Consider the following 62,297-nt stretch of genomic DNA (forward strand, 5'->3'; position numbering starts at 1 on the left):
TCAGATTGATTTATTTTGTTTTACAGAAACCTGGTTACAAGAGGACTACGTTAGTATAAATGAGTCAACCCCCTCCAGTTATTCAAATTTCGACATATGGGGGAGTGATGGCCTAGTGGTTAGAGCAGAGCGCTTGCACTCTGAGAAGGATGCAAGTACCCGGTTCGAACCCCATTGCCTGCACTCTGGGTCCCTGAGCAAGACCCTTAACCCCAGATTGCTTGCCGGGCGCCACACATGGCAGCCCACTGCTCCCCAAGGGTTATGGGTTAAAAGCAGAGAACACATTTTGTTGTAATGTATGTTTCAATGACAATAAAGATGATATTACTATATTATATTACATTACTATACCCAGATCTGTGGGAAGAGGAGGAGGAGTGGCAACTATCATTCAGTCTGATTTATTAATTAGTCCCAGGCCAATTAATAACTACAGTTCTTTTGAACATTTAACACTCAGTTTCCCTCATCCAAACTGCAAAGCAATAAAACCTCTTCTGTTTGTTGTTTCGTATCGTCCACCAGGCCCTTACTCTCAGTTTTTGGATCAGTTCTCAGACTTCTTATCGAATTTGGTGATAAATACTGACAAGGTTATTATAGTGTCGGATTTCAACATTCATGTTGACCCAGAATGTGATAACCTTAGTGTAGCCTTTAAAACTATCCTAGATTCAATTGGTTTTGCTCAAAATGTGCATAAACCGACACACTCTTGGCTTCATACTTTGGACCTTGTGCTGACATATGGCATTGATTGTGAAGAATTAACAGTATTTCCTCACAACCCTGTCCTATCTGATCATTTATAATAACATTTGAGTTTAATCTAACTGAGTTCTCCAACCCCAAAAGACGGTTCCATTATAGTAGATCTTTATCGGACAATGCTGCATCAAACTTTAAACGGTTTGTCCCACTTTTAATATCCTCAGTATTGCAGAAATGCCCTGTAGATGGCAGCAATGTTGTTTCTTCTCATTCACAAATAGATGGCTGGGGGATTTCCTCGGGGTCGTCTCTCCTCTTTCCTTGGAGGGGGGGGGGGCAGATTTCCTGTGTTGGCCCCTCTTGGGCACCCTGCTTTGGGGGCCCCTTTGGGGGTCCGGGGTTATGAGTCCCCTGGCGCCTGCCTCGGTGCTTGGGGGAGGCGGGCCTTTGGTTCATCACAACCACTATTGAGCATTTTTCTTCTGGATAAATTTCACATACACAAGTGCACTCTCACAAACACCCACAGGTGCAGGGTTCCAGGTACTAAGTGTTCACTTATATACAGAAAGCCTGTCATTTTTTTTTTTTTTTACTTTCTTTTCTCAGGTATCACATTACACATGTCAGTTTAAATAATAATACATATGATTTAGCAATGGTATCAAGGTGTTACTCTATTGCATCTGTTACACTATGTCCGTTGGTTGTGCTGTTCTTTTTACATCTCTCTTTCCAGGTGATGAAGCAGACGGAGAACGTTTTATCATTCTTTCCCTTTTATCTCTTCTTTCTTTCACCTCTTCTCTCACTTTTTTCTCTTCTTGTTCCTCCTTTACTCTCCTACTTTCCCATCGTAGTGTCCACATAATTTGAAATTCTCCCCGCAGGAATCACAATAAAACTATTTACATGCATAAATCAAGCGGAGCACTATGGCGAATGCTGACTGCTCCACTTGTGAAAGTAAAATCTGTCGAGCTCTATTTGGCATTAAGACATCAATTCTTATTGCCACATTGCTAGACAGGACACTGGGGAAAAAAAAAAAATAAATAGATGTCTTTGTTAACGATGTGACTTCGTCATTGCGTTCTGCATTAGACAATGTAGCTCCCTTGAAAAAGAAGGTGATTATTCACAGGAAGCTGGCTCCCTGGTTTAATTCAGAGCTGCGTTCCTTGAGGCACAATGTTAGGAAATTGGAGAGAAAATGGCTCTCTACACACCAAGAGGAATCCTACCTAATCTGGAGGGACAGTCTATTGTTGTATAACAAGAGCCTTCACAGAGTTAGAGCAGCATATTTTTCATCATTAATTGAAGAGAATAAAAATAATCCTAGATTTCTCTTTAGTACAGTTGCCAAACTTACCCAGAGCCATAGCTCTGTTGATCCATCCATTCCCCTAGGTCTTAGTAGTAACGATTTTATGGGATTCTTCATAAATAAAATTGATTCCATTAAAAATAAAATAATTGCCATCCTCCCAAACATGATTACCTCGTCCTCAGTAAGTGAGGCAGCGTTGGAGGAATCTTTAGAACCTGCACAGTGTTTCAACTGTTTAGAAGCAGTAGAGCTTTCTGAGCTATCTAAAATTTTAGCTTCATCTAAACCTTCTACCTGTATGTTAGACCCAATCCCAACCAAGTTGTTTAAGGACATATTCCCTTTGATCAGTGGCACTATTTTAGACATGATTAATCTATCCTTGGTAAATGGATATGTACCGCAGGTTTTTAAAGTAGCTGTTATTAAACCTTTACTTAAGAAACCTTCTCTTGATCAAGATGAGTTAGTAAACTACAGACCTATATCTAATCTTCTTTTCTTATCTAAAATTCTTGAGAAAGTAGTTGCTAATCAACTATGTGAACATTTACAAAGCAATGACCTACTTGAGGAGTTTCAGTCAGGCTTCAGAGCTCATCATAGCACTGAAGCAGCTCTGGTGAAGGTCACTAATGATATTCTCATGGCCTCAGATAATGGACTTGTGTCTCTGTACTTGTCCTGTTAGATCTCAGTGCTGCATTTGATGCAGTTGATCACAATATTCTCCTACAAAGACTTCATATATCAGAGCTCTGATTACCCCGTATGTTCCTAACAGAGCACTTCGCTCTCAGACTGCAGGTCTGCTGGTGGTTCCTAGAGTCTCTAAAAGTAGAATGGGAGGCAGATCCTTCAGCTATCAGGCTCCTCTCCTGTGGAACCAACTCCCAGTTTTGGTCCGTGAGGCAGACACCCGTCCACTTTTAAGACTAATCTTAAAACCTTCCTTTGTGACAAAGCTTCTAGTCAGAGTGGCTCATGTTACCCTGAGCTACCTCTATAGTTATGCTGCTATAGGCTTAGGCTGCTGGAGGACATCAGGGTCTATTTCTCTCTCTCTGCTGAGTTCTACTGTTCTCCAGTTTTTCATTGCATTGAAATGACTGTTGTCATTTCAGCTTTGAACTTTTTGTTCTCTCTCTTTTTTTCTTCATAGAAGGTACACCTGGTCTGACGTTCTGTTAACTGTGACATCATCCAGGGAAGACAGATCACCCGCTATTACCATCTGATGTAGAACATATTACTGGATCAATGTGTGCTTCTGTGCTTTTTTGTCTGTCTTGTTATGTCTCTGCTCTGTCTTCTCTAAGCCCCAGTGGGTGGAGGCAGATGACCGTTCATACTGAGCCCGGTTCTGGTTCTGCTGGAGGTTTTTCCTTCCCGTTAATGGGAGGTTTTTCTTTCCACTGTCGCTTCATGCTTGCTCAGTGTGAGGGATTGCTGCAAAGCCATGGACAATGAAGACGACTCTCCCTGTAGAGGAGTGAATGCTGCTTGTTGGGACTTTGAACCAATCAACTGGTTCCCTTATTTAGGAATTTTTTGACCAATCTGTATAATATGATTGAATTTGACTTTGTAAAGTGTCTCGAAATGACATGTTTCATGAATTGGCGCTATATAAATAAAAATTTATTGAATTGATTGTTCTGTAGGTATGTCTAGGCGCTCTCCAAAACGTTTCTGATATGTAATCAGAAAAAACATTGTCACTCCTGTGACAAACTCCAACGCTTCTTCTGTTGCTATTTAGGTCTTTTCACACATTTTTCCTGGAGAAAAGGTACGTCTAACACCAAAAGCTGGCTTTTTCACACAAGGATGCGCAGAGTGCACAGCAACCAGCAGCATTATGCATGCTGGTGCTATGGAGTTTTAAATGTCCTGCCCCATAAGCGATACATCCACATAATGGTAATTTCACTGGCTACAGTCTCCACATGTCGCAGTGAGCGTCTAAACTGAGCGGTTCGAGCAACATACTTCAAAACAGCAGGAGGGAGGGTTTGGAGAAATGAGCTATAGTGAATAAGAATAGCTCTGGAGAAATTATGGATCAACACAGTAGGTAAAAGGAGGTGTTAATAAAAGGAGGAGGGCCTAGACGACCGTCTTGAAACAAGAGTTTTTGAAAAAGAAGTCTACAGTAGGAACTACATAGCTTTGAAGTAAAAAACACGTTTCTATGGGTCATGGTGACCCGTTGCCTGCTTTACATGAGAACAATTTCTATTTTGTGTGAGTTCTAACATGCTTAGTCAAGCTACTTTTATGAAGGAAACGTTTTCCACAGGTTGTACATGGGAAAGGCCTCTCTCCTGTATGACTTCTCATGTGTCTATTCAAATGACATTTATGACTGTAAACTTGTCCACAGGTCTTACACGAGAAAGGCTTCTCTCCTGTGTGACTTCTCATGTGGCTATTTAGGTGACATTTATTTCTGAACCCTTTCCCACAGGTTAAGCATGAGAACGGTCTGTCTTCTGTATGAGTTCTCATATGAGTATTCAAATTACTTTTCTGATTAAAATCTTTTCCACAGATAGTACATGAAAAAGGCTTCTCACCTGTATGTGCTCTTAGATGAGCAGAGAAGTTACTTCTATGACTAAAACTCTTCCCACAGCCCATACAGGAGTATGGTTTCTCTCCTGTATGAGCCCTCAGGTGAGTAGATAAGTGACTACTTCGACTAAAACTCTTGCCACAGGTCACACATGAGAAAGGCTTCTCACCTGTGTGAGTTCTCATATGAGCTGTTAACTCACAAGTGAATTTGAAACTTTTACTACATACTTCACACTGTTTACATTTTTTACGCTTGTGAATTTTTCTGTCCTTATTCCCTTTCTTCACATTGTCACCTTGACATCTACTTCTATTCTGTTGAAGTTCATCTCTGCTGGACTCTGAGGCTTCGTGAGTCTTTATTTCCTGATGCTCTGCTTTGGGGACGTTCTGAAAGATGAATTGGTTTCCATTTAGTTCAGGATGTTGATGGTCTGTCTTATCAGAAGCTGTCAGGGTCAAGGTATCAGTCTCCTGCTTCAGTACATCCTGGTCTCCATGCTCCTCTTCCTTTACTTGTTTGAGTTCTAGTTCTTCTGGTTCCTCTTTTATTCCAAGTGATCCAGAATCTGTTTCTATTGTTGTATCAGTTTCCTGCTTTAGTACATCCTGGTTTTCATCCTGACTGATGCCTTCAACCTCAATCTTTACCATCCATTTAGGTTCTAAATCACAATAATCTTCCTTCATATGGTTCAGTTCTAGTTCCTCTGGTTCTTCTTTGATTTCTAGAGATGCAGAAACTGTTCCCGTTAAGGTATCAGTCTCTTGCTTCAGTACTTTCTGGTCTTCTTTCATCAAAATCTGCAGAGGTTCTGATCCATATTCCTCCCCTTTTACTCGTGTAGGTTCTGGTTCCTCTGCTCCTCCGTTGATTTTCAGAGATTCTGTATCATTTTGGTCCAGAGCAGAGATCTCTTTTTGGTCGAGGATAAACTGAACAGCAAGAACATCTTGCTTAATAGCAGACATGACGTTGTGGCAAATCTGAAAAAGAAAAACAGGAAAATGTAATATTAAAATTTCAGCTTAGTAGTGTAGCCGTGGTTGTAGGTGCGGACGGGGTGGGGGAATTTGAATACTAGTAGTGGGGTGTGAATACTTTAGCATGAGACAGCTTCATTATGCGAGACATCACTTTGAAGGAGAGCAGCTCACCACAGACCGCCGTCTATGGAAGCTGACCTGCCTGTGTGATAAAACACAGCAGCAGCAGCAGCAGCAGCAGCAGCAGGGATCAGTGTTAACACCAGGCAGAGAGTCAGCAGCCTGACCAGACAGGCTGACAATGCGTAGCACTACGTTTTGCACATTATCAACATGGGACCGCTCCCCTCCAATCCATTTGGGGAAAGAAGGGACATTCAGCAGAATTCTACACGCTGATTGGACCAAGCGACACCTAGAGCCCACCTACCAAAGGTTGGTTGTAGCCAATCACGATATCAACAGGTAAGCAGCAGAAGGAGGCAAAGCACTTCATGCTGTTCTTCTTTCAGAAGAAGGAACTGTGGATTCTGACCAAACTGATGTGAGAACAGCAGCTGAGTCCTCCTGTGCTGCCATGTTGATGCTGGTCCTGCTTTTGTTACAGTTGGTATGTCCCGCAGAACAAGATGGATTCTTGTGTGTTTGTCAAATGCCACGAGAATTCATCTTCCAGCCAAAATGAGAGATTCAGAGCCAGTTTAGATTAAGCTGGAGTTTGTGCCTAATCTGGACCTGTTGGGCGTTTAAGCAGCTCGTATATGTGAGAATATCTGAGAATCTGGAGTCCTGGAGAAAGCCTAATGTGAGCATTTGCATCAAGCATCCAACAGCCTAAGTGAAGCACAGCCAGTTAGACTCATTTTGCTAAAAAAAAAAAAAAAAACAACGTAATTTCCTCAAATGTTCAGTGGATTACACCTTTCCACAGGTGTTCCTCTGGCTGGCCTACTTTTAATTTTTTGTTGTTACAAATAAAAAAATCTGAAAAGTGAAGAAAAAAAATATAAATAAATAAAACGGTGCATAAGTACAAGACATTTAACATTTCTTTTGCACATGTGGGTTGGTTTGGAGCCGCAAACGGTTCAGACTGGAGGAAGGTGGTGAGGACAGAGCAGGGGATTCTGGGACGCCGTCTGCTTCATTCAGTTTTTGCTTCATTATGTGTAATGTAAACTGGAGTGACCAAAGAGAGATGTCTGCGGTGACAAATAAAATATTCTTGATGACTTTGGTTTGACACACACTTTCTTTTAATGTCAAAGATTGTTTCGTTTTTATTTGTAAAAAAGAAAAACCTGATTAAAAAAAAACATTCAGCAAACAGGCTTAAATGCACAGGCGTGATGAAAAACATTGTTTTTCCTCTTTGGGAAGAAATCTACTTTATCATCAGTTAGCTTTGTGGAGGACGCAGTGGCTCACTACAGGGCAGAGTTCTGGATGCATGGAGGTTCAGTTTGGTGAACGTTCACCAGGAAAGTCTAAAGATTCTGCAAAAGGTAGCGAGTGTCCTCCTCGTTGGGGAATTAGATCATTCCCTACAGTGTTTCCCCCACCATTCAGAAGGTGGGTGGCTGCATGTAGTAAATTATTCTACGTCTGTGTGTGTTCACGGTTAATCCCATTAAAGTTTTTAGCCTTTAGAAATGGCGCCAGATTTCTGCCTCTAGGCTCCAAAACGAGTCAGAGTTCACCTTTCAGGAGCGTTCTCTCTGCACCACGGACTGACAGGTGTGCAGCGGGCGTCTGCTGTGAGAAATGTAGGAGTTTGGCACAGGAAATAGTCAATAAGTTTAACATCTCCTAAGCTGAGCCGTCGCTCAGATACTCATCATCTGCCACTTTTTAAGAGTATGTGATGGCAGCAGCACTGATCTACATAGGAGTAAAACTATATACAGACAAGTGAGAGCAGAGGTGCCAATAAGAGCATTTAAATATGATATAATACAAATATAATACCTAAACAATGCATCGTAGAATCAAAGAGATTACAAAATCATAGCAAAAAGAAAATTACTCTGTTAATTTTCCCCATAAATCATGTCTGTTCAGTAATTTAGGACCATTTTGTTTGATATGATATATATATATATATATATATATATATATATATATATATATATATATATATATATATATATATTACTCTGAACTCTTTGAAGGGGGCGGAGCTTGGTTCCTGGGGCAGTGTGGTGATTGGCTGGTAATGATGTAATATTAACCTTCATGGCTAGAATGCAAAAGGAAGGAAAACTATTACATTGAACTTTTTATTGACCCTTTTTTTTCTATCATCAATATGTCTATCATTGATATTTAAAGTTATTGAATTTTCGTCCAGCCCTACTCTAATAACATTATTTAACAAGCTGAGGGCTCAACCCCACAAGAAAAGTTGCAACATTGCAGGAGAGAGAGAGAGAGAGAGAGAGAGAGAGAGAGCTCAAATTTTGCTGTTTTTTGTCCCCTGAACATGAAATGGGATCTTTGCCCATAAGACAATCAAACAGAACAGAAAGAGAGTTGATGGAGGACACTAATATTTAAGTGGACAGCGTGATGGAAAACGTACCTGCAGCACCGTTAAAAGCTGAGAGAGGAGCTGAAGAAGGTCTGTAGCAGTGATCCAGGAATCAGACTACCTGCTGAGGAGGGGGAAGGTCTCCTGGCCTGCAGGGGGCGCTCCTAAACATCTTCTTTGACTCTGTGGAGGCATCAGCCTTCTTCTCTGGTCTGTTGGAGCAGCAGCTGATCTGCAGCTGAGAGGAAGCAGGATGATCAGCTCCTCAGGAGGACCGGTTCTGTCCTGGGACGCCTGGACCCAGAGCTAGAGGTGGAGACAGGAGGTCTGGGATGAAAACCACATCATTGATGGACAACGGTTGATTGGACGCTGAGTTTAGTTACCTGGCTGATATCACCTGTTACCTGTTCTAAAAGCGAAGCTGCTGAGTGTGACAGAGTCAGGTAGAACTACTCAGAGTTTCTGCTTTCTACTCAGGCAGGGGCGGCTGTTCTTTCTGAGACGGGTCCTGGAGACATGTTTACACTTTTTGGATTATTTCTTATTTGAAAACCTCGAGCCGGTGTGCATAATCTGTGTTGATCAAAAGACGCAACCCTTTATTTGGAGAGGGGCCGTGTTAGAGAATAATATTAATAATAATACTATTATAATACTACTACATAATGTTATCTATGAGGCCCTCTACGTCTGGTTTACATATCTCAGACTACTACAATTAACAGTGTAAATAAGACAACAAATAAAGTAGAATTAAATAAAATAGTAACATTAGAAGAGGTTAAAATAAAGTTAGAGTAAAAGTCTTGTTTTTATGGCCATCCACTGGATGGGATGTTTCCTGGGAGCATAAATTAAATTCACACGTCTAATACAATTCACAGCAAAGCAGAGATAGATAGATAGATAGATAGATAGATAGATAGATAGATAGATAGATAGATAGATAGATAGATAGATAGATAGATTCATTCTAGTCAATAATAACCGGAGTGGAGCTGAGGACGGAACCTTACTCCAAAGTCTGGCTCCTCTGGTCTTCACCGTTCTTTGGGTCCAGCTGGGAGAAGATGGAGGATGTTCGGAGCTCCTTCGCTCGTCTCTCGGTCCACCGGAACCAGAACCAGCAGGAAGGTCCAGTACAGATCCAGAACTCAGTGGAAGCTCGTCTCTCTGCTCTACTGACTCCAGAACCTCCGGGCCGGAACCATGAGCTGAGCTGCTAGCTGGGCTAGCCTCCCGGCACCAGTGTCCACTTTGCTAATGGAAGCTAACGCGTTAGCCAGCGATAGAAGCTAAACTACTTTTATTATTTTATTTTAATAAGTCCGGGTAGAAACCACAAGTCCTCCTAAACAACGACGCAGAGATGATATCTGAACGAAGACCGACGAGCTGAAAGTCCAGAACATCATCAAAACATCCGGTTCGCTCTCCCTGGTCAAGCTTCCGCTCAGTCCTACGTCACATCCCTTTGCTGCTCTGTTGCCCTTCCACTTCCGGGATATTGACCAATGACTGACCAGTCATTCTCTAACGCTCTGCAGCGCTCCTTTTTCTAAACATAAGCACTTAGAAAATGGTCTGTTCCTCAAAACGTTTTTATTTTCTCCCCAATAAAGAAAAAATAATTTATTTTAAATTAATCGATGGCTTTCATCCAACCAACCAGTCTATAGAAATACTAAAACCTGATATAAATATCTCCTGCTTTTTGTGTAAACTTCACCCAGACACATCCATCTCTTTTGTAAACGCTCTTTTTCACAAAGCAAAAAAAAGGAAAAAATATATCTACTAGGAAAATTAACAGACAACAGATTTTAAGAGGGATTAAAACAAGGAAACAAATAAAGAACGATGAATAAAATCTAACAGGGAGTGTAAAACAGAAGCAGGACTCGCCTACTATAAAAATACTGTTTTTTATGCAGTTTTTCACATGTTCTATTTGTTTGATGCAAAACCCCTAAAAACCTCAAAAAGGTCTGAGTGAGGAACCTGATCCAGATGATGATCTGGATCAGGATGATGAAGTTTTGTTTTCCTGAGGAATATTGATGGAGCTAATGAATCCATGTGGAGCGGTGCTTTGCTGCGTTTTTATTTGTCTATAACAGTAAACTTTACATACGTCATTTCTGTTTCTCTCCGCATGGGCAGAGTTCCGATGCTGATAAAATGTTTCTAAACCCATTAAAGGTGCATTGCGTGAGTTCCAGGATTCTAGCTGATTACTGCCCCCTGTGGCGACTAGTTGAAATAACACCAGTGTGATGCATGAACATGGGAGAAGAGGAAGAGAAGCGAACCATTAGGACTTCACAGGAGTTTTAAGAGGCGTAATGTCTTCTGGGGTAAGAAAGTTAGAAATTTTATTTTTATTAAATAATATTTTATAGAAATAAGATTTTATTTTGAACAGAAAACATAAAATTACGTATAGGTTATTTAAAAAAAAAACTTGACAAATGAGCGTCATTAGAGCCAGACTCTTGTTTAATTGTATTGATTCAGAAGCAGCCAGAAGCCAAACAGATTCATAAATATAATTAAATAACAGAGCTGTAAACATTTAACATATTTCTGCTGTTTGCAGGACCGGACCTTCTCTCTCTAGTAATCCGGTACCAGACGTACCGGAGTGAGTGACCCGTAAGGACCCCGGTTCTACTCCTGCAGCGAGGCGGAGAAGAAGTTCTTCTCGTTCTGCATTTGCTGGCGGAAGATCTGGTTGGCCCGTTTGACCTTGTCGGGGGTCTTCAGGTACTTGTTGAGCAGAGCTCTGTAGTGCTTCTCCGGGTTGCCGTGCATGTTGTTCTTCTTCCAGACGAAGTAGGCGTTGCCGTACGTCTCCTTGAGCTGGTTGGCGAGCCAGATCCAGAGCCGGGAGCAGGGCAGCAGGCTCACAGCGAAGAAGATGGGCTTCTCCTTCTCCATGATGGCCTTGTAGTCTGCCAGGTACTTCTCCATGGCTGGGATGGGCTTGATGTCCGGCAGGGACTGTGGAAGCAAAGAGCAGACGGTCAGTATCAGGGTTGGCTGTACCTGCTGGGCTCTGGTCAGGTTCTTACGTTCAGGTTGAACTGCGTCAGCATCAGGTCTGCAAACTGCTTGTAGCTCTGGTATCTCTTCTCCATGAAGGTCTTCAGGTCGTCGGGGCTCTTGACCTTCTGCACCATCTCCTTCAGCAGGTCGGTCACATTCAGCAGGTAGTTGATGTCCTGGATCATGAAGCTGACGTAGTCGTCGGCCTGCAGGTCACCAAACTGCATGTGCTGCAGGAAGGGCGTGGCCAGCGTCTGCTCCGCCACATCCAGGTTGTTGGTCCACAGAGAGTCGTAGACGTCCTGGACTTCTCCTGCAGGCCCAACCGGTACGGATCAGGCACCAGAAACACCCAAACAACAAAAACTCTTTTCCCTGCTCTGATTTTACAGATGAAAACCTGAACGCCTGTTTTACTTTAGAGGAACAGAAATCCTGCTGAATTAAACAGAAAAGCAGAAAATGTTGGAGATGTTAGGTCCTCCTGCTGACAGGAAGCTCCAGTTTCTGGTTTCTCGGTTCTTCAGGGAAACCAAACTGCTCCCCTCATGCTGACTGGTACTCTGTGCTGGAATCAGCGGTGGAGACATTTATCAGGTGAGTCTTAACTCCACCTGTCTCACTTTGTCCTGAAACTGGTTCTCAGGTGTGATTTGCTGCCACCTGGTGGTGAGGTTTGGTATTTCTCCAGTATTTTATGGATGTGGAGCATAAAACAGGTGAAAGCAGCTTTAAGGCTGATGGAACATTACAGGAAGTCAAATGCCTTAAATCAAGCATCTTATAACGACTTCCAGCGGTTCTGGACAAAACCTGATTTACAGGTTCAGACTTTCCACCTGCAGCGACTCGATTCTTTTAGAACTTTTTACTCTGCAGATAAATGATAAGAAAGTTACAGCTTTAGATGCATTCAGATTGTTTTAAATTTTGCTAATCTCACATCCTCCAGAGAATAAAAACATGCAGCTTTAAAACCAGAACCCTCCCGGTTCTGATCCCAGGGACGGGTTCTGCTCAGTGTCGTAGACAGACGTCGGCTTACCAGGACGAGCCTTCGGTTCTGTTGGGAGGCCGCAGCAGGCGGACAGGAGGCCCACAGCCAACCAGCCTGCTTGGAACCAGAACTTCCTTCCTGTGAATGTCAGAGACAGAAATCATGGCTGTGGTACCGCCACTGAAACAACAAACGGTGTAAAAAGTTCTGGAGCGGTTCTCCGGACCTTCTGAGAGCCTCTCTGAGTTTTCTCTGGACTTTGGCTGCTTCTGCGCTCAGTTCAGTTCTGACACCAGACTGTGCAGCAGATAAAAGCTGAGTTTTTATTAAAATCAGGACGAAACCCATCAGAACCAGAACCAGAACCAGGTTCAGACGCTCGCTGGGAGTCACGTCATTGGAGCTAAAATTGTTCCTGATGTTTCTACCTCAGAAATGAGGACAACGTGTGTCTCTGTCACACAACCTGGACTGAAGCGTCTAGAGAAAACCCGAAAAAGACTTTCAGAACCACAGAACTGCTGATCCAGACCCGTTTAAATGGATCCAGGAGATTCTGGACTCCTGGATCCATTTAAACGGGTCTGGATCAGAGAAGCCGCCTCTGTTACCCAGCCCTGTCCAACTTGTCTCCCAGGATCAGAAATAGAGAGAAGTTACCTGAGTCCATCGTTCAGAGATGCCTTCAGTGTCCGTCGGACGTTGCAGTGTTCTTGCACATCAGAGAGTTTGCTTTTAAAGGAACGGTCAGGGTGGAGCCGCGCACATTTTCTGTCGTCATTTGATGTCCAAACAGCAACGGGTTGCTGCAGTTTGGGCAAACGTTGATGTGCTGATGTTACCCAACAGCTTCAGAAAATAGGATATTACACGATTTGTCTTCATCAGACGGAGACAAACGAAAAAGAGGAAAGAGAGTGGACCACATTTCCCAACATGAGATCAGACGGTGATGCTGCGGGCCGTGATAAACCGCTTAGTAATATCCTTTGGAAACCAAAAGTGTTTTACTGTACCTTGCAAAAGTATTCACCCCCTTGGTATATTTCAGGTTTTATGGCCTGATAAACTGGATTGTTGCAGAGTTTGCACCGTTCCGTCTACTGAAGAACTGAGGATGGATTATATTTTTATTCTGAATACAACAAATAAGAGAAAGTAAGAGAAACCTCAGTGTGCAGAACTGTTCTCCCCGTAAAGTCAGGACTTTCCAGAGCTTCCTGCAGCAGCTCCAGCTGCCAGCGGCTCTGGATCGTCTCTAGGAGCTCCCCACATCTGGACTCTGGGGGTTCTGCCTGTTCCTCCAGGCTAAACTGCAGCAGCTCCTCCATGTTGGACGGTTTTTACCCGTGAAGGCAGTTTTCACTGCAGGGAGCGCAAACATGGTTGAGACTGACAGAGATGCCAGCAGCTGGCAGTCAGCGAGCATAAAAACATCACTGCGGTTTAAAATCTTTTATTATCTTCTTATTAACGCGTTCTCCTCCTGAGGCCAAATATCTGATATAACTGAATGAAAACTGAATGAAGAAGCAGCGGTTTGACCCGGGAAGCTGCAGCAACTCTCTCCAACACACAGTAAGCAGTTCAGGCTTTATTTTATCATTAAATGTGTGATCCAGATATTAACCCCAGGTGGATTAATCCTTAGTATCAAGACAATCTTACGTGTACAGGTATAGAAAGATTATTTACATTTTTTTTGTCATGCTTTGTTTGACGAACGCGAACAGAGCCACACACAGAGCTTAGATAACGAGCTTTTATTGAAGGATGTGACCAACAGTTCATACCAGGCTGGAGCGGAAGGTGGTGATGGCAGGAGCAGGATGACGGACGGCGGCTGCAGAGCTGCAGGTGCACAGCTGGAGCAGGCAGGCTCAGGTGAACACAGGCAGGTGGAGGCAGGACAGGCAGGTAAGAATAATGACGGTGAGCAGTAATGAGCCGACGATCCGGCGGGGAAGAGCTGACTGAGGCGAGTCTTTATAGTCGTGCTGACAGGTGGATCGAGTCCCGGGCTGATGGGGCGTGGCAGGTGGAGCAGGCAAAGCTGCACATTTTTCTTTTATTTATTTATTTATAATGAACATTATAGGTGGATAAACTCCTTCAGGGTGACCACTGATTAATGCCCCTCTGGCCAAACAGGTCAGGGTGGGGTTATAAAATGATCCACAGCACCATCAGGTCCATCATCTGGTGCCACAACAGAACCAGAACTCCCAGACCGAGTCAGAGGAACCTGGAGAACCGTGTCTGGGTTTGGCCTCTTAACTGATCCAGGTTCTGGTGTCACTGTGTGGAGAACAGAGCAGCTTTCAGGCTGAGAGACGTCGGATTTAAACACGTTTGAGGATAAAATGAGAGAAAACCTTTAAAAGATAAAATAAAATCCATTTTGACGAATATTTCATATCCGTCTGATTTGTGATCAGAGATCAGAACCAAGTGAAAGCGGAACCGTCAACTTCAGATGAACCGCTGGATGAAGGAGGAACTGAGGCCTGTAACATTTGTTTATGCAATATTTCATTTTCATTTAGAATGAGTTTTCTAGCTGCTGCCAGTTCCGCTTCCAAGAATTTAGTTTATTTGTTCAGCGGTTCCTCAATTTTCAGAAAGTGGACAAAGCTGAGGATGTGTTGCTGATGTTGGGCCGTCCTGCCTGAACGTCTGACCAGGAGAAGCTTCCAGCTTCAGACCTGTGGATGTTTTCTGGTGCAGCCGGTGAACAAAGTGATGATAATCGTGGCAGAAGTTTATCCTGACATATCAGAGGTCTTCTAGAACTGTGACGTAATCACTTCAGAGATAAATTCACACTTCTCACCAACATGCAACAGTTTTTCAAGTGCTGAGAAGTTGAGCAACACAATATTTTCCCCTAAATTGCTGCCTGGAAACGACAAAACAGTTTAGTTTGACAGATTTGCTTTTTAGTTGATCAAAAGACTTTAAGGTTCCTCTTTCCAAGCCGTCCTCCACGGTACCTCGCTCTGTAAATTCTCTCTAAAACTCATTTATGGACCTCTGTGTAGAATCCAAACTGAAACTGTACACACACCAAGAAAGGAGACGGACAACCATTATAAAAAAAATGGTCAATGTGTGTGAAATCATCTAGGAGTTCTGATTTATATCATCTGGAGTAGAAGTTTTTAAATGTCATTTATTTATATACTGCACCTACTTCAGCTAGAGGAGCAATAATTGTCCACCTGGCTTCAGCTGCCACGACTAAATTTAGTGAATCTTCTCTCCAAATTCCTCTTTTCAGCCTTTATTAATACAGGATGAGACCAGTTACATACATTAACAGCAATAACGCTGAAATAACAGCAATAATAAAACCAACATAAAAACAATATCCAGACTATTTCTGAAGATCAGTACCAGCTGAGTGTCTCCAAATGATACAACATCCTTCTCCATCTTTAAAGGGTTTAAAGTGTGATGTTAATGTTTTTTCTGACCTAACTCAAAGCCTTTCTTCAATTGTAAAATATATTTTCTAGATTTTCAGTATCTACTGAGTATTTCTCTTTCAGACCCTTTGCATATGAAATTATCTATATCCTTAAACAGGCTTCTAGGTCTGGAACGTCGGAGGAAACTTTGTTCCTCCGTCAGATGAGAGGATCCAAACCAAAGTGATGTTTGAGTCCAGAGTTGGTTAAAATGTTCCAGAACCAGAAGAGATCCCTCACTGAGTCCATGGAGGTCACCAGGAGGTCACCAGACGGCGGCTGAGGATCTCCGTCATGGTCCGAGGCGTTGGGTCTTCGTGTTTCAGCAGTTCCTCGTTATGCTCCATCAGGTCCATGTTGGTGCCTCTCTTTGCATTTAACGTTCTAGTTTGTTCTCATGTTCTTTAAAGAACATAGAAACAACACTTTATTATGTAATTATACTTTGAGATGTTTCTGTTACATCGCTGTCAGTCATCTCCTTGCTTTCCTGTTCCTGCTCCGCTCTAGCTAATCGCTTTCCTCTTTCTCATTTCCTCTGATCAGCTCTTCGTCTTCCTCACAAATGTCTGCTTTCTAAAGCCGTCTTCACGCTGACTTCCAGCCGGTTCCTCTCCACCATCCATCACAGAACGCACCGTGGCGTGTGGTAATCCAGACTGGAAAGTTTAGGAGGTCAGGGAGGTTTCTGACTAACACCTGGATATTAGTCAACATTCTTATGTTTGCATTGCTGCGTAACTTTCGGGGCGACATCTTCTGCTTCAGGCCGGGTGGAGCTATGAAGAAGCAACAGCGCCTCAGAGAATACGATGTAACGCTGCTGAGGGACATCACCAGGTTCCTGGGCTGAAGCAGCTGTGGGAGGAAACATTCAGGTTCCTTTCCTGCCTCCTTCCTCACTGACTGATTCCCTCACTCTGATCATGGAGAACCTGATGGATTCTGCTTTGGTTAAAGAGTTCTGACCCAGTAGAGGTGTCCGGACAGAACCTGTCTGGCTCAGCTGCTTTTTGCTCCACCGTCCGTCAAAAATGGACTGGATCCCTGTTTCTGACTGAGGAGGGTTCTCCTGTGTGAATGAGCCTTAACTACTCGTGTTCTCCATGCCGGTTCTGTGTACTGTTCCTAGTTTTTGGTTTGCTTCATCAGAACCATGTTTCACTTCTGGACCTGCATGTCTGTCCTACTAAAATCCAAACATGGCGATCTCCTCTTCAGATTGACTATTTTAACAGATGAACTTTGAGTGAACATGCAGCAGATTTCTGATGTTCTGTATTTAAAGTCTAGAGCATTTGCTGTAAATGTCTGCTGTTACAGTAGAGGACAGACGGAGAACCTCTGTGACCTAAAATTAGTAAATGCTGCCAGTGAGTCAGAGCTCAGACGTTCTGACACACTGAGGAGTTCCGGTAAAACAGAACAACACCCAGAAAGTTCAGACTTAAAATAGGAACAGGAAACCTCAGAGAAACGTCTCCATGAGAGGAACCAAGATTTCACAAATGAAACCCAAAATATTGGTCAGTTTCTTTATTATCTGGATTTCAGGACTGTGTTGGTCGCTGCAGCTTCCAGCTTGTCTGACCCGATCGGCCCAGTGGAAGGAAGCTGAGTGGAGCGCTGCAGGCGGACCGCTTCCTGTCGCCATCAGAACAACCAGAACCGCAGGGGAACGTGTACCGGGTCAGATGATCAACAAGTCGTAGAATCTCTGCAGAGATCCATTTAATGTTTGTTAACGTCGAGTCAGATTTATGATTAAAGCTTCATGGACTGATTTATGAGATTTAATCATAAAAATAAATGTCCACATGTCCTCAGTCTGGAGGATACTGACTTTCTTCCAACAATTATGTTTTATCAATATCTAACTAACATTTCACTTCTTACCCCTCTGCAGACATAACCACTGAATTATACATATAATTAGACTATATATATATATATATATATATATATATATATATATATATATATATATATATATATATATATATATATATATATATATATATTCCAAAAAGGACCCGTGATAGGCCAAATCTGTGAAGTAGTAACCTTTTTTTTTTAAACAATTATTATATAATTAAATACTCAAAAGTACATTGAAACCGAAGAACAAAACCTTTGTACAGGCCCCAGCATTTGTTTGACAAATAAAATTGCTGTTGCCGTAACAGCCAAAGCCTGGCAGAGAGAACCTGCTCTAGCTTTGTCACCTTTTCTGTCTTTTACCATCTGGTCTGATCCTTTTCCCTTCTTTCTCTTCTACCTTCCCATTTCTCTCTCCAATTAACTTGAAATAATCCCAGTATAAAATCGAATAAAGCTTCTTGCATATATAAATCAAAAGAAGCACCATGGTGAAAGCAGAAAGTGAATCTGTCGGGCTCTTTGGCGCTTCTTAAAGCGACGCTGCCAGACAGGAAGTGAGAACAGGAAGAGGGTCTATGTGAGGGATGGAGAGAGCAACAGAACCAGAACCCATGGTGCTGAGATCCAGTGGGGAGGTGGTTCTGCAGTGATGGTTCTGGTCCACTGGGTTTACCGCAGTCAATGCAGCATCTACCAGAACATTTCAGAACACTTCCTGCTGGCAACCTGCACAGAGGCTGAATTCATTCCCCGGCAGAACTTGGTACCGACCCACTCTGCCACAAAAGACCTGATACCAGAAAGATACCAGAACCAACAGGACAGATGTTGGTTATCAATGCAATCTGGGCTTCCAGAACCTCAGCAGAACCACAGGTGGATCTCATCCGTCCCACACCACGTTGATGCTAAAGGAGCCCAGACCCGGTATCAGATGATGAACAGAACCTGGACGTTCTGTTCAGCAAGACCAGGTTTCTGGGTCCACATCTTTTTCTACTAGTTCTGGTCATGTGACCTGGTTCCTGATGAACTGCAGCGGATGTTCTGGTCCGGTCCATGAGGTGGGTTCTCCTTCTGGACCTTTGGAGCAGAGACGCTGAAAATGACCCGTTTTCTGGGTCTGATGCCATTTCCTGACTTCCTGAGAAACTCAATGTTGGGTTTTCAGAAACAGGAACCAGAACATCTGAGGTTTCCAGATGTGGGAAAGTTTGGGTCGAGTCAGGTTTGGAAAGAGGAAGGAAGCCATCATCATCATCATCATCATCATCATCAGAACCACAGGCTGAGGTGCTGCAGGACGTTCCTCCTCCGGGTTCATCAGGAACTTCAGACTGAAAACCTCCAGTTTTAATAAAAATAAAGAATTATTTTAAATTGAAGTCAATAAAACGAGACAATAATCAGAACCAGGTCCGATCATTTTATTCTGGTCGTAAAACCCCTGGAAACGGGTTCTGCATCTGGATCAGCACCAGTTACAGGAAACAGAACCACGCGGGTCCAACTGCAGACCAACACATGCTTCCAGGAAAAATCCAGAACCAGCTCCGGTCCTCTGAACCTGCTCCGCCGGCCAGAATCCCGACCCGGCACCGGGTCCACATGCTCCTTCGTCCCATCAAAGGAGCATTTTCAGCTGTCCACCCAGTTCTGGTTCCTGAGAGTCCAGCTCCAGCCTGAGGAGCTGCAGATCCAGCCCTAGGGGGCGCCGGTGAGCGCCTTTACGCACACAAACTCAGATTCAGTCTTTAATCCCATTTAATGACGTCGACTACGTGAAAAGCTAAAATAAATCTAATTTATGAGAGAAATACTGAATCATGCTGTCAGTAAGTAGCATTTATATTAATGTGTATTATTACATTTTCATTAAAAGTGAGGGGAAGCTGACGTTTCTGATCATTTCTGCTTTTCTGAATTCATCAGGAAATATCTACAAAACACGCCTTCACTGAGGTGAAATATAAATGAAATTTAAAATAACAGTTTACTGTAAGATAAGCAGATAAAGGTGAATTTCCAGGTGAAAAACATCAGTTAACATCAGAGTGATGAGCTGCAGAACATGAGAAGATGTTCCTGGACTGTTTTCCACCTCAACCTTCAGTCGGGTCACCAGAACCTGGAACCTGTTTAAGGTTCTCATGAGAGCCTGTCCTGTTCCTCGTGTTCTCCTGATCAGGAACTCGTTTCTTCTGCAGTTTAAAGAAGCTCAACAGGAGAACCAGCCGAGTCGTGAGAAAAGCAACCAGCTTCACTCTGATCTCTCGTTCCTGTAGACCTGGAAGCTGCTGCTGCTTCGGCTCTGAACGCCAACAGAAAACCACCGTGGGGGGGGGAGAGACACTGTCACAGTTCTGTGTTTCCTGGTGTTCTACAGAAAACATCCGGATTTCCACACCCTCTGAGTTCCTCCTCCTCCTCGCCCTGAAGCTTTCTGAGTCCACTTTCACATCAAGGTGGAGTAAAGCAGGAGGCTGCAGCCTCAATTCTGACTGGCTGAGAACAAAAACTCAGAGTTCAGTGTGTCTGAAGGTCTAATGACTGGCTTACAGCGCCTCTTACTGACTGTGCTGGAACACACAAGGTCCTTTATGCAAACGTTTTCTCTCCATCTTTACAGACACGACTCAAAGAAAGCAAAAAGATTCAAAGAGATAAAAAGATCTTCCTGCTAAATCTGATTTTGTGCTAATCAGCAGAACTCCTGTACAGAACATGGAGGTTTTACTTTTCTGAAGCAGGAGTCTGGAGCCCTAAAGCGGATGTTCAGTGTGCATTCTGAGGTGGCTGTTCAGAGCCGAGCGGTTTTTAAACCTTTTCTCACACATGCTGCAGGGGTAAGGGCTCTCCCCTGTGTGGGTTCTCCTGTGGATCACCAGATGCACGTTTTGATTAAAACTTTTGCCACAAAACTCGCATGTGAACAGTTTCTCGTCCATGTGTGTTCTCATGTGGACCGAAAGGTTGTCGCTTCGCCGGAAACCTTTGTGACACGTAGGACAGAAGTAGGGCCGCTCCTCAGAGTGACACCGCCTGTGGAGGATCAGGCTGCGCTTCGTAGTGAAGCTCTTCAGGCAGGTTTCACAGGAATATGGCTTTTCACTGGAGTGGATGCTGGTGTGCTTTGACAGATCACTGCTACACCGGAAACATTTCCCACAGATGGTGCATGAGTACGGCTTCTCCCCGGTGTGGACCCTCATGTGGCTCAGCAAAGCAAACTTTCTAATGAAACTCTTTCCGCATGTTTTGCATGAGAACGGTTTCTCTCCCGTGTGAATTTTGCGATGCCTCCGCAGCGCATACTGGAACCTGAACTCTTTATCACAGAAGTCACATTTGACGGGAGTTTTACTCGTGTTCGGGTCGGACCGACTGACCGATGACGGCCGGCTTGGTTCCAGCTCTTCAGATGGACTCGATCCCAACTCTTGATTCTCAGCTTTAGGGGAGCTCTGAGGGAGGAGTTGGTCACTGGCTGGTTCTGGTTCACTGTCATCAGTTTCACCATAATCAACCGTCACCATCAGCGTTTCCGTCTCCTGCTTCAGAACCAGCAGCTCAGCATCCGGACTGATACACAGTTCTTCATGTTCTTCTTTAATCTCTGGAGGTTGAGCTGGTTTCTTCTTCCTCTTCTTCTTCTTTGTAATCTCAGGTGGTTGTGGCTCTGCTTGTGGGGGTCCCAGTTCCTCCCAGTCCGCCTGGCTAAGCAGCTGCTGCTCATTATGGAAGTTCTCCTCCCTGAGATGACCATGTGGAGGACCTGGATGAACAAAGCATATTACCAAAATGTTGATGAACAAACAGACAGAGAGGAAATATCTCAGCTAACAACATTTAGGGCGAGCATATTGTGACACCTGAGATTATACATTTTAACCCCCCTAACCGCAGCTCGCCATGTTGAATTATATTGTCAAATGTTGACAGAGGAAGTTTGGTTGTGGCTTTTTTTAAGTACGTTTCTCTGATTGGTTGACTTGTTAGCCCCGCCCCAGAGAAACGGTTCTATGGCAGCAGGTCCAGACTAGCTTCAACCGTATCCAGCAGAGCCACAAGCTAGCCTGGCTGGCTAAGCTAACGCCTTCCTGCCCCTTTAAGCTAGCTTCACAGTCACTACGCTCCTGCTCTGCTCCGTCCGTTCACTGCAACATGAGCCACGATCCGGACTGGATCCGTTCACGCCTCCATACAGCCCCACCCCCTCCCTCCCTCTCTTATTTTGAAATATTACCGGCTCCGCCTTACACTTCCTGTGTCTGACTTCCTGTCTGGCTCATCTGGTTTTCAGAGATTGACGCGTTTCGCTCCGTCATCCGTCACAAACAGACTCGATCCGGATTTCTGACGGACAACAGAGGCTGTAGCGCCATCAGGAATCGCCCTGTTGACCAGAACGGCTTTTATTTGTGACGTAGCGGAGAACGCATGGATGAAGGAGTATGTGTGAATGAGGGTAAGCCCCCCTTCCTCAGCCCCACGAGGAGCAGGGGGAGCTCCCAAACTCTTGATCTCTCCATCCAGACAGCAGAACCACCGACACCTTCTTCCATATTTGCTTTTTTTAGATAAAATTTATTATTATTATTTCCATCATTATTCTGATCTGTCTGTCACGTTTCCTCCATTCTGCTCATTTTACTGCTTCGTCTACCTGGTACTGATGCGCTGTCACCTGTCAGCGTTTTATCAGGATCACCAGAGTCCCGTTTCAAAGCTGCTTAGTGGACATCAGAGTCATTTCTGGCTTTTCGGCCTCAGAAAGCTCAGCAGCCGTTACCCTGAGTCACATGATGACAACAAATTACTCCAGGAAACAACCCTGCTAGCCAGCAGAGATGTCTGGCTAACTCTGAGTTTTTCCTCCTTTTAGCTGAGATCTGGACAAGGAAGCGTCAGAAAAGATGTTTCCTTTCCTGGAGGAGCCTGTCTGCTGGAAATCCTCCTCAGAAATGTGTCAGGTTAGATCAGACCACCATTACACGTCTGATCCTTTCTGCATTAATAGACTTTCAATGGTTACCGTTTTCCGCTGCTGTCAGTGATTAATCTCAATATTCGTCGCTCTTCTAACACAACGAGGGACGCTCTCAGTTCTGAAGGTTCTTTGTTAAGCTCTTGGTTTTTATGCCAGCAGCAGCTTTTTAATAACGTAGGAGACAGAAAGTCTTTCAGAGGCAGCTGGATGTCAGGAATGTTGCTGCTGCTCTGTTATAGTTTAAAGGTGTTTCACAGTCAGAGACCCACAAGATTAATAAAAGAACTAAAAATCAAAACTATCATTTATTCTGGATCACATTCTAAGACTTCCAGCTCTGATTATCATTCTAATGTTTTAGTTTCCATTCATCTTTTCCCCCTAAACACTGTCAGGGCTACGCCACATTTCCTCCCTTTACTTCAGCTGAAATATAAATATATACTATATGATTAATATAAAGAGAGGTTGGTACTAATTAAACTCCAACAAGAAAATCACTGTCAGCTCATTTTAGAAGCCAAATTCTGGCAAAAAGATGAACATATCAGTTATTTCAGTATCATTATTGGTTAATTATAGTCAATTAATGCTTTAGTTGATTAAGGTTAAACATCAGAATAACTCAATTACATTACAGGCAGGAATAATTATCTAAATATTATTTTTTTATATTTATTATTATTATTTATGTGAAAAATATAAAAAGTGAAAAAGAAAAAAGATTGGGGGATTTTGTGAGTAGATATTTTTAATCTGAGGACGAGGCTGGAACAAGTGCAGCAGGACGGGAATCACAGACAAATGATGCTCATCAGGGTCGATTTCTCTCTGCTGAGTTCTCCTACTGCTCTCCAATCTGCATTGTTTGTTGTTATTTCAGCTTTTAACTTTTTGTTCTCTGTCATTTTTCTCTTCATAAAAGGTACACCTGGTCTGGCGTTCTGTTAGCTGTGACATCATCAGGGGAGGCAGATCATCCTCTATTACCATCTAACATAGAAAGTACTCCTGGGTCAATGTGAGCTTCTGAGCTTTCTGTGTCTCTGCTCTGTCTTCTCTAACATAGAAAGTACTCCTGGGTCAATGTGAGCTTCTGAGCTTTCTGTGTCTCTGCTCTGTCTTCTCTACCATAGAAAGTACTCCTGGGTCAATGTGAACTTCTGTGCTTTCTGTGTCTCTGCTCTGTCTTCTCTAACATAGAAAGTACTCCTGGGAGGCAGACGAGCGTTCACACTGAGCCTGGTTCTGGTTCTGGGTCCAGTCAGAAAGGACATGCTGCAGCTTCTGACCACAAAAAGCCTGAACAATGATAGAATAAATGAATAACAGAGTTACACCGGCCTGACTGGACAGAGAGTCGTTTGGCTAACTAGAACACTCAGGGTTTTTTTCTACACCTTGCTTTCCAACGTTTGGGTGAAACATCTGAACATGAGCGGAGCTTTTTATACGGAGAGTCTGATAGCAGAACAGAGAACCAAGGTGATTAGACCCCAAAAATATCAATTACCCATGGAAACATTTTAGTTTTAGTCTGCTCCTGTTAAATTAGTTATGGCTGGATTTGTTGAAGCTTCATAGCTCACCATGTGAATAATGGAGTCAATTCAGTATATTGTAAAATATTTGGTGCTGTATTAGAAAACTGCACCAACAGAAAGTCAGATATTAATTATCTAACTGAGGTGGGCCAGAAATGGAGTAAATGAAAAGAAAATAGAAGCATTATGGTGCATTTTAATGCAGGAACGCTAAACTAGTCAGAATCCTTTGTCAGAAATAAATGATCCAACAGATCCAGAGGCGGAGGTTAAGCTCTGTGGTGGAGGACTGGAAAACAGCCGGTGTGGGCGGAGTCAGTCCTTTACAAGGAGAGCAAAGCGTCTCCCGCGGGGAAAGCTCCTCCAGCACGACCTATCAGAGGGCTCGTAGGTTATTACGTCATCAACCACTGCCCTAATGCCTCCCAATCAACCACTGAAACGCATCAGATTCTATAGTAGTTTTTTTTTTTTTTATCTTTGCACAGATATAAATCTCATCTTCCATCAGCCTCATGGTCAGCGGGACGGCTGCCGCTCTCTCCCGGGAACCCGCCGTAGCTAATGGCGCCGCCCCCGCCCGCCGGCGCACAGATTCCCGGCGGGCTCTGGGAAATGGTGCGCACCCCGCGGGCAGGCCGGCAGAACCGAGCCGGTTCCGTTGTAGGAAACTCGGTGGAAACGGACATGTTCCGCAGGTGCAGGCTGCGCAGCGCCGCATTTAACGCAATAAAAGCCGAAAGAATAAAGGTTGAATTCCTGAACGCTGCCCCGTTTGCAGCGGCGGCCATGTTGGATCTCAGAGTCCGGTTCTGAGGTTTTCCCGACTCAGAAGGTCCAACTTCAGGAAATTTTCTGTCCGGCCTTCAGACTTGGAACCAATATGTCGACCTCCAATAAGAACCGGAATAGACGGGTTCGGAGCTGAAGCGTGTTGGGTCGAAACCGGGGGAGGAAGGGGCACATCGGAGCGGAGCCGACCCGGTTCCTCTGCGGGATCTCCTAGAACCCAGATCACATCCTGACTCGGTTCCTCAGCCCCTCAGACCCGGTCCCGGACCTACCTGCGGGGTTCTGGTGGGTTCGGGCTCTCCAGGTGAGGTCCAGCAGTCTGCGCTGACGGTCCATCTCCTCCTCGAAGCGGACGATGGTTCTTTCCAGCTGGGAGCAGATTTCCTCCGCAGCAGCAGTTAGTCTCTCTCTGATAAACTCTCTCAGAGGCTCCACGGAACACATTGTTGCTGCGCAGACTCACACACTCACACACACACCGACCACACACAAGCTAACCATGCTAACGCTGCTAGCCGCTTTGTTTACTTCCACCGGACGTTGTGTCGCTTTGAGGGTCCGAAAGAAACACGGACTTCCGGTCAGCATCAAACGTCAAAATAAAGATGTGGAACTCCTGTGTAATAATAATAATAATAATAATAATAATAATAATAATAATAATAATAATAATAATAATAATAATGTTTTGATTATTGGGAAATTTTAAATACACAAGTTCAGATTTTTCAAGGTTTCTCCAAACTTTTAAGCCTTTTCAGAATGATTTAAAATATCTCTACGTCTCGATTAAGATGCTGCAAAGAAAAACTTCCTGAAGGTTTTCAGAAATGTTGAAACTGTATGAGCTGAACCCCTGTGGGGTTTTTGTTTGTTTGTTTTTCTTCTGCTTCTTACCAGCTTTTTGGATGAAATTGTATGTTCAATTGTGCCTATATTGTTTGAATTTGTAATTTGAAATTGTTCAAAATTTTTATTTTTTTTAATTCAACATCAAATTAATATTATTAGTTGTTGTTGCCGCTGATATTTACACCAAAGAGCCAGAGACAGCGGAAACATTTCACACTTACGGTCATAATCTTTCTGATGGTGGGGATCCTTCTCTTCCTGCAGGAATGTCTGGTCGGTAACAAATTAATTAATTAAATTAAAGAAGAAAAACAAGTGTACAAAAACAATCGGGTTAATAAAGACACATCAAATATTCTCTGGAACATGCAGTGTAATCAGCCCTGAGCGCTACCGCCCCCTGCTGGGAGATGTGGTCCATCATGTTACCGTCACTCTACTGTTATCGCCCATGTGAACACTCTTATTCTCAGGAAAATCAAATTTCACATTTCTGTTAATAAAGCAGGCCGAAGCTGAAGGCGGCGGAGAGCAGCCAGATACAGAGCGTTGGTGTTTTCAGGACGTGACGTAATAAAAGCACGCATGAAGAAATAAAATCCTGTCTAGAAAGAGCAACTTGTCTGAGAAGCAGCGTGTTCTTTCATGAAACATAAAGCCTGACTAGGTTTGTTTGGAGAATCAAAGATGCTCTACATCAAGTTCCTCAACCGAGGTTCTGGTAAGAACGGCAGATTCCCTAGAACAGAACTCTCTGATATCAGAACCTGACAGGTCTACATCTCACACGCTGGGCCTGAAAAAATAAAATCCTGAAAGTAAAACTGGATCAGCAGCAAGCTGAGGAAGCGGTGTGATCTAACCCAGACCTATGAACAGTTTCTATACTCATCAGTTAAATGTTCCCTGATTTCTTCATCAGTTCAGAGAACATGTTCTGTTCTTCCAGCTGCTTCAGAAAAAGTCAGAGGCAGACGAGGTTTGGTTTCCAGTGTCAGGATTTACCAACAGTCCATAAAGTTCTGGTTTAAAACGGATCAAATGTTCCATCAGATGAGCAGAATATTCAGATCTGTGTTAAAACAAATGTTTCCACCCTAAGGACCTGAAAAGAAGGTTCTAATGATATCAGAACCATGGATGGAGTAAAAAATAATTGATTTCTGGATTAGTTCATGTTTGACGGGTTCTGGACCAGACATCCCCAAAAAGCTGAATTTCAAACTTTTCTTTTAGATATCGCTGTTAATTAAAGTTGGGTTTATCTTTGATGAGTCAGCTTTTTTTTGTCTTCTGTACTATTTATGTGATTTTAGGTTATTTTGTTGTGTGAACTGTGTTGTCAGAGCCAGGAATAATTTAACTGATAACTTGACTGAATCTTCCAGAATAAATGTCAGTTAATCAGCCAGAAGATCTCGTTGGATTTGAATCTGTAGAATCTGATATTTTATTCATTAAAACAAACAGAATTTTCTGCCTGGAAACTAAAGCACATCCAGCTTCCAGTATTTCATAGTAGGTCTTAGTAATGAATCCTGACACTAACATGGATGAGTTCTACGTCTGGACCTGCTGTGCTGCTTAGACATGCGCTCCCATGATCTTTGGCAGAAAGTTGTTGGTTAATTTAAAACATTCAGAGAAAGTGAAGCTGGCTTTGGTGGAGTAAATAAACGCTGGGTAATGACAGAAGCTGGATAATAAATAGCATTCAGCATTTGTTTATCATTGGAGGATTTTGAACCCAAACCTGCAGCAGCCAATGAAAAGCCAGCGTTGAGCCAGGAGCCCAACCAGCAGCGCCGGTGGTTCTGTTCCTACTGCTGAGACACCAGAGGAACCATCAGAGGGGAGAGAAGCTCAGCTCTCTGGGGAAATGCGGTGCTGATTGAAGGCTCTGGTACCTGTGAGGCTGGCGGGCTCAGGAGGTCCAACTGAGTCAGAACCAGTTTTTCTGGACAGGGACGTCGTTGTTGACTCCATATCTGTGTTCAGGTCCTCAGACGGCAGCAGAAGAGAGGCCAAACCCGATATGTGAGGCAGCGGTGATGTGATCTACAGCTGATCTGCTCCTTGCTGAAGACTAAACGACTCCTAATGGATCACAGAGGCAGCGATGGGCAAAGCTCCTGAAACGCTCATTTTATGGCATCTTGTTGGTGTTTATTAATCTGAAACTCCTCAGCCTTACATCAGGTGTCTGGCCATGGCTGATCTCGTTTCATGCCTCTTGTCTGAAAACAAAGACTCTATTTGTGTCACGCTGCATTCATACGTTACACATAACAAGTGTGTGGTTTTACCAGCCGTCTGAGCTAGCTAGCACATGCTATAGTCCAGCCCACGGGTCTGAGAGCTGAGAGCTACTTCATGGGCACCGTGTGACACCAAGGGCTACCTGCACTGACCTTTGACCTACAAGAGTCAGAGCTCACCTTAACTTTATGTGATATAGACATTTATCATTTTAATCCTATGCAAGTATGTGATTAAAAAGGAAGAGCGACTAAATAAAGGATTTTCTGTGCAGCTCACAGGTTGGTTTTGCTACTTTTTGAATAGGCTTGGGGCCCATATGTGGTCCCTGAGGGTTTCCTGAAGCCCAGTGGCACCATGTTGGTGAAGACCTCAGCTGTAGGTCTGAGGGTCTCAGCTGGGGACCTGTCCACGGTGGAGACCACCTCACGTCCACTGGAGATAGACACCAGCCTCTTGTTCCACTAACAGGACACCAGAACGTTTCTGAATCTGAAGTTCCTGTTTAAATCATAAACATTTATACTAAATACTTCATTAAAAAGAACAAGAGTGTGAAATCAAGTGGTTAAACACCCAGAACAAAAGAAACTCAAGAACAACAGAACATTGATTGCCTTCAAGCACATTGTCTGTTTTATTGTCAATCAGACTGCAGAACCTTCAGGAACATTCCTGAGAAAAATAAACTTTTTTCATGTAGTAATCTAAACATGAAACCTCTAAATGTGACGTAGATGAAAAACAGAACGACACTGAAGACTCTGGTGTGTCGTGCAGACGAAGGCTGAGCGGTCCAGTCGTTTCAGTGAGCTGGAGCCGCGGGTCCGTTTACTGCTAAACCAGAACCAGAACACCTTCACAGAGCCGCTGTGTCCGGTCCTCAAACTGCTCTGGGGTGGAGTCTGGATCTGTGATCATAGATGCTAATATTTAGTTATATTTATTAACTAATAGTCTTTAGGTTAGGCAGCTGGCACCCTGAGAGGAGGGAGAAACACTGAAGAGTCTTGGTGAAGAAAAGGTGAGATGCTGTTTGTAGGAGCTGCTTCTGAGTCTGAACTGCAGATTCATTTATATCCTGTGGTACATTTATGCTAACATGCTGTTAGCACTATTTGCTTTGTGAATCAGATGCTGAGAACAGGGGAAAACGTGTAGAACCTCAGACTTAAAGTTCAAATAGAAAACCACATAATTATAGTTTCTCATTTGATAGGATGTACAAAATTAAATACATCACAAGTGAAAAACAAAAGAAAATCCAGCTTTTTGTTTATAGCATAGAATAATTCACTAAGATAGTAGAAAACGCTAAATTCCTCATTCAGTCACGTGACACACTGTCTTAGCCACGAGGAGGCGCAGCAGGAGGCGCTGCAGGAGGCCGTGGTCAGTTTAGTCAAACATGATATCAGGAAGTAGTCATTTTACATAGCGAGTCAATATTTATTCACCGTTGTGATGGAGTTTTTAACCTTAAACGAGGACGAATACGAAGCTAGCCAACTGGATGTTAAAAACAAACAGTGCCGTGTCCAGCCATTTGCTTTTGAGCCGATAGTTAGCTGTGAACTCCAGGACAACGCTGAGGGAAGTGGGGGGGGGGGGGGGGGGGGGTTGTAGCCATGACGATGATGCTGGTAAGCAGCATGGCAGGGATGGGGATTCATCAGGGCAGCTTTACCCAGCCTTTCCAGATCCAAATCTGACGCAAAACCGGGTAATTTAATTAAATAATCAAATATTCCTTTCCCCCATCCACAGCCATAGACCTGTGGATGGGGGAAATAGACCATTGTACTTTTTTTTAATGATCCTTTCAGAGCGCTTAATGCGTGAAGTAGTGGTTCTCAGCACACGCTGGAGGATGTTTGCTACACTGACGTCACGGCTGAGGTTTCACCACATGACTGCTCTCACTGGAGGCGCCCAGCATACGGTAAAATTCTCGTGATTTTTATTACTTGGAGCATTTTTATCGCAATTTCGACCAGCCACATAGAGAAAAAAAAACGATAATCTACCATCACACAAGATGAAACTGCTCTAGTTGTACTCCTTTCTATTTGAACTGTAAGTGAACCTTGAAGGACTTAAGATCACACACATTGTAAGTGGTACAAACATCACAACATCTACACCAGCACCACATTTTTAACAGAATGACAGACACTGAGGTCAAATCCCTTAAGAAATGCTGTAAAGAAACCAAAGAGCAAAGCTCTTGACATCGAGCGAGCTCATTGGTTGAAGCCACGGGTCACTGAGGAAATGCTTTTTACACGTCTGAGAGTTTTCATTGAAAACCTAAGCCATGCGTCTGAAGCGTTTGCTGCCATGGGCCCTTTGAAGGAGTTTAAAACATTTCCCACGGTCCACTAAACAGAAAGACCCTTCTCTCCTTTGTGCGTTCTCATGTGAGCCATCATGTGACATCTTACACTGAAACCTTTTCCACAGGTTGCACACGGGAATGGCTTCTCACCGGTGTGAACTCTCATGTGACGAGTCAAATGACTCCTTAGCAGGAAGCTTTTCCGGCAGGTTACGCACGGGAACGGCTTCTCACCTGTGTGAGTTCGCATGTGAATGATCAGATAACTCCTTACACTGAAACTTTTTCCACAGGTTACACAAGGGAAGGGCTTCTCACCCGTGTGAGATCTCATATGAACAGTCAAGCTGCCACTACAACCAAAGGATTTTCCACATACTTCACAGTCATAGGGTTTCTCACCTGTGTGTGTCCTCATATGTCTGTTCAAATTGCTCTTTCGACTGAAACTATTTCCACAAATCACACACAGGTAAGACTTCTCGTCTGTGTGAGTCCTCATGTGTGTATTCAGATAAGTTTTTGCACTGAAACTTTTTCCACATGTGGAACATGGGAAAGGCCTCTCGCCTGTGTGAATCCTCATGTGAGACGCCAAACGACTGCTCTGAGTGAAACCCTTACAACACACTTCACAAATGTGCAGCTTTTCATCAGTGTGCGTTCTCATGTGAATAGTCAGACTACTTCTTACTCTAAAACTTTTACCACACACCACACATGGAAAAGGCTTCTCACCTGTGTGCGTGCTCATGTGAACATTTAAATGACTTCGCAGGCTGAAATTTCTCCCACAGTAAGGACAAGAGTATGGCTTCTCCCCAGTGTGAGTTCTCAGGTGAGTGATCAGGTGACTCCTTACACTGAAGCTTTTTCCACAGCTCACACATGCAAATGGTTTCTCACCTGTGTGGGTTCGCATGTGAGTATTTAAATTACTTTTAGCTCCAAAACGTTTTCCACAGGTAAGACACTGGAAAGGTTTCTCACCTGTGTGAATTCTCATGTGAGTAATGAGATGACTTTTCACAATGAAACTTTTTTCACAGCTCGGACAGGGAAACGGCTTCTCCCCTGTGTGAGTTCTTACATGAGCAATGAAGCTGCTTCTTGCACCAAAACTTTTCCCACAGGTGGGACATGTGAAAGGCTTTTCACCTGTGTGAGTTCTCATGTGGACAGTTAAACTACCTTTGTCGTTTAAAAACTTACCGCAGATCTCACACGGATGTTGTTTCTTACGTGCATGGGACCTCATGTGATTATTTAAATGGCTACTCTGGATGAAGCTCTTGCTGCACACTTTACAGGAAAACCCATTTGGTTCTGCGTGAGTCAGAGATCTTTTTTGCTTTTTACTTTTTGATCCATCGGCTCCATCACTTTGAACTCTGGGTTTCTGACATCTCCTCTTTGACCTCGGTTGTGGGTTTTTACTCAGGGCTGATTTTCTCTTTTTCTTTGCATCCTGTTTTTGGTTTTCAGCCACCACAGAGTTCTGTGTCCGGTTCCTGCTTAGTTCTGGCTCCCTGTCATCTCTTTGCTCACAAGCAGGATTCATCAGCAATGGTTCTGTCTCCTCCTTCAGAACGAGCTGCACTTCATCCTGACTGGTGCAGTATTCGTCCAGTTCCTCTTTAATCTGGTGATCTTCAGCATGTCGCTCATTGCTTGGCTGTTTATCCAGAAGGTCTTCATGTTCCTCTTTGACATCTGCAACATCTGGTTCCTTCTCTTCTTCCATCTGGTTCACAATGATTTCCTCTGTCAGTTTAAGAAAACTCTTGAGTCAACAGAATAAAATCTGCTGGAGGTCTGAGGAGATGAAGAACACAAGACAAAAAAAGAGATGTCAGCAAAAGTGTTTTGAACTCCATAAAATTTTAAAATATTTGGAGATTTCTTTTCTCTGATCAGATGTTTGACAAAAGCTAATTTTGCAATAAACCATCTTCTTCTTCTGGGGTTTTAGATTGAGAAACCAGATTTAACTCAGAAGGAAAATACATGTGAAAAATGACACTGCATAAAAAAAGAAGCTAAATCCAGAGAGAAATGCAAAAGGATCCGACAGTAAAGACACGACTCTGACACCTGCAGTAAATAATGATTTAGAACCTAATGAGGCCATAATTAACAGAAATCACCAACTGTCAAAAACAGGCAGCTCCTTGATCTCCAAATGCAGCTAAAATTAATTTATTGTGAACTATTACAAAATATTATATTTTGGATCTGTAACTGTCCACAAAACCCACATTCCTAATTTTACACTTTTCAGTCAGTTATTTTTCTATAAGATCTCATATTTTATAGACTATAGACTCAAGTCGTTATTAGGTTTGATTGAATCAATTATTGAAATTTTTTTTTTATTAGTAAAAAATACTTTAAAATAATAATCACATAGAAAATGATTCATCTTGGTGTCAAAAGACTCGTTCAACAAGACGGCGATGACATCTGACGGTAAAAAATGTTTGAAGTGGTTTTAAGACGTTCACCGTCCAGAGTACCAGGTGTACTTGAACGCATCGCTGTAGTGCACTGGCTTGGAGGAACCAGGCTCCCCTCGACCCGGTTCTGGTGTCAGCTCAGGGTTCTTTGGGCTGGTCAAACCCAACATGCAGCTGGTTCTGGACTATTCAATTCAATTTTATAAAATTTTATTTATATAGCGTCAATTCCCAACATGTCATCTATAGCAGCATAACTATAGAGGTAGCTCAGGGTAACATGAGCCACTCTGACTAGAAGCTTTGTCAAAAAGGAAAGTTTTAAGATTAGTCTTAAAAGTAGACGGGGTGTCTGCCTCACGGACCAAAACTGGGAGTTGGTTCCACAGGAGAGGAGCCTGATAGCTAAAGGATCTGCCTCCCATTCTACTTTTAGAGACTCTAGGAACCACCAGCAGACCTGCAGTCTGAGAGCGAAGTGCTCTGTTAGGAACATACGGGGTAATCAGAGCTCTGATATATGATGGAGTTTGATTATTAAGGGCTTTATACGTTAGAAGGAGAATTTTAAATTCTATTCTTGATTTAACAGGAAGCCAATGAAGGGAAGCTAAAACTGGAGAAATATGATCCCTCTGGTTGATTTTCATCAGAACTCTTGCAGCAGCATTTTGGATCAGCTGCAACCATTAGTCCACATTATCGATAATGTCGAAAATGAAAAACTGTTGACGTCAACGCATCGTTTAGAAATGTAGTTTAAATCCCATGCAGTTCACTAAGCCTGCCACAGAGGGCAGTATAGCGCCAGTTATCCATGACCCTTTCACATGACTGCAGCGCCAAGAAACCACAGCTAGTAAAGTTTTGTAAATTATAATTTTTTTGATAAAAAGTAACCTTTTAGAATGATTTTAGGCGAGAATGAGGCTGTAAAGCCAAAATATTTACTTAATTTATCAAAATGTGTCTCAGCTGTGAAATGGTGGTTCTGTCGGTTCTCGCTGCGCTTCACCAGGTGTAGCTGAGCAGGTGATCAGGCTCCTCAGGCCTCTGGGGGCCCGACTGTTCTGAATCTACCGCAGCATTCAGATGATAGCTGTTATTATTGGCTTTATTTCAGTGTTTCATCCATCACTGAGTTTATTGGTTGAGCTTAAAGTGAAGCTACATGACGGATTAGTTTTATTTAACTTTAATGTCTGACTAGAGCGCTGGAGTTAATCTGGAAATGTGAGACACCAGCTTTAGCTGTCGGTGCATGAAGCAGGCAGCTGATGCTGCTGATAGGACCGTAGATCCGTTTATAAAGTCAATGTTTTCTCCCCTGTCCTGTCTTCAGTTTAATATATAAACATTAATTTTTACTACACCAAAATGATCGCTCTGCTAACGCTTCATTTGCTGTTGTTCAAAGATTATGAGAATTATCCCAGCTTGTAAGAGGAAAGGAGAATAATTTAGCTTTACATGAACCTCAGTGTTTAAACATTAATGCCATATTTACATTTCTGTACTCTATATTAATATTTAATTGCCCAAAAAAATAAATGCATGCACTGCTAGACTGAGGCTGTTCATATGGACCAAATAAAAAACTATCAACCACCTCTGTAGTTCTGCTGGGGTCCTGGTTCTGACGGCTTACGGGTCCAGACTGAGAGAGAAGTCAGAGTCCAGAGGGTGGATCCAGAACTCTGTAGACTGGTACCAGCAGAACCACCTCAGGTTAACTGCAGGCAAACCAAGGAGCTGCTGGTGGACTTTCAGGTCCAGAACCAGCTCTCTGACCCAGGAGAACATCCAGGGAGCTGAGGCCGACTACCTGCAGACTGGCAGGAAGAGAGCTCACCTGCAGACCTGGGATCAGCTCTGAGGTCGTCTTGGGGGACCCGGGGTCGTCTCAGGGGACCCGGGTCGTCTCAGGGGACCCGGGTCGTCTCAGGGGACCCGGGTCGTCTCAGGGGACCCGGGGTCGTCTCAGGGGACCCGGGTCGTCTCAGGGGACCCGGGTCGTCTCGGGGGACCCGGTCCGCACGTCTTCCCTGCAGGAGGACGTGTGGAAGCCAGACCGGCGGCTGCTCGTCTCCTGGAGGACCTCAGGAAGGAGAAGGTTCCTCAGTTAGCAGCAGCAGCTTAAGGCTCACAGGCCTCCTGCTGACCGCTCTGAACCGGGTCAGACTAAACCGGGTCTAAACTGTAGCAGACACTCTGACGTCACTTCCTGTTGGCCCACTGTAACCATGGCAACCACACCTCCACCCCTGAACCTGCAGGCGACTATTTAGGGTCTGCTGTCAGAACCGGGTCAGGTTTTTCTGATCTGTGGAAAAAAGGCAGAGATTCTATTCAATCGTTTCCAGCCCAGAAAGAGCTTCTAGATTTAATCTGGACCGGTTCTGGTTTCGGAAGCTTTCCAACGTCGGTCTCATGTCGACACATAAACCCGTCAGAACCATCAGAACCTTCAGGGATACCTGGGAAGTCCAGCTCAGGACCAAAGTGCTGTCTCCATCACCGAACCACGGTCCAGTTCATCTCTGGGCTCCTGGGTTCTGGTTCCGAGGCTCTATCTGGTTCGAGGATCACGACCTAAGTTCTGTTTGGACCTTTCAGAGAACCGCGGGACTTAAGCCCGTCCCCGGGTCCAGATAGGGGTCCGGACCCCCCGGGTTCTGGTTCTGGTTCTAGCTCACAGTCAGCTCGTTGTTCTGCTCCATACCTGCTCGGTTCCGGTTCCGGTTCCTCTCAGGTTTCCAGTTTGGGTCTGCGGACCTCCTGGAGATGGTTTATTCTGGATCCCAGCCGAACGGAAGCCAGCGATGCTAACGCTATTAGCAGCGCTGCTACTTCCGCCTGGTGTTACACACTGGAGCTCCGACAGAAACAGGGGCCGGAACTTTACACCAGACACACGGAGGGGTTCTGTTTGCGAGAAGAGCAACATGTCCAGATCTATTGCTAAAGCTGAGGTTCTGCTAGTGGACCGGAACCCACGGAGGTTCTGACAGATCCGTCTCATTTCTATCCGACCACACCTGGAAATAAACATTTATTACTTTTATTAAGAAGTGTTGACGCCTTATTGTTCAGTTACTGGGTTAAAACAGAAAAAATAAAACACACACAACTGTTCAAATATACAAATAATACTGAATAAAGTAATAAAGAAGTTTTAGGTTATTATTACACTTCTTTTTAAGAATGGCGAACTGCTGCTTTTATTTTATTTTATTAAGAGTTCCTCAGGGCTCCATGCTTGGCCTCCTCCTCTTTACCTCGTCCCTCAGCAGTCAGTTATAAGAAACCAGTGTTTAGCTTTTTTTCAGACAGAACACAGTCAGACTTTATGACACTAAAAAAAAAAAAAATAGTTGCTCTAAACCTTTATGCTGCTTGGGCTCACTGACGTCTCTAACATCAGTGTTGACCTTAAATTCAGGATCTGACGGCTACAGACTAGAGGATACGGTAATCTTTGATGCTCCGGTCCAGCCTTTTCAAACTGAGACATCTGATTAAGGATTTTAATCTATGTTTTAATTACAACTTCACAACAATTCCTGCACTGCACTGTACTCCGGGCCTACCAAAGCTCTAGAGGCTTCTCCATGGGTTCTGGTCCACGTATTGACCCATGTTCTGGAGAAACAGAGGAGAACGAATCTGATGTGGAGTCCAGACGCTCAACAAATATGCAGAAAAGTCTTTGCAAGAAGTCTCTTAGAACCGCTACCAGAATCCCCTGCAGGGGCCTCCAGCTGGTTCCTCTCCTTGGTCCACTGGTTCTGCACCGGTGAGGAAACCTTCTCCTCTTCAGTAGTCCTCAGTAATGCGAGGCTTTTTGTCCTCTCAGAATATCTGGTCCTCTTCTGGATCACCTGCAGGCCACTGAGCTCCTCAAACCTGGTTATCGACCTTCTCTGCTGGTACGTGATGCAGGCCTCCACACCATTCCACATGCTGAGAACTCCTCCATGGAGGTGGTCCACTCCTCCAGATACTCCAGACGTGCACCGCTCTGCACATCAGCACAGAACGGCTCACAGACCTGACCAGGTCCATCTTCACACCTGTGGTCCCTGAACTTTAGGAGACATCAGCTGTTTAAGATCCAGAGGAAGAAAATGGGTTCTTCCTCCATCCACGATGGTTCTGTAGTCGGAGGCTCAGTGTCTGTGGCATCCAGAGGAGGTGAAGCAACAACATTCGCTTCATTTTACTCTTTTTGGGAAAAGTTTTAACCAACAGCTTAAAAGTCCATCTTCTCATTTTTGTTCACATCTGTCAGCTGCTAGAAAGGCTTTAGCCGGCGGATAAGAAGGACATTCACCAGTAAATTTTTATAAGGACGTGTGTAGGCTTTTCTAATATTAGTTTATTTGTAGTTTTAGTCATAATAAAGGGAGAAATTAATAAAAAGACTTTTTCTAAAATCATGATGTGTAACGGCCGTACAGCTGCAGACGCCCTGAATCCTTTTCTTTACGGACACACAGGGAGGAGAACAAAGGTCAGCACACATGAAGAACCTAGACGTTGTAGCAGAAGATTTGAGATGAGGAGACGCTGACCAGGACCTCCACGCAGCAATCAGAGAAAATTCACTTTCTATAAAACTAAGACCCTGAACTGAATTATGATGGGAGTCAGAAGCTCACCCTGATGACTCACGATGCGTCCCCAGGTTCACCATCAATCACATCGTGAAGTTTGCAGACGACACAACGGTGGTGGGCCTGATCAGAGACGACAACAACCAGGACTACAGAGAGGAGGTGGAGCAGCTGGTGGGTTGGTGCAGAGACAACAGCCTGATCCTGAACGTGGAGAAGACGAAGGAGATCATCGTTGACTTCAGGAAGAACCGGCCTCACCACGCTCCACTGCTCATCAACAACTCAGCCGTGGAGGTGGTCAGCAGCACCAAGTTCCTGGGGGTGCACATCACGGAGAACCTCACCTGGTCTATGAACACCATGTCACTGGTGAAGAGGGCACAGAAACGTCTGTACTTCCTGCGGAGGATGAGGAGAGCCCGCCTGCCCCCGCCCATCCTCACGACCTTCTACAGAAGCACCATAGAGAGCATTCTGACCAGCTGTCTCTCTGTGTGGTGGAGGCTGCAGCGCCTCCGACTGGAAGAACGTGAGGAGAGTGGTGAGGACAGCAGAAGGGATCATCGGGGCTCCTCTTCCCTCCATTAAGGACATCTCATCTCAGCGCTGTGTGTCCCGTAACATCATCAGGGACCCATCACCCCCCCACCATAGACTGTTCTCCCTGCTGCCCTCTGGGAAGAGGTTCCGCAGCATCTGCTGCAGGTCCACCAGGTTCTGCAGAAGCTTTTTCCCTGCTGCCATCAGACTGTAGAACTCTGAACTGGACTCTGCAGCACACACAGAACTGAACTTTATGGCCTTTTTGCATCACTATGTCGCACTGCCAACGTTGCTGAACTTTTATAATCCATTTAAATTTAAAAGCACACAACTGAATGCTTCCTGCATTTTTGCACCATTAAAAATGCAGGTCTCTCTCCTGTTAGAAGGGATGCCTGGGCATTCCTGGAGGAGGAAATTAGCCCCTTTACTTCATCAGAAAGGACAACCAGCCTCCATCATCACTGTTTACATCAGTGCTGCTGTTTTTTTTAATCATTTAAGGCCACAATGCGCATTTCTTCTGTCGCACATTTAGTTTGACCTGAGAAAGTCATTTTTAGATGACCATTTCTTTTCTGTGGGCTTTCCTTTGCTCTACATCTATTTTAACCTTTTAATATTTTTGTTTTTCATAGATTTTTATGCGCATGTTTTCCTCAGCTTTACCTCTTTATTTAGGGTGATTTGCCGTTTGCTTTAATCTAACGTTTTTTTAAAATACTATAGAGTGAAAACAGCAAAGAAATGCAGAGGCGGGGTTCGACAGATCTTAGGTTCAAAAAGCAAAACTGAAACAGAAAACAAACTGAAAGCGGCAGAAAAAGCGAAAGCTCGGCCAAAGTGGATTTATTTGACATTCTTCTCCCTCATGGATGAGATGCTCACATGAACAAACTTATTAACGTATGAATTTAACTGCATTTCTTATGTAATGGAAACGCAGTGACTGGCAGCCTCCCTGTTACGCAATCCCTGCAGAAGCCCTGCAGCGGTCCGACAGGAAGGAAAAGCTTCTGGCTCAGAACCAAAAGTGATTCTGCTGCTTTTCTCTGGAAAGCCACGTGATTTAGAGGAACTCCTCCTGATCTCACCCTCAGCTCTGCAGACGGGAACATGGAGACAGGTGACACCTTCCGTTCTTCAGCTCCTTCACATCAGCTGGAGCGCCGGATCTTTTTGTTCTTTACTGAAACTTTTCTTTCACATTTATCGGTTCTACAGGAAAACGCTGCTGGGTTCAGACCTGCTGGCTGGTTCTGTGTCTCCTCTCCACGTTCTGCGGAACTTCTGCTCATTCTGAAGACATCCGCGGTACGTTCTCCCACATTCCTGACATGTAAGCTTCATCGTGCAGGAACATCTGCAGCCAGTTTCAGCTGATTCTGAGGCACATGCAGGAAATCTTTAATGCAGAAACTTTGTTGCTCTTAAGCGGATTTTCACCAGCGCCTTCTGTCATGCAGATGTGTGCAACATCCAAGGAAGCAGCAGCAGAGACTCAAAGTGGTGCTCATCTTCAGCCAGACAAGGTGATGCTCCTCCAGGCTCCAGGCTCTTCTTCTGGTAACCAAAGTCTTTGGTGGATTGTTTAGTCGTCTGGTTTTCTCTGCAGGGACCGATGTGGACATCTATGAAGCCCTCTGGGTGGAGAACCTGGATCTGGTGGAGCAGATCCTGCAGCTTCCCTTCCTGCAGCACATGCAGCGCGGCGACCTGCCGGCTGACAGCTACATCAACTTCATGATGCAGGACATCTACTACCTGGTGACCGTCACAGACATGTTGGAGGAGATGAGCAGGAGGGTGGAGGAACCTCCCGACCTGAAGGAGTTCCTGGTGGAACGACACCAGAGCTACAAACGTTCCAGCACTCGGATGCTGCAGAAGTTCAACCTGAAAGTAAGGAACCATGCAGGGGCGTAAGGGTCAAGGTTCACCTACCTTCCATGTAGGTGAACTTTGACCCCCGCACCTTTTCAGCCAGTACCGCCATTTAAGGCGTTATGAAGGCGTGGTCATGTGACCCAGGCGGCAGACGTGCTGCTGAGCAGAAAAACTGCTCATTGGCTCGTTTAGCTCAGCTCCTAATGTCCAAAGTCCGTGTTTTAAATTTTCTCCCTCTTACCCTACAGGGTGTGTCTGACATCAAAGTGATCCCTGCCATGAAAAGCTACCTGGATGAATACCAGAGGGTGATGGAGGAGGAGGAGGCCATCATGATGGCTGCCAGCCTGATGCCCTGCTCCACGCTCTGGGTTTGGCTCGCAAACCAACTCCACATCGACTACGACAACGCCTACTGGATCTGGAAGAAGAACAACATGTACAGGAACCCTGAAAAACATTACAAAGATCTGCTGAACAAACACCTGAAGGACGACAAGAAAATCAAACGCGCCAAAGAAATGTTCCGTAAACAAATGCAGAGCGAGCACGACTTCTTCAAAGCTTTGGTGCCAAACTGAACATCAGAGCTCCGTCTGGGTAAAAACGCAGATTTCTGCTAAAGTCTCATGACAGTGTGAACTTTGATGTGTTGATCTTTTGGTTTTATGATTATAGACTTTGTGGGTAATCTGTCCCGTTAATATTTAGCTTTGGCTGTGAAGGCATAGCCGATGCTGGAAGTCAGAGCAACACTGACGGATACTTTGCTCTCATATTGAGAATATTTTAATAAAAGATTAACCAGAACAGTGCTTTAATATTCTTGTTCTTCCATCACATTAATTCCTGAGGTGAAAAAAGGAAACTCTGGAAATCTGTTTATTATGGGATTTAAATGACATGTCTTGGTCGAAAATAACACCAAGATTTTTTACTTTATTACCAGAGGCCAAGTTAATGCCATCCAGATTAAGTGATTGATTAAGAAGTTTATTTTTTGAAGACTCTGGTCCAAAGATTACAACTTCTGTCTTGTCAGAATTTAAATGCAGAAAATTTAAAGTCATCCAGCTTTTGATGTCATCAAGACATGACTGCAGTCGAAGTAATTGATTGGATTCATCAGGATTTATGGATAAATATAGCTGAGTGTCATCAGCATAACAGTGGAAATTAATCCCATGCTGTCTGATAATTTTGCCTATCGGAAGCATATATATAGTAAATAGAATTGGTCCAAGGACTGAACCCTGTGGTACTCCACAAGTGACCCTAGAGTTTGAGGAAGATTTATTATTAACATGAACAAACTGGAATCTGTCTGACAGATAAGATTTAAACCAGCCTAATGCTTTCACCTTAATCCCTACAGTATGCTCAAGTCTTTGTAGGAGGGTTTCAGACTTCATCATAGCACCAAAATAAACGATCTACAGCAACAATAAGAGCCTCATATCAGAACATTTCCTCACATCATCATCTCTGCGTCACATCTGAGCCTCAGCAGCTTTAGCTTCAGAGAACAACGTTCAGAGACGTTCCAGGCTTTTCCTCCAGGAATCAGATTTATTTTCTGTTTTCATTGGATCTTAAACCTTTTTTCGTTGTTTCGCTGAGAGATGCTAATAGCCGTTAGCAGCTTCCTGTTTTATCCCCTGAGGGACATTTACAGCAACGTACTTCCAATGCATTATAAAATAAACATGAAGGGCTTCATTTACTAACAGCAAAAATAAAGCATGAAACATCAAATTAATAACTAATACGGCAGCAGGACGTGATAATGTTTCATAAAAACTTCTTATGTAACCAGACGGAGCTGCTGATGTATAACTTTGAAAGAAAATGTGAGAGCAGCAGATGAAGAGGCAAAGCAGCACCACTGAAAAATAAAGTTAATTTAAAAAAATAAAGTTAACTTCTAAATGAGCTAGCACAGGTTTTTGGCTTCCTTGTTTCTGAGCGCCAACACTTAGCAGTTCAGAAATGCTAAAAGTTCAGAAATACTAAATCTGTCCCTTCAGTTCGCCGCAGGATGTGGAGATTTTTAGGTTTGTTGTTCTCACAAAGGTAGGTGAACATCAGATGCACACAAACTTGCTTTACAAGCATTTAAAGGGTAATTCACCCACAAAATTAATTTATTTTTGCTAATAAACTGCTAACATGGTTATCTTACAGTATTGTCTTCATATCCTGTAATTATTTTGATAAATTAGTGCATATATGTTGAATTCCTGCTTTGTGTCAGTGAAGCGAGGATAAATGGTGATCCTGCATTGTAATAATAATAATAATAATAATAATTGAATGTTAAATCAGTATTATGTCATAAAGTAAATTTTGACACTTTTAGCTTCTCGGTTTGTTGGACATTCATGCTAACTGCAGTTTTTCACTGTTGGCTAACACTGTTTTTGTCTTGAGCATAAATTAACATTTAAAATGTTGCTAGCGACCATTTGCACACCTATTTTTAACCTTTTTAATTACCGCCTCCTGAGAATATATTTAATATTTAAACAAGTTAACGTTTCTCCGTTCTCAGAGGATTACAGCCCTTGGCTGGTTTTATTTCACACAATGTAACTTTAGAGGCTTTGAAGTTTAATTGGTTTTGTAGTGAAATATAAACCCTCGCAGATAAAAACTTCTCACGGTCTGGATTATTTAAACATCAGACATATTTTAAGACACAGATCACGTCAAATCTGTTTATTCTCAGGTCCACGTCTGGAACATTTACAGGATTTTTCTAGAAAACTTCAGTCCAAAGTCCAGACTGGGGCGGCTCTGATTGGTCAGCAGGGACATGGCGTGCTGGCGCCCAGCTCCAGCGTCAGGCCTTTGCTCAGCAGGAAGGCTTCCTGTTTGGGTTCCCGCCCCAGGAACTTCCTCAGCATCTCTGAGGCGTCCTGGGAGCCGCCGGGCTGCAGGATGAACTTCCTGTAGTCCAGACCCACCTGGAGGGACCAATCAGGAGAGAGCAGCTCAGCATCAGACACGCCCCTCACACCTCAGGATCAGCTGACTGGACCAATCAGACAGAGGGGCAGGTAGGGGTGGGTAGGTGGGGGGTCTCACCTTGGGGTTCATGATGCCCTCCTGCTTGAAGCGTGCGTAGAACATGTCCATGGAGAACACCTCGCTCCACAGGTAGCCGTAGTACTGAGCGTCGTAGCCGCCCGCCAGGTGTCCGAAGGTGGCCGGCATGTTGGTTCCTGCAGGGTGGGGAGAGGTGTGAGTGATGTCACTGTGATGTCACGGTGATGTCACAGGCAAGGCACATTTATTAGTAACATACATTTTAGTACAGAGACAACGCAAAGTGCTTAAAATAGTCACTGAACGAGTCACTGAGCGGATCACTGAGCGAGTCGGACCCGATCACACCGTGCGTCACAGCATGTCAGCACCTCTACGTCATAACGCTGCCACAGCTTTTCCTTCCACTCAACTTTCCATTGATCTGCCTGTGGAGGCAGTCAGCGACTCACTGCAGCCCAGAAGCTCACGTTATTCTACGTTTATCAGCTGTGAGCCAGAATCACTGAGATGAACAGAAACTAACAGAGAAATGTAAATAAATCTTAATTAAACCAGCCTGGGTCAGTGAGGTGCTCCTGAACACGTTCTCTGCTCTCAGGCATGAAGGAACTCCTGCATAGTTTTGTGTCTTCACGTTTAATTTCAGCCGCTGCTTCAAATCTCAGACACCATTTAAAAAGTCAGAGAAAAAAATGTTAATTAAAGTTTAAAGAAAATGAGGAAAAACTGAAATGATCTGCAGAAACGCAACGAGTGAATCAACATCTTACAGCACAAGCGTCGTTCACAACATGTACCGCAGTTTAGACTATAAGGCCACTTAGAATCCTTAAATCTTCTCATAAAGTGATGCTGCGCCTTTTCTATGATCACCGTTGTGTTTACTGACTGATTCTATTTGGTACAATGACCTTAAAAATCTGTTAAAATGTGTAAATATGACAGATTAGCAACAAAGCCGCTCCACTCAGTGGATATTAGGAGCATTACGGTACACTGTGTCACTACCTGAGGACCCCTGAGCTGTCTACAGACTGCCTGACTGTAATGTCTAAACTAGCAGCCTGGAGAACATGCTAGCAGCAATAAACCTATTAAGTTAATTTAATATAAAACTTTATTTAATGTTAGAACCATCGTAGTCCAGCTACTCTGTCCTCCCACAGAGACGACAGAGAGCTGTGGACATGGAGGAGAGATGTTACACACTAGGAGGAATATTTACTGCTCCTACGGTTCTGCTGAGGACCCGCTGCTCCTGATGGGCCCATCAGGAGCAGCGGGTCCTCAGTAGAACATGGATGAAGTTCCTGTGAGGACAGAGGAACCCAGCGAGACCTTTTGACGCGGGGATCCCCAGGACCTCCTGGCAGAGGCGGCCGTACTCCTCTGCAGGGTCCAGCCCGGTTCTGGTGTGCAGGGCCTGGTCCACCTTGGCCAGAACGATCTGCCGCAGGTTGAAGAGACCTGCAGGCGGGTCAGACGTTAGAACCGGGTCGCTCAGAACCAGCCTGGCTCCTGCTGTGGAGCAGAACCGCTGCGGTAGGTACCGGTGTTGGCGAGCCGGGACTTGATGAGTTTGTCCAGCAGGTCTTCTGGGATGGGCTTTCCGGTTCTGTAGTGCTTGGACATCCTCTGCAGCGGCTCCTTCTCCCACACCCAGTTCTCCAGCATCTGAGACGGCGCCTCCACAAAGTCCCGCTCCACGTGCGTTCCGCTGAACATGGCGTAGTCCGCCTGCGACACAGCAGAACCGCCGTCAGGAAGCGGACCTCTGCGGCCTTACCGTGCACGGCGGCGGCGGCGGCGCCTCCAGCCCACCTGGGCGCAGAGCTGGTGCATGACGTGGCCGAACTCGTGGAAGTAGGTCTCCACCTCGTCGTGCTGCAGCAGCGACGGCGCGTCCGCCGTGGGCTTGCTGAAGTTGGCCACCATGGCCGCCACCGACATCTGGCGCGAGCCGTCGGGCAGCAGGCAGCCGGGCTGCAGGCCGAAGCAGGCGGCGTGGCCGTACTTCCCCTCCCTGTGGGACAAAGCTTCTGGTTCTGGTCACGGAACATCTCACCACCACACACCCAGCCTGAGGGACGCTGCAGAGGTTCTGGTTCTGACCTGGGGTGCAGGTCCAGGTAGAACTGGCCCACCACCTGCCCGCTGTCACGGTCCTTCACGCTGTACAGGGTGACGTCGGGGTGCCAGACGGACGCGCCGTCCACCAGCTGGAAGCTCAGGCCCAGCAGCTCCTGGTAGATGTCCAGCAGGCCGCGGGTCACCACCTCCATGGGGAAGAACTCCTTCAGCAGGTTCTGGTCCACGGCGTACTGGGTCTCCTCCACCTGAGGAGCAGCACAGCTGACAGGTTACAGCATCCTTCTTCTTCTTCTTCAGCAGCATCAGAGCGGCGCCACCATGTGGCGGACCGGACCTGGGTCATGAAGTAGCGCGTGTCCCAGGCGTGCAGCTGCCCGTCGAAGGGGAGGCCTCTCCTCTCACACTCCTTCTGCTTCAGCTGCAGGAGCACCGCCCGCTCCTCCTCGCCCAGAGGCTTCAGCTTCCGGGCCAGCTCCTCTGGAACGCAGAGCAGAGGAGTCGGGTCAGAAGAGTCGGATCAGAGGAGTCGGGTCAGGAGGAGTCGGGTCAGGAGGAGTCGGGTCAGGAGGAGTCGGGTCAGGAGGAGTCGGGTGAAAGGAGTCGGGTGAAAGGAGCCGGGTCAAAGGAGCCGGGTCAAAGGAGTCGGGTCAAAGGAGTCGGGTCAAAGGAGTCGGGTCAGGTTCTGTATCAGACACTAGCAGAAAACGGACCTGATTAGGATTAATAACAAATAAAACTCTTATTTTCTTTAATTACCAGTAAAACTGGTCCAAACCGGTTTCTACGCCGATCTAAACCGGTCTGAAGAGGTAAGGGAACGGAAAGGCCATGTGGTCTATGTTCTGAGGGGCGGTCTATGTTCTGGTCTAGGTTCTGAGGGGCGGTCTATGTTATGGTCTATGTTCTGATGGGCGGTCTATGTTCTGGTCTAGGTTCTGATGGGCGGTCTATGTTCTGGTCTAGGTTCTGAGGGGCGGTCTATGTTCTGGTCCAGGTTCTGAGGGACGGGTTGAGAGGAGCCGGTACCGCTCACCTCCCTGTGGTTCCTGTGGTTCTGAGGTTCTGAGGACTCACCCAGGAAGCCGGCCACCTTCTTGCCGGACTTGGCCATGTTCATCTCCAGGACGAAGTCGGCGTGCGTGCTGAAGCCCAGCAGGGAGCTCTTCTGAGCCCGGAGCTTCACCAGCTCCTTCAGGATCCCCGAGTTCTCCTGGAGACACACGGATCAGAACCGCTCAGGCTCCAGAACCGGGAGGCGCTGTGAGGAGCTCACCTGCTGGCAGCGGGAGTTGAAGGCCTCCTCCAGCTTCCTGCGGGTTTCTGGGACGAAGCACTTCTTCATGGTGGGGAAGTAGTGAGGGTACTTCAGCGTGATCTTCAGCTGCTCGCCGTCCTTCTCCAGCGAGCCCAGGAAGTCCTCTGGAAGGCCTCCTGTTCACCCGCCGGGTCAGAACCAGAGCTGAAACCTTTCTGCATGCATGGCAGGAAGAACGGGACGGCGGTTCTGGTGGTTCTGGTGGACTCACCCAGCTGGTCTCTGGTGAAGGACAGGCTGGTGGTGTCCTCGTTCAGGTTCTTGTTGAAGTCGATGCAGAGGTTGCTCAGCTGCTTCTTGATGCTCTTCACCTCCTGCCTCACACAACAGCAACGGCCCGTTAGAGTTCTGAGGAACCGGACCCGGGCTTAGGTCCGCACAGACCCGTCTCCCTAGTCAGAACCAGAACAACCGGACCTGGAGACAGTGAGCGGCAAGATCTGGTTCATCTGAACCGGGTCCAGGCGGTTCTTTTGGGAAACAAACATTCTGCGAGTCCAGGGGGTCGGACACCTTTACCACTCGGAACCATTTGGACCCGTTTCACACAGTAAAGAAAAGCCGGGAGCCACAAAACCCTTTATAAATTTAAATTTGCCTTTGTGCTGCATAAACTACGCTGAACACGTATGACATCACTGATGACATCACGTATGACATCAGTGGACTGCAGAGAACAGAAACATTTCTGACTGCAACATTTTTAACTGAAAAGTCGTGTTGAAGGTTATGTTGTCTGTAACTTTATTGCTATTTAATTCAAATGATGTTTTAATTTTATTTCCATAACCCTCGTTATGATGGTTTAGTTTTGTGTTTTTTGCATTAACCCGGCTGGGAAACCGCTGTTTTAAATAATAAATATTAAAATATTAAAATGTTACAAGATTGGCATAATCTTAAAAGAATTACATTTTGTAAATGAACAAACTTAAAATACATTTTAATTAAATACTCATTAATTATTTCAAAAGCTGAGGCGCATCAGAGGAACCAGGGACCCGTGAGCTGGTCCAACAGAACCCGGATGTGAAAGGTTCTAGATAGAAGCCTGTGGACCAGAACCAGGGATGGAGGTTCTTTAGCATCACATTAACCTGACTAAACCATCACATGTTCCCCAGAACCTGAGCAGAACCTCGGGCGGTCCAAACGCTGATTCAGGTCAGACTAAAGGGTGAAAACAGGGAACAGCGCCACCTGCTGGGTCTCCGTGGGCAGGTGCAGCCCGTTGCGGCGGCCCAACTGGATCAGCCGCTCCATGTAGCGCCGGGCCTCCGGAGCCATGCCCTCAGCGTCCGTCTTCTTCTGCAGAGAGGAACAGAAACACTGAACCAGAACCAGAACCTACCACTGATCCAGACGGACCGGATGCGGTCCAAAGCGTGAGCTGCGTGCTGATTGGTCGGCTCACCTGCAGGGCCACCACCCTCTGGTAGACGTCCTCCCTCATGCTCATCTCCACGTCGAACTCAGACAGACGCTTGTCGGCCTCGGTGCTCGCCGCGCGCACCTCCTTGCAGGGAGACACGTGCTGAGGGAAGTCCAGCATGTTCCTCTGGACTGAGAAAGAGGGCGGAGTCACGTCAGAGGGGGCGGGGCCAGAGACATCAGACAAAACACTGGAGGGCGCTCTGGCATCTCCGCCTCAAGGGTTTTAAGCCAAAGCTGCTATTCACGGGTTCTACAACGGTTCTGACCCAACATCAGGGAAACCCGACCGGTTCTGGTCCGAGGTCGTTCATTTTACCCATAAGGGCAGTTTTTAACGTGACTTTAACGGGTTAGAGTGAAAATACTCAGATTAATGAAGCTGGACTCGGTTCTGCAGAACCTGAAGCTCATTTCTTCTTATTATTATTTCCAATAATTAACAAGTAATAGACGGACTTGGACCTGATAGGAACCGTCCACAGGGAACCTGAACTGGACCTGAACTGGACCTGAATGCTCCATGCAGCAGATTTAGATCTGTAGTCCAGCAGGAAGCAGCGAGGCGCCGCTCAGTTTGGGTCAGAAGACGAACTGCAGCTGCAACTTAAACGGCTCCAGGTTCAGAACCAGAAGACAAGAATGGGTCCAAACATGATTACGTCAGCCTTGTTCTCCAGAGACGGGTCATGGTTCTGGTTTTAGGGCGAGGCTGCTGTGAAATTCAGGACAGCCGTTTACAGAACCAGCCGGTCCCGTTCGTCACCAGCTGATCTGATCCGGTCCGATTCAGATAAACTGAAACCGTCTGGGCTGACTGGACCTTAGAACTCTCTGCAGGTTCTGCTCTTTTCCTTCAGCAAACTGGACCAAAAATGACTTTTTAATTTAAAATAGTTGAAGATTAACAGATTCATAATTCAAAAATGAAATTATTTCAATTGATGCTGTCAGTGAAGGTGTGAAATGTTTTTGCTTCTTAAACTGCTGCTGATTGGCAGCCAATCAGGAGGCTGCAGCCAACCAGCAGCCAATCATGAGCCAGCAGCCAACCAGCAGCCAATCAGGAGCCAGCAGCCAACCAGCAGCCAATCAGGAGCCAGCAGGCGTAGAACAAAGCTGCCGCTGCCTCAGCAGCTTTGTCTCTAAACTGCTGACGGGATTTGAACCGTCGACACAGACGATTGTGCTGATTCAGCGCCACGCCGGGACACAAAGGATGAGAAGTCCGGCTGCTACTGGACCAGCAGAACCGGTCGGTCCATTCTAGGTTCTGAGGTAAGCCTGCAGCCCAGAACCTTTTCCTGGTGCCATGAGGTCCGATCTTCAGTCCCACTAACAGGCTCCTTCTGAGCTGATGAGATCAATCAGAACCGGCCCGTTCACGGTGCGACTGCAGCACCCAGTACGTGGTCCAAACACGCAGAGAACGCTGGTTCTGCTGCTCCGATCACGGGTCAGAACCTTCAGGTTTAGCTGACCCTGTTTGTTAGAGTCCGATGAAAACCGGACCTCAGATCTCAGCAGGTCCAACCTCATGAAGCAGAACCGTGACGGAGCAGCAGAACTTCCTGCAGCAGCTTCATTAAAGCATCAGAGGACGGGTTCTGGCAAACCCGGGTCTGGTTTGGACCTGCTGGAAGTCGTCTGACTTTCCTCTTTGGACCGATACTCCAGAAGGTTCTGGTCCGGAACATCGGCCCGACGATCAGAATCAAAGCTAAACCCGTTGAAGCTGACCCGAGGCCCGTCTGGAGGTTCTGCTGCTTTACGGTCCGGACCCACCTGTGTAGTCCACCTCCACGTCCGCCAGCGCCTTCAGCGTGTTCTCCACGGTGACGGCGTCCGGGTCCAGCGCGCCCACGCCGTCGTACACCTTCTTGGTTCTGCCCATGAGCTCGTCGGTCAGCTGCCGGATCCGCTCGGGGCTCAGGTCCCAGCGCAGCCGGTTCTGGGCGCAGACCGGTACCGGGCTGCCAAACACCACTTCACCTGGACAGAGACGGGTCAGGATGAAGGACAGCCAGCGCCGAGGAAAAGTATTCACACCCCTACAGACGTCGGATCAGACGGTACCATCAGAACCAGAACCGCAGAACGTTCTGGTCTTTACCGGCTGCTGAAGATTTCCTGATTTTCAGAAGTGGAGTTTGGTATTAAAAGTTTTACAGTTTATGAAGCCATTTATAAAGACATTTATAAATGACTAATAAATGTCTAGTCAACATAAAAATAAAGACTTATTAAAATAATCGTTAGATTTCAGCCATAATCTAAACATTATTTCAGATTTGAAATTATCTCTAATTTATTTACAGTTTATGTATTAATGGTCATCAGTGTTCAGTTAATGATATGAATAATTAATTTTACAGGTATGAACATTGAATTAGGCTTTAGCTAAACTGTACTCTCGGTTACGGAAGCCTGGTCGGATCATATCAGTAAGGCTCGTATTTTCTGTTGAGTAACATTTATTGTTTATCAGTTAGACAAAGATTAAATTCATTAGTAAGCGAAAAACACGAAGCTTAAGATCTTAAATATTAAAGCTTTAGTAATATTTAATAATATTTACTCATTTAGTCCGAGGCTGTCTCTGATCAATAAGCGAACAGGTGGCCAGATAACCAGTCAGCTAGCTCATCTGTTAGCAACATGCTACATCTTTCTACCTGCAGTAACACCGCGTGACCGGAAACAGTTTCACCTGTGATAACCCGCTTTACCCGGTCCCGAACAGCCCACCGTGTAACCAGCGGGCTGCAGGTGAGCCCAGAGCACCTGTGCCAGGTGTCAGCGGCAGGCTAACTGTTAGCAGCATGCTAACCGCCAGCTAGCTCCCGCCGTCAGACGCGAAGACGCGGAAGTCCCGCAGAAAAGCGGGAGTTTCCCCGCAACGCGCTGCTGGCGCGGCGGCAGCGGCCCGCAGAACCTCACCTGTCGGCCCCATGGTTCCCAGAGAAAGTCCGAGGTTCGGTGCGGTTCGCGTGGCTCTGGCGGCAGGTTCGGCGGATCGGGATTAAAGAGGATGGCGTCATTTCCGCTCAACGTTTCAAAATAAAAGCGGCTGACCTTTAGAGCGAGGTTTCCTGTTTTCTTCACAGCAAAGAAGCTGCGCTGAAAAATCAGAGTGACAATTAACATAACAGAACCAGATCCTTTAGGTTTTAGGTCATTTTAAAAATGGAAATAAGTTTATGGTTTATAAAAAGCTGTTAAAGTTGATAAAACAGGGATCCAGGGATCACTTAATATTAATCTCAGTCTGACACCGGTTCTGATCCAGAACACAGGAAGGTTCCTCCTGGGTCTATGAGTTTAGAACTTTATTGCCCCTCTTGGGTAAAATCAGACAAGAAGTGAATCAAGATGCAAAGAACATCTAAACACACATTAAAGGAACAAATAAGGAAAGAGACACGATCCAAATTTAATCACCTGTGGTTAATATGACATATTAATATTATGGCATATTTCACCGTCCTGTCCACCATCTGTGGGACATTCCTCACATAATGGGAAAAATAACATCGTCTGTCATTCCCTTAAATAAACTCACTAGACATGATTCCCTCTCTTTAAAACCACCTTTCATCATTTAGACATTAATGCATCCTCCACATTAGACAATAAATCCCACTTCTTAAATGTTCTCCCCAGAAAACCTCTGAAGGTTTCTGCTTCCCAAAATAATCCGTTTGGCTGCTAATGAGCTGAGATGTTTGCTGATGGTGGGAACAGCGGGCCTGGAGTGGTTCTGAGGCGGATCTCCTGACCAGGGGAGATGAAGCTGGACCTCCTTGAGAAGAACCTGTGGACCTGGATGAAGGTCTGGATCAGAACACCTCCAGATCTCCAGATCTCCGTCTAAGGAGGATGAGCCACCATCAAGTTTGGTCTCCAGAACCATCAGATGTTTGGGAACGAATCCTAACTACGGTTCGTAAAGTTACAAAGGTGAAAATAAACAGCAATATTTGGGGTCATATAACATAATTATATTATCAGTATCATATTTTCACCATACATTCATAAATGTCACAGTTTACAAAGTAGAAACTGCTGGCGAGGCTGAAGCGCTTCTTTCACCATCGATCCTTTCTGTCAGCAGCATCTTTTTAACGACCCGGCTTTTATTTTGGTAGTTCACTTCCGCTTTCGGCAAGGGGTTTGCATATTAGCTAAATATTAGATCCAAATTTTATGTTTACACACGAGTTAAATATTTTCCTTGCAAATATAATATATAGTTTGGAAATTGAGAAAAAAAATAGTTCGGAAAGAAAATATTTAATTTGGAACAAAATTTTTACTGCAAATAATATTTTTCATTTGGAAAAATAAATCGTTTGGAAACTAAATATTCAGTATGCTCATTAAATATTTAGTTTGGAACTGTGGCCTTAATAAATGTATAAATGGCATGGAGAAAAAAGACCCCCCCCCCCCCCCCCCCCACCTCCTTTTCTTATTTTTTGTCTTCTGACGGACTAATGACCCAAAATACAGCTTTTAATGTTTTACTGGGTATCTTTACAAACGGAACCGCAGACAGAACCGGCCTCTAAGTTCGGCCATTTTTCAAAGGTCTCAGCGCAAAACAGCAGAGATGATAAAGGCTTTATTTTATTTTTTATTTTATTTATTTTAGCACATAGAAGACAAACTCTCAGATTACAGGTTCTGTTGAGGTTCTGGTTCTGCAGAACATTCATAAGTGGGCAGATCCATGCTTTGAAGAAACGGTTCTGAACAGATGTCCACTCTCTTCTATCGCTACAGGAACTGGGTTTGGCGTCTTTCCAGCCTGCTGCCCCCTAGCTGCAGGTGAGCGGAACTGCAGCTAGGAGGCGAACCTGAAGCTGCGCCTCTGTTCTGGAAAGCTGAGCGTATAGAAACAATGACTGACACTAATGCACAGCTACAGATTAAATACGAGCAAATAAATAAACAACTTATTTCTCTGCTGCATTAAAAACTGCTATGAGCAACAGCACCTCCAGAAGTATTCACCCCCCCCATGGTGTTTTACCTGTTTTGTTTCAGTGCAACCTGTAATTGAAAAGTTTTTAATCTTCTGTATATCTATCGATCTATCTATCGATAGATCGATAGATCGATAGATAGATAGTCATGGCCAAAAGTATTGAGAATGATTCAAATGTTAATATTTACAAAGTCTACTGCTTCAGTTTTTATAACGGAAATTTGCATATACTCTAGAATGTTATAAAGAGTGATCAGCGTAACAGCAATTAATTGCAACGTCAATATTTGCCTAGAAAATGAACTTTATCCCCCGAAACACATTCAACGTCATTGCAGCCCTGCCTTAAAGGAGCAGCTAACATGGTTCCAGTGATTGCTCCATTAACACAGGTGTGGGTGATGATGAGGACAGGGCTGGAGATCCATCTGTCATGATTAAGGAAGAATGACACCACTGGACACTTTAAAAAGAGGCTGGTGCTTGGCATCATTGTTTCTCTGCTGTGAACCGTGGTTATCTCTAAAGAAACACGTGCAGTCATCATTGCACTGCACAAAAATGGCCTAACAGGAAAGAGAATGGCAGCTAGAAAGATTGCACCTCAGTCAGCAATCTATGGCATCATCAAGAACTTCAAGGAGAGAGATTCCATTGTTGCCAAAAAGGCTCCAGGGCGCCCAAGAAAGACCAGCAAGCGCCAGGACCGTCTCTTAAAAGTGTTTCAGCTGTGGGATCGGGCTACCACCAGTGCAGAGCTTGCTCAGGAATGGCAGCAGGCAGGTGTGAGTGCATCTGCACGCACTGTGAGGCGGAGACTCTTGGAGCAAGGCCTGGTCTGAAGGAGGGCAGCAAAGAAGCCACTTCTCTCCAGGAAAAACATCAGGGACAGACTGATATTCTGCAGAAGCTACAGGGAGCGGACTGCTGAGGACTGGGCTAGAGTCATTTTCTCTGATCAATCCCCTTTCCCATTGATTGGGACATCTGGAAAACAGCTTGTAGGGAGAAGACGAGGTGAGCGCTACCAGCAGTCTGGTCTCATGCCGACTGTAAAGCATCCTGAAACCATTCATGTGTGACGTTGCTTCTCAGCCAAGGGAGTGGGCTCTCTCACAGTCTGACCTAAAAACACAGCCATGAATAAAGAATGGTACCAGAATGTCCTCCCAGAGCAACTTCTCCCAACCGTCCAGGAGCAGTTTGGTGATGAACAATGCCTTTTCCAGCATGATGGAGCACCTTGCCATAAAGCAAAGCTGATATCTAACTGGCTCAGGGAACAAAACATAGATTTTGGTTCCATGGCCTGGAAACTCCCCTGATCTTAATCCCATTGAAAACTTGTGGTCAATCATCAAGAGACGGATGGAAAAAGGAAAACTTAGGAATTCTGACAAAATGCAAGCATTGATTGTGGAAGAATGAACTGCTATCAGTCAGGATTTGGTCCAGAAGTTGATTGAGAGCATGCCAGGGAGAATTGCAGAGGTCCTGAAGAAGAGGGCTCAACACTGCAAATATTGACTTGCTGCACTAATTTATTCTGTCATTAAAAGCTTTTGTTACTCATAATATGATTGCAATTGTATTTATGTACGTATGTGATGACATCTGACTTACACACATGAAAACCAGAGGGCAGCAGATCATGTGAAAATATAATATTTGTGTCATTCTCAATACTTTTGGCCATAACTGTATATATGAAGTATGACAATACAGTTTAATAAGGTTCAGTTATAATTTATTATAAGTAACAATAATATAGTATACCTGCAGGTGCCGAGGTAACGGCTGCTGAGCTTTCTGAAGCCGAAAAGCCAGAAATGACTCTGATGTCCACTAAGCAGCTTTGAAACGGGACTCTGATATTAACTGAGCTGTATCAGATGGAGGGTTATTGGATTAAACATTAAATAACAGAAGTATTTAATTGCACCCTAAAATATTGCTTGTGCAAATTGTCAGAGATCTGGGTCTTTGCAACAGCAAACATGCTTAAATGAGAGGGAACCGGACTTATGCTCAGTTTATCTGAAAACGCTGCAACACCTGTCCAGGTGTGAGCCACCAGGTTCAACAGAGACTGCTGGTCCAAACGATTTCACAAAGAAATGCGCAGAAGTCCGTTTGCCTCTGATTTAAGCCTGTTTGCCCTCAAATAATCCGTTTTAAACTCAGGTTGGGAGGAAACAGAACATTAAAAGTACCAGGGGTGTGAATACTTTGGCAGGCCAGGTAGATTACCCAGGATGCCATAGTGAGACAGGTCAGCCAGATGGGCTACAGATGTACTGTAGTACATCTGGGTTGATTGTGTTTACATTTCAAACGTTAGAAATGCAGTTTATTTAAATCAATGTCATGATTTACCTTTAAACAGTAAATAAGCCACTAAGAGGCCCTGAAACGTTAAGCAGGATAAAATCCTACATCTTTAAGCCAAACTATCATCAGATTTACTGAAGCACTGTTTGCCTTTTATCCACTAAGCTGTTCAGAAGTCCAGCTGGGCAGCAGTTTCAGCCCTGTGGAGGCCCCGGCGTGTCGGCCTGAAGCTCCTCCTCGCCGTGGGCCCTCATGTGGGCGGCCATCTTGCTCCTCTGGGTGAAGCTCTCCCGGCAGACGCCACAGGAGTACGGTTTCTCCCCCGTGTGCGTCACCATGTGAGCCGTCAGCGTGCGGTTCTCAGAGAAACTCCTCCCACAGACGCAGCAGGAGTACGGCTTCTCGCCCGTGTGCGTCCTGGCGTGGGCGGCCAGGTTGCGCTTGTCGGTGAAGGCCTTGTTGCAGGTGCCGCAGGAGTACGGCCTCTCGCCCGTGTGCGTTCTGATGTGGGCCGTTAGACTGCGGTTTTCGCTGAAACTCTTTCCACACATCTTACAGGAGTACGGCTTCTCCCCGGTGTGCGTTCTCATGTGGGTGGTTAGGTGGCAGCTCCGAGCGAAGCTCCTGGCGCAGACCTTACAGGTGTAAGGCTTCTCACCTGTGTGGATTCTGATGTGCACCAACAGCTCATCGCTCCTGATGAAACCTTTGCCGCACACCTTGCAGGTAAAGGGCCTCTCGCCCGTGTGGGTCCGCCTGTGAGCCGACAGGCCGCCACTCTGGCTGAAACATTTCCCGCAGACGTTGCACAGGTAGGGCTTCTCTCCTGTGTGGGTTCTGGTGTGGATGGTTAGATGGCCGCTGGAGGTGAAGCTCTTTCCACAGGTGTTACAGGTGAAAGGCTTCTCACCTGCGTGGATCCTCATGTGGAAGGTGAGGTTGCTGCGCTGGCTGAAGCGCTTGCTGCAGATTTGGCAGGCGTAGGGCTTCTGTCCGGTGTGGGTGCGGAGGTGCACCAGCAGGTTGTCGTACTTGAAGAACGTTTTGCCGCAGACCTGACAGGAGAACGGTCTCTCGCCGGAGTGGATCCGCCGATGAGCCCGCATGTTGTAGCTCTGAGTGAAGCTCTTCCCACAGACGTCACACTGAACGCACTTTCTATCCGGGTCGGTGTCAGAAGCTGCAGACGTTCCTACGCCGTCACCGTTCTTCTTGGTCTCCAGCTCTTCTTCATCACCTCCTTCTTGCTCCTCCGCTTCTGGAGAGTTCTGAGACCGGTTCTGGGATCGGTTCTGAGACTGGAGACAGAGCTGGCTTGGTTCTGGTTCATCGTGGTCAGTGAGAGTCACAGAGAAGGCGTCGGCCTCCTCCTCCTCCTCCTTCAGCACCAGCTTCTCTTCATCCTCACTGATGCACACCTCTACATACTCATCTTTGTTCAGCTCAGGTTCTGATTCCTCCCGTTCCTCTTTGATCTGTGGAAGTTCTGGTTCCTCCTGGTCCAGACTGGAGCTCCTCTGGTCATCTAGAACCTCCCTGTCACTACAGACGGAGCTCTGTGGGAGAACTGGCAGGAGAAGGAGACAAGAAAAGGTCTGATGAGAAGAAGGCTTGATCAGAAAACCTTCAGCTGTAAAACAAGGAAACAATCAGCCTTTAGATTTCCTGGAAGTGAGCTGCAGGTGCCGAGGAAGAAGCAAACGATGATCCAGAGTTTTGGACGTTTTCAGGCAGCAGCAGGACTTGGACCATGGCTGGAGGTCCTGCCTGTAGAGGACGGCTTCTAAACGCATCCTTAAAGACCCGGAAGGTTTCACATCCAGAGGAAATAGTTTCCTCATCCTTTGGTGTCCCTGACCAGTTCAACACGTTGGCCCAAATATGCAGTCATTGTCCTATTAATTTAAAAATGGCTGCTTGTTATACGACATAATTACTTAGTATAGTATATTTGTTATATTTTTTGTTATATTTTTCACCCATGGAGGTCGCCATTTTTTTCACCTGCAATGCATGCTGGGTTGATGATGTGGGGAGGTCCAACTGGACTGGAACCCACAGAGTAAACACAGGAATGTTAATATTACCAAGTTACTTTTCATCGTATTGTTTGACTGGTGTAAATTTAGTCCGCTGTAATTTAAAAACAAAAAAACAACAGAAAAAATTAGTGCTTTTAGTCTGACTCATTTAAGACGAAGAAGAAGCATGTGCGTCATCTACTCGGGAACTAAAATGGCAAATTTACAAAAATGGATCAAGTTTTACTTTATGCTCACTAGTATCCACCTTATTTTCAATGGAAATACGGAGACAGTGAGTGATGGTTTTTCGTGCGAGACTTCCGATGCGTCACTGTCTCCGTATTTCCATTGAAAATAAGGTGGATACTAGTGAGCATAAAGGAAAACTTGATCCATTTCTGTAAATTTGCCATTTTAGTTCCCGAGTAGATGACGCACATGCTTCTTCTTCGTCTTAAATGAGTCAGACTAAAAGCATGCTATCGCCACCATCTGGATAAGTTATCACTTTTTTCAAAGATAATTATCATGTTTATACAAGATAATTATCAAGTTTTTACAAGATAATTATCACATTTATACAAGATAATTATCACGTTTATACAAGATAATTATCACATTTATACACGATAATTATCACGTTTTTCCAAGATAATTATCATGTTTATACAAGATAATTATCACGTTTATACATGATAATTATCACGTTTATACAAGATAATTATCACGTTTATACAAGATAATTATCACGTTTATACACGATAATTATCACATTTATACAAGATAATTATCACGTTTATACAAGATAATTATCACATTTATACAAGATAATTATCACGTTTATGCAAGATAATTATCACGTTTATACACGATAATTATCACATTTATACAAGATAATTATCACGTTTATACAAGATAATTATCACGTTTATACACCATAATTATCACATTTATACAAGATAATTATCACGTTTATACATGATAATTATCACGTTTATACACGATAATTATCACATTTATACAAGATAATTATCACGTTTATACAAGATAATTATCACGTTTATACACCATAATTATCACATTTATACAAGATAATTATCACGTTTATACATGATAATTATCACGTTTATACACGATAATTATCACATTTATACAAGATAATTATCACGTTTATACACGATAATTATCACGTTTATACAAGATAATTATCACGTTTATACAAGATAATTATCACGTTTATACAAGATAATTATCCTGTTTATACACGATAATTATCACGTTTATACACGATAATTATCACGTTTATACACGATAATTATCACATTTATACAAGATAATTATCACGTTTATACAAGATAATTATCCTGTTTATACACGATAATTATCACGTTTATACAAGATAATTATCACGTTTTTACAAGATAATTATCACGTTTATACAAGATAATTATCACGTTTATGCAAGATAATTATCACGTTTATACACCATAATTATCACATTTATACAAGATAATTATCACGTTTATACACGATAATTATCACGTTTATACACGATAATTATCACATTTATACAAGATAATTATCACGTTTATACACGATAATTATCACGTTTATACAAGATAATTATCACGTTTATACAAGATAATTATCACGTTTATACAAGATAATTATCCTGTTTATACACGATAATTATCACGTTTATACACGATAATTATCACGTTTATACACGATAATTATCAGATTTATACAAGATAATTATCAAGTTTTTACAAGATAATTATCACGTTTATACATGATAATTATCACGTTTATACAAGATAATTATCACATTTATACAAGATAATTATCACGTTTTTACAAGATAATTATCACGTTTATACAAGATTATTATAACGTTTATACAAGATAATTATCACATTTATACAAGATAATTATCATGTTTTTACAAGATAATTATCACATTTATACAAGATAATTATCACGTTTTTACAAGATAAGTAGCAAAAAAATTATTTCCTCCTGTGGCGGCATTACGCTTCCATAAATGTCAGTTTTTAGTCTTGTGTGAAATAAATTTCGAAATAAATGGGACTTATGGTCCGTTGCGACTTATATATGTTTTTTTCCTCTTTATGACACATTAATGTGATTTATATTCCGGAGCGATTTATAATCTGAAAAATACGGTATTGTTATTACATTACATCAATTTAAACGTGCTCTGGTGCAAACTGAAAAGGTTAAATATTGCTCATTGATGTTTTGGCAGGACGTAGCTAGCGCTAGGACCCAGTATACGTCATATACCCAGAATGCATTGCAGCGTAAACAACATGGTGACGTCCGTGTAACGATATTTTATTTAAATTTCTAAAAACTAAACAGCTTACAGTATTTTTATTGCATTATTTTTACATCTAAAATAGATATTTCTTAAATAAAGTCCATTCATGGATCCGTTTAAAGACCCAGAAAGTTTCATACTGAGAGGAAATGGAACCAATAAAAGTTTAATTTAAACCAACAAAACATCCATCTAAACACTCCATGTGATAAACGATGCACTGCTGGGCTCCACCTCTACAGTCTTAGTATTTTTCACCATTTATCTCGTTTTATCTTGTCGTTTAGCTTGTTTCTGCACATTTGTGCTGTTTTAAGGGTCGTTTTGTTGCACAGATTCAGAACAAAGCTGTCTGGTTATTGCACGTTTCCTGAAACATGGCAACTAAATCAGGTCCAGATGTGGATCTGATGGGGGAACCTGGATGGAATTGAAGATGTTAGACCTAAAATTACAGTGAATGTGTAAAAAAGATCATGTTGTCTTGGTTATCTGGTGCTGATTTAATTAACGTGGAGTCAGGAAGCACCATGTTGGGCCCACTGGTTCTGGGCTGCTTCACACCGGGCCCAATGTCTCCTATAAATGGATGTTTTTCTGTTATTGCAGCTTGCAGAACCTCTGGAGGTAATAAACCCAGAACCTCCTGGGCCGGCCAAACCTGGCTGTAGTCACGAAGTTCTGATGTTCTGCTTCGCTGTTTTATCACCAAATTCATTCAGTTCCTGACATCAACTTAGTTGGGCTTATTGCTGAAGACTTGACCCAACAGAACCGGGTCTGAAGAGGAGCAGAATCTTTCAGTCGTGATCTAAAATCAATGGATCCGATCAGTGAGCTCAAGTTGGTTCAGAAAGGTCCAGATCCTATTAAAAGCTTGTCTTGTTTTCAAAAAGCAGAACCTGGTGATTCTGAAAATGTGTCCCGGTTCCGTGGCTCGGAGCAGAATATTCTGTTTTAATGAATATTCTGGATTTGGAGGATAACAGTCATGATTTGATCCAGAAGGAGAGGAAGAGCCAGAACCTTTCTGAACCTGCGCTAACAGCAGGAGCCTGAGCTCAGCCAGACGCTCGGCCCGGACCTACCTGCGGGGTTCTGGTGGGTTCGGGCTCTCCAGGTGAGGTCCAGCAGTCTGCGCTGACGGTCCATCTCCTCCTCGAAGCGGACGATGGTTCTTTCCAGCTGGGAGCAGATTTCCTCCGCAGCAGCAGTTAGTCTCTCTCTGATAAACTCTCTCAGAGGCTCCACGGAACACATTGTTGCTGCGCAGACTCACACACTCACACACACACCGACCACACAAGCTAACCAAGCTAACAGCTAAGCTAACCATGCTAACGGCTAAGCTAACAATGCTAACCATAGACATATGTCTGTGATGCTAACGGCCACAGCTTCTTCTGACGCGGAGCAGCGGTGAGGCGCGTCACTGCCTCCTGCTGGACAGCAGTGAGAACGTTCCCAGGTTTCCTGTAGGTTTTACTAGCGGACTCAGATCAGAGCCGCTGGGTTTGATGCAGGAGAACCAGGAGAACCGGGGGAACCAGGAGAACCGGGGGAACCGGGGGAAACGGTGTCAGATCCCGGTTGGGTCAGAGCAACAACTCCGCCGGGTCTGTGGAGGTTGTGCTGAGTTGCTGTGGCCACAGGGACTCATAAACAACCCAAATAAGCAACATTACTAAAAAAATGTCATAAATGTATAAAAAGCATTGAATCTACAGGCACAATGTTAAACATGAACATGTTTTAAGGACAAATATTTGGACAAAAAGGAGCAGGATTCCTCCCTGCAGGAATAAGTGTAGTGACTGGGCCATAGTCCAGTCCTGTCCTGGTTTGGACTCGTCTTCTGCAGAGACATGACTAGTCCAACAAAGCGGGTCAAAACAGAACCGGTCAGGGTCTGGTACCGGACCTGTCTCCTTTACAAAGGAAGGTTCTTGCTTCCTATCAACAATCTTTGGTCATCATGTCACAGTAATGTCATTTTGGTGAGACATGGGCTCAGAATTCACAGATAGACCAGCGCATGATGATCAAACAGCTGAAAGCACTGACAGCACTTCCTGAGAAGGTAAAAGCTGCCAGACAATCGGCGCCACCGGACCCTCTGAACACCGCCAGCAGGCAAAGCTGCTGTTTCTAGAGACCCCTCAGACTGAGAGGAGCTCTTAGTGACGCCATTTTAGTAAAAATCTTAGAATTTATGGGGATGATAATTAGTTTCAGCGACCCGATGGGTTAAAGGAGCAGCTCTAGTAACGTCATTTTATTGAAAATAAAAAAATATTGGAAATAGTCATGAATAAAAAAAAGTGGAGACATTTACAAATTAAATATATAAAAGAGATGAGGGAGTATTTCATGTTGGTGTCAGCAGCCTGAATGGTCTAGAACACAGGTGTCAAACTTGAGGCCCGCGGGCCGAATCTGGCCCGTCGAGGTAAATTATCCGGCTCTCAAGAGCAAAAAAAAAGGCATATCGTATCATAGAGTAGAGGCATATATCCTTTTAAAGTGTATAAAGTGCCCAAAACTGTGCCTCCTGTAGTGAATGTTTTTATGGTGTAGTAAGAGCATCCTGCCACTAGATGTCAGTTTTCCCCACAACACATTCAAACAACCCAGAAATGCCCCAATGGAGAAAAAGTGATGGAGAATTATGAATTTAAAGTGTAACTCACCACAGTATCAACTTTTTTTGCAGATAAACTGTATAAACTGGGCCTAAGGTGCTACTTTTATGTTACTGTGTATTTTTTATACTTCTATGTGAACTGAAATGAAATTATGAAATGAAAAGTATTGTCTATGCACGCGCAACCGACCCTTTTAATGACTTCATGACACCAAAGTGGCCCCATATAGAAATGAGTTTGACACACCTGGTC

At 44.5% G+C, this 62,297-nt stretch overlaps 6 protein-coding genes across 11 annotated transcripts; 1 reads left to right on the plus strand and 5 right to left on the minus strand.

Moving 5' to 3' along the window:
• Positions 1-3,622: 3,622 nt before the first annotated feature.
• On the minus strand, positions 3,623-9,629 carry LOC105933348 (zinc finger protein 391-like). 6 transcript variants are annotated; one of them, XM_021321820.2, is made up of 4 exons: positions 9,164-9,629; positions 8,552-8,655; positions 8,196-8,450; positions 3,623-5,614 (listed from the first exon to the last, which is right to left on the minus strand). In XM_021321820.2, the coding sequence occupies exon 4, from the start codon at positions 5,597-5,599 to the stop codon at positions 4,286-4,288; it is 1,314 nt and encodes a 437-aa protein (XP_021177495.2). In that variant the 5' UTR covers positions 5,600-5,614; positions 8,196-8,450; positions 8,552-8,655; positions 9,164-9,629; the 3' UTR covers positions 3,623-4,285. The 6 variants fall into 6 exon arrangements, with proteins under 6 accessions (XP_021177495.2, XP_035987829.1, XP_021177501.2 ...); XM_036131936.1 differs by having other exon boundaries at positions 8,196-8,471; XM_021321826.2 differs by having other exon boundaries at positions 8,531-8,655.
• Positions 9,630-10,623: 994 nt separating this feature from the next.
• LOC105933439 lies at positions 10,624-13,239 on the minus strand. Its single transcript, XM_012872984.3, has 4 exons — positions 12,853-13,239; positions 12,241-12,330; positions 11,222-11,508; positions 10,624-11,150 (listed from the first exon to the last, which is right to left on the minus strand). Exons 1-4 carry the CDS (start codon positions 12,860-12,862, stop codon positions 10,818-10,820), a joined length of 720 nt encoding a protein of 239 aa, XP_012728438.2. The 5' UTR covers positions 12,863-13,239; the 3' UTR covers positions 10,624-10,817.
• A 6,465-nt stretch (positions 13,240-19,704) lies between these two features.
• Positions 19,705-35,652, minus strand: LOC105933316 (zinc finger protein 84). The gene is made up of 5 exons (XM_036131759.1): positions 35,497-35,652; positions 30,363-32,133; positions 28,260-28,415; positions 25,142-25,329; positions 19,705-21,318 (listed from the first exon to the last, which is right to left on the minus strand). The coding sequence occupies exons 2-5, from the start codon at positions 32,060-32,062 to the stop codon at positions 20,306-20,308; spliced, it is 3,057 nt and encodes a 1,018-aa protein (XP_035987652.1). The 5' UTR covers positions 32,063-32,133; positions 35,497-35,652; the 3' UTR covers positions 19,705-20,305.
• A 3,237-nt stretch (positions 35,653-38,889) lies between these two features.
• Positions 38,890-40,623, plus strand: LOC105933430. The gene is made up of 5 exons (XM_012872971.3): positions 38,890-39,062; positions 39,161-39,250; positions 39,403-39,468; positions 39,552-39,838; positions 40,072-40,623. Exons 1-5 carry the CDS (start codon positions 39,053-39,055, stop codon positions 40,402-40,404), a joined length of 786 nt encoding a protein of 261 aa, XP_012728425.2. The 5' UTR covers positions 38,890-39,052; the 3' UTR covers positions 40,405-40,623.
• Positions 40,624-42,526: 1,903 nt separating this feature from the next.
• On the minus strand, positions 42,527-50,779 carry thop1 (thimet oligopeptidase 1). The gene is made up of 14 exons (XM_036131867.1): positions 50,652-50,779; positions 49,497-49,703; positions 47,695-47,843; positions 47,481-47,588; positions 46,492-46,594; positions 46,239-46,396; positions 46,040-46,175; positions 45,300-45,442; positions 44,987-45,210; positions 44,696-44,897; positions 44,425-44,611; positions 44,213-44,341; positions 42,911-43,047; positions 42,527-42,789 (listed from the first exon to the last, which is right to left on the minus strand). The coding sequence occupies exons 1-14, from the start codon at positions 50,662-50,664 to the stop codon at positions 42,628-42,630; spliced, it is 2,058 nt and encodes a 685-aa protein (XP_035987760.1). The 5' UTR covers positions 50,665-50,779; the 3' UTR covers positions 42,527-42,627.
• Positions 50,780-54,324: 3,545 nt separating this feature from the next.
• Positions 54,325-60,740, minus strand: LOC105933362 (zinc finger protein OZF). Its single transcript, XM_036131927.1, has 2 exons — positions 60,489-60,740; positions 54,325-56,599 (listed from the first exon to the last, which is right to left on the minus strand). The coding sequence occupies exons 1-2, from the start codon at positions 60,658-60,660 to the stop codon at positions 55,227-55,229; spliced, it is 1,545 nt and encodes a 514-aa protein (XP_035987820.1). The 5' UTR covers positions 60,661-60,740; the 3' UTR covers positions 54,325-55,226.
• Between the last annotated feature and the right edge of the window lie 1,557 nt (positions 60,741-62,297).

This window comes from Fundulus heteroclitus, unplaced genomic scaffold (assembly GCF_011125445.2).
Source record: "Fundulus heteroclitus isolate FHET01 unplaced genomic scaffold, MU-UCD_Fhet_4.1 scaffold_46, whole genome shotgun sequence".
Lineage (NCBI taxonomy): Eukaryota > Metazoa > Chordata > Actinopteri > Cyprinodontiformes > Fundulidae > Fundulus > Fundulus heteroclitus.

What these genes read in the sequence shown, in the direction of transcription:
- LOC105933430 (XM_012872971.3), top strand. An exon ending in TCATTCTGAAGACATCCGCG is followed by an intron (nt 39,251 to 39,402) that starts GTACGTTCTCCC and finishes TCTGTCATGCAG; the next exon opens with ATGTGTGCAACATCCAAGGA. An exon ending in TGCAGAAGTTCAACCTGAAA is followed by an intron (nt 39,839 to 40,071) that starts GTAAGGAACCAT and finishes CTTACCCTACAG; the next exon opens with GGTGTGTCTGACATCAAAGT.
- LOC105933439 (XM_012872984.3), bottom strand. An exon ending in AGAACCGAAGGCTCGTCCTG is followed by an intron (nt 11,509 to 12,240) that starts GTAAGCCGACGT and finishes TTGGGCCTGCAG; the next exon opens with GAGAAGTCCAGGACGTCTAC. An exon ending in TGACGCAGTTCAACCTGAAC is followed by an intron (nt 11,151 to 11,221) that starts GTAAGAACCTGA and finishes TTGCTTCCACAG; the next exon opens with TCCCTGCCGGACATCAAGCC.
- LOC105933316 (XM_036131759.1), bottom strand. Translation starts at nt 32,062, where the DNA reads ATGGAAGAAGAGAAGGAACCAGATGTTGCAGATGTCAAAGAGGAACAT. An exon ending in GAGAAGGGTCTTTCTGTTTA is followed by an intron (nt 28,416 to 30,362) that starts GTGGACCGTGGG and finishes GTCTATCTCCAG; the next exon opens with TGGACGTGAGGTGGTCTCCA. An exon ending in AAAAGTAGCAAAACCAACCT is followed by an intron (nt 25,330 to 28,259) that starts GTGAGCTGCACA and finishes TGTGAGTGTGTG; the next exon opens with AGTCTGCGCAGCAACAATGT.
- thop1 (XM_036131867.1), bottom strand. An exon ending in TGCCCACGGAGACCCAGCAG is followed by an intron (nt 46,595 to 47,480) that starts GTGGCGCTGTTC and finishes TGTGTGAGGCAG; the next exon opens with GAGGTGAAGAGCATCAAGAA. An exon ending in TACCTGGACCTGCACCCCAG is followed by an intron (nt 44,898 to 44,986) that starts GTCAGAACCAGA and finishes TTTGTCCCACAG; the next exon opens with GGAGGGGAAGTACGGCCACG.
- LOC105933362 (XM_036131927.1), bottom strand. Translation starts at nt 60,660, where the DNA reads ATGTGTTCCGTGGAGCCTCTGAGAGAGTTTATCAGAGAGAGACTAACT. An exon ending in AACCCACCAGAACCCCGCAG is followed by an intron (nt 56,600 to 60,488) that starts GTAGGTCCGGGC and finishes TTCTCCTGCCAG; the next exon opens with TTCTCCCACAGAGCTCCGTC.
- LOC105933348 (XM_021321820.2), bottom strand. Translation starts at nt 5,599, where the DNA reads ATGTCTGCTATTAAGCAAGATGTTCTTGCTGTTCAGTTTATCCTCGAC.